Raw genomic sequence first — 66,928 nt, forward strand, 5'->3', positions numbered from 1 at the left:
ATCAGTCGAACAAATAATATATTGTACGTACCCCACGGTGCCGCGTTATCCGAACAGGATTTGAGAAAGGTCTCAAATAACACAGCATATCCAATATACAGTGTCGACGATAGTCACTTCACGACGATCGGACGGAATCCGGCATGTTTTGGGGAACATGTAGAAGATAGCTCCTTTTCTTGCACAGCTTCAAAGCAAATGAACGAACGTGCTTATTCCGTCGCCATACCCCGGACCCGACCCTATCAGCTATTTTTCGCGACGACCAGGAACACAGCCTGAAAGGCTTTTTGGAGATTATCTCGACGGAAATAATCCTCCAAGTACGTCGAACTGCCTGCGTCGCGGGCTGCTTGGCGTTCGCTCTCTTCGTTCGTTTCCTGCGAAGGCCGAGCAGGCTACGAGCCCTGGTACTCCCTGGTTGCTGGTTCTCAAAGTGGAAGATAACATACAAAGGGTAAGCATCCTAAACAGGCAAATAAAGTAAAAACTTCCAAGAAAAACCGGTGGACTCCGAATGCACAATGCAGGTGGGGAGTCACGCTGACCGGGTTTCCACAGCCCAGGCGGGTGCCAGATATTTCTGGCTGATAGGGGTCGCTTGATTCGCAAAATGGCGGCGGCCAGAGCGCTCTTTTTGCAAAGGTCTATACTGGCGGCTGGCCTCCCCGCATGCACACACCAACCTCCCCCGCCGGCCGCTGGGCTGGCAGCCCTACACCCTCTCCCCATCGCCGGGCGGAGAGAGGCGCAGTGTAATACCCCTGTCAGACGGGCACCTCAAATGACATTTACCCCAAATGACATTCAGTGTAAATGTCATTTAGGCAGTGTCACACGGCAACCCAAATGACATTTGACTTAAATGACATTCGAGCTCAACTGAGTTCTCCCAAACTCATTTACGGCTCGTAAATGTGTAGTCTCGTCAACAGCGGTCAGCACAAGTTCCGCGAATGGAAATAAAACATTATAAATAATATAAATACAATTGAAAACAATGCCTATAGCAATTATTTTTAGAAAAAAATGTTTATAACGTGTATATCTCGCACACTTTTTGCGATATATTTGTTTAATATACTCGCGGTCTCAGTTGGGCGTCAGGAACGCGATCCTACGTTCCGGCAGTTCCGGATCCATTGCACTAAGATCATTGTCGTCAGCAGGCTCCATCGCTACAGGGTCACGGTCTTCGCTTGAATCAATTGCAGACGTCAACGTCAACGGGGTATACGAATCCGGCGAAGAACGAAAGAGCGCGAGGAACAACGGCGAGCAAGATGCACGGAGTTCCGAAAGCAGACGAGCCAAGCGGCGGAACGGCTACGGCTAAGGATTACTTGGGATTGCTGACGTCGTGTCGTTGTAACAAAACACCTTGTCTCCGTCAAAACGTGTACTTAGTTTTCATTACCGCGTTTGAATTCTATGTTCTAAGAATTATTACATTTTATTTACTTAGTAAAAACAAAATAAACACTAGTTTGTCGGGTTAACAACAGACCGCTATCATGATAGACATCACCTAAATGGCATTTGAGTTGCCCGTCTGACACGACACGATTTAAATGTCATTTGAAAATCCTAAAGGCCTTTAACGTAAATGGCATTCAAGGTGCCCGTCTGACAGGGGTATAAGTTTGATTTTAGGCACCGTCCCCCATGGGGGAACCAATTCCCGGAACGAGTCGCTCCCGCGTGCCTCCCTTTTCCTGGAAAGCGCGCACTGCTCTCGGCATTTTTTTTTATATGGTTGCACGGATTTCGCCTCGGGCGTACAGGATTGCGTTCGCCTCAAAACGCCGCTCGGCGAACACCACTCGGCCCGCGGCTCGTCAATTCTCCACATAGGGCTATCGCCCTCAGTGGCCTCCTTGGCGACCGAACACCCGGGCAGTGACAGACGGGTCCAGGAGCCCACTCGTATTTGCTATAAGAGGAATAATAAAAATCTGACCGTACACACATATGATTGGCATTCCCCAAATACTTTTTTTCCCGTACCGTACAATAAGCAGCTATGTTCTAATTCTGAGGAATATGGATTCTCCACCTAAGCCGTTGCCCTCAGACATCTCAAGAAGCCTGAAGGCTTTCCCGACCTCATTAGAAATGTGCTTGACAGGTTTTCAGACATTTCAAGGCATTGTAAAGGACACTTCTGACATTTCAGGAGAGCCTCTGACGGGGTAAGCGAACCCACCAGGAAATATTGGTGCCCCTTTCAAACATCTTAGAAATTCCTGAAGTCCCCTTCACACCCTTTAAACAAATCCTGAAGCCCCATTAGAGCGATTTTCGATAGGGCGGGGGTTTAAGACACGGGATAATGTGCCACCCGTATCTTGTTATCGGGCGACTCGGCCGGCTGAGGAGCCGCCAGGGTCCACACAGAGTGAAGGGCTATGGGTAATGTGCGCAGCACCTCCACCAGAACATACGATGACAGCCGAGCACGGCCTGGAACTTTCCAGAATAATAGATACTGGTAGAAAAGAGGACTGGAGCAAGTATCCGTGACAATATAACAAAAGAGACAGAAGAGAGTCTATCGGGACCACTAAAGAAGCTACATTGCTTCAGTGGCAGTCTGTCCGAATAAATCCTCTCCTTCGGGGTTTGGCGACTACCGGGGACGAGCTGAAGTGAAATGGATGTAGGACCACTTTTCTGGTAATGAGCCGCTGCAGACTCTCGTCGTAAAGCGGCGTGAACGGGTGGACTGGGTAGGTAGTACGCGCACGAGCAATGAAATGTCCATACGGCTTGCAATTCGCGTAGCGAGTGTTGATGAAACTGTTGTGTCGACGAAAAGTGCGACAGACCAGCAGAATCAATACCAACAGCAACACCTGTGCTCCGTGAAAGCACACGTCTACGCCAGAGCAATTTAATAGCTGCACAACATCACTTAAAGCACGGCACAGGAACTACCAGCTTGAAGGCAGCTCTTCGGCGCGCCGCACACCTGTGCTCCGTGAAAGTGCACGTCTACGCCCGAACAATTTGGGAAGCAGCACAGTATCATTTAGCACGGTGCGGGAACTACAAGCGTCAAGGCAGCTCTCCGATGCACCGCACAACAAAAGTGAGCCTTCAGTCATTTGAACGAAGCGGCACCACGATTGCACACTGCCAAGCACGACTCACGCAATTTCCGTCGCTAAACTGTGTATCAAAATATATTTCACACGCTTTACTGTAGTTCTCGAGGGTTCCGATGGTCAACGGGACCACAGAAACGTCGCCTTAGAATTTATCCTAGCGGTTTCCGAATCAATCCGAGGTCCGAGCAACGTAAGGCCGATTGTCTCCTTCGTGGCAATATCCCCGTCGGTCACTAGCGAAATGCACACCGTTCCTCCGTATTTTCACGTTATACCTACGTCAGGCACCACGCTGAACTCTGAAGTCGCTTTCGATTGGCTTCATAAGACGGCTTTCGTGTCTGAAATCAACTCGCCGAGACGAACGACAACCAACAAAGTATCCGACAAGCTCCTGCCCAGCTGGGGCCAGCCGCTGCATGGGCGCTGCCATCTTTCCTGTGACGTCACGTCTTTGGTTTGGTCATGTGACGAGTGGTCAAATTTGCGTAGAATGGCAGCCGCCTTATGGGGGTCACTTTCGAGTGCAGACCGGAACCCCGGTTTATCGCTCTAAGCCCCTCTACCTCGTTGGTTTATCTATATAAGCGGAATAGAGAAATAAACACAAAAGAAACGGCGACGTGAAGGGTTTATTGCGCCATCTTGTGGCACTACATTCCAACACCAACAGTTTCAGGGCATTTTTGATGAAAACTGACGACTCACATTTTAAAATGCTCTGTTACCTGACTTACCTCGCACAATAGAACACAAAGCTTTGTCTAAAACAATGTTTCCGTGCAACATACAAAATATAAGAGTTGATCAATTACTCTATTAAAGTCGGCCGAATCTGGAGGCGCTTCCGCAGAACAGAATCTCGCTCTTTACTTTGCCCGACTGTTTCCGTAGTACGCCATTTTTACATGGTTATAGTGAGTAATTAACTTAATTAAGGTAATTATAAAGTGTAAGTAATAAAAAAGAAACAAATATAAAATATGTTAATATGTTAGGAAAATTGTTATAGTGAGCAAATTAGGTTAATTGAAGTACATCATGAAATTCATAAAATAAAAATTGAAAAGTGTCAAATTATAAGAATAAAGGGTAGATAGTTGTTATAATGCGAAATTAGATTCATTAAGGTAACTAAGTAGAAAAATTAATTCAAAATGAAAATAATAAAAAGTGGGTCTAATGTGTTGTACGTTTTTACTGCATTCAACGTATCTCGCCGCACCTTCGCCGTGAAGGCAATGCACGCGGCATTTCGACTAACCAAACGCAAAACAAAACAACAGAACAAAACAGGACTTTGGTATTAGCGTCACGCGACATAACCCTGAGAGATAACATTTCTTTTCTGTAGGAATTTACGCTGTCAGGCCACCGTGCGTCAGTCGTGCTGGTGTCAATATAAAGTTAGTCGTGTGTATTTAATTGGTTTCGTCGCGGTGCGTTAAAACCGATTGTTCCCGTTAGGCACACATCGGCGAAGTCGTGACATACTTTTATCCGAGGTTTTTTCGAGCTTCCCAGAAAAAAGATCCTGCTCGGTATATATTCTGAGATTTGCATGAAAAATAAAAATGACGACTTATTCAGTCGGAAGAGCATCGGGCTCAAAAAGCCAGGGACGGATAGGATTTATCCCTGCCAGTGTTCAAGCGCATTTCCTTGTTCGTGTCTTTATTCGTTGTTTTCTTATATAATCGACTCTTCAACACACTCCGCGTGGAAAGGAATTCGAGGCGGGTTTTCCAGTCTTCATTCGATTTCCTAGCTTTTTTAATCAATCCACCTACGCCAATTGTTTTTTACTGCGGTGTGCATTTTTAGATTGATCTGAAACCCTGAAGCACATTGTCGTATAATGAAACGAACACAATAAATATGCCACCTCCGATCGTGAAAGTTAGTGCTCGCGAAATATTTCCGAAACCGGCCAGCACTTTGAGAAGCTCACAAAATATCACCTTCGAGCGCGCGAAAAAAAAAAAAAAAAAGGTTATACAATTTAGTTTACACGTAGCTCAGTGACCTACTGCTGCGTGGAAGAGTGATCGAGCCATTTTGGGCACCTCGTCGCACTCTTGACAGCGTGCCTTTCGTGGATGCTCCAGCATCATACTTCCAACGATGCGCCTGAAGCGGCTACGTAAGCATAACATCCTGCGCTCTGCCCAGCGCGCTGTTTTTTAATCATGCGACGAAAGGGAGACCTTTAGTTATAAATAACCCAAAATTCGTCGGCTTTTCATTCGAAAAAAGGGTATATTCTCACACCCTTTGTCATATATACGACCCCCAAAAACTTCAGTTGGATGTACAGCGCACTGACGTTCTACCGACGCTACCAAATTTCACGAGCGGCTTGATAGCCGAGTTATACAAGTCATTAAAGCAGTTGATTTAAGTGTGACTGACTGCAAAAAAAGGTATCGGGGTTTTCTTGGCTCAACTTCAGAACCTATGTGTTTTTTTCCTGTAGACTTCGATACATACTTTCGCTGTTCAATATGTCATATCGCACCGTCATCAACCCTCTCGCAAAAGTTGGGGTAGTCAATTCGACGTCAGCGCGCTGTACGTAGAACTTAGCTTTTGGGATGCCGTATATGTTACATCGGGTGTAAGAAGGTATCCTTTTTTTTTAGTGTTCGAAAATTGTTTCAATTCTGATAGAGTTTATTCATAGCCCCTTTAAAACTGAAACTTTAACATGGCCAATTACACGGTCAAATAAAAAGTTAATTTGCACTGACATTGGTGATAAATTTTAAAAGTGATATGACAGGTACTTGGGTTTTATACAACACTTGTTCAGGATAACCCCGAATTACACAAAAATCTTGTTTTACCTCGAAATTTGTCGAAATTTCCGATCACTAGGCGGCTGAAAAAACACCGTCCCCATGATTCCTCATGTGCGGGCCGAGGCACTCGGGGGATTTAGCAAATTGTCTATTCGGTTGTAATGTTAACACTTCGAAATAATTAAACTACATTGAAATCCTCGTGAAAATTAGCACAAATAATCCCAAACTTAAGCTTGCCAAAGGGGAAGTTTCGGATTATCTGTGCCAATATTTAGCTCGAGAACAATTAGTCATTCACAGTTTGATAGCAAACCACTTATTTTTGCTTTCTTTTCACCCTTCTATATATTAAAAACCAGCCGGCAGCTAAAGCTGTATATACGCCAGATAACGAAGTATATACCTCATATAATGCTGCATATATACCAGAGTTTGTATATACGCCAGATAAGGCTGTATATATTCCAGATAAGGTTTTATTTTCACCAGATAAGGCTCTAAATACGTAAAATAAAGCTGCATATACTCCAGATAAGGCTGTATATAGGCCGTATATAATCATATAATGTGTGATATGGCAGATATGCCCAGATATAAGATTTACATAAAGGCTGTCATGTGCATATAAGGCACGACTGAAATCTTTTGTTTTCTTCTGTCCTCTTCTGGACAGGAGTTAACTTTTGCACGAAGCATTTTAAGGATCATCTCTGTTACCGAAACCAGTACAGCCTCCAGGTAACCTGCAAAAAACAGCCGTTCAGACTGCTACAGGACAATCTAATGCGTCACACGGTGACATGACTTGTGAAGGGCATTTTCGAAGCACAAATTAAATATCTCTCTTTTAACCAGTTTTGAATGAGACGAGTTAAAAGGCAGCAGGGGGCTTCTTCGCTCCTGGGTTGATACACCCAACATGCATGATTCTCTGTGAGAGTAAGCTTCATGTCATGGAAACGAATGACACGATATACTGGCACCTCATGTGTAAGTTTGAGGGGATGGAGGGCATTCCTAAAATAATTAAGAGTCTACCCAACACCACAGACACGTAGCCAGGACTTTGATTCGGGGGGGGGGGGGGGGGCGCCAATGCCAAAATGCTGTATGAGGGAGAGGGGAGAGAGGAGGCCCAGCAAAATGCAAGATTTCAGGGGGGCAGGCCCCATAGGCCACACCCCCCCCCCCCCCCCTGGCTACGTGCCTGCACCACCAAGTGGAAATGTGCTGAGTTGTAGTTAAGAAACACTAAAAAATCAACAAATCTATAAGCTTCCTTACGTTAAAAGCGCTCAGGCTGTCTGAAAGGACTCTGTCATAAGCTAAAACAATGTCACTTAAAATCGACGCTAGATATGCGCCGACAGAATTACCAGAAATACCTCTATCTTGAACGTATTTGTCTTTGTCCCATTCCGCGAAAGTTGATTTCAGTTAAGAGGAGACTTTATCCAAAACGTCTTTCACACTCATGCCCGCAGCGTTTCGGAAAGCTACGACCCCATAACTGTGAATACATTCCTCGACGCAACTTCATAGTTTGTCATATGATAATGAGTAATATAGATCCTTTATGTTCAATGAACATTGTAAAAACACCTACGTCAGTGTATATCTTAAAACAAATCCACCACTTCGCCAGAGATATCTCTATAAACGGGTCGTCAATGGTAAGGGCCTTTAGTTTTTCTTGCAACCATAGGGCAATCGACTTTTCCCAAGTACCATGCTCAGAAACTATGACCCTCAAATGCCAGTCTTCTTTGCGTGTTTTTAAAGCGATCACAATTTTTAAACAACCATTTTTCTTATTTTCAACGCGTATAGCCAAGCGGATCAGGTTTAACCTTTTACAAAGAAGCTTCCCTTCTCCCTTCATTTCCTTTCAGAGATACAACCTGTTGTTGCCTTCCAACCAAATTCCTTCTCTGTTGAAACAACGAAACCCCCTTTTTTGTCAGCGGGAAGGACCGATAACTGGCGCTCCCTCAACAAAGAGACGACACGCCTGACAGGCACACAGGACAATGCCGGTTTGTTACGAGGTAACACATCTACACCTTTGAATATGCATCTCTTAACTTCGTCGTCTGAAGCCCACCTAAAGACTTCTCGGACAAGGCCCAGAAGTTCCGGAGACTCATAAGCGGCGGAACTGCAAACTTAGGCCCTAAAGCAAGTATCCGTCTAGCGTCCTCAGGGAGCTGCACATCACTTACATTCCTGACACTGCATGTTTCCACTGGGCGTTACTTGCTGCGTCTAAGACGTGTCAACGACTGCTGCCGTATGAATTTCGTGTACCGGTACACAATGCCAAAGAACTGCCGTAGTCGTCTGCTCTCCGAATCCGGCTTACTGGTGTCCCGAAGAACAGAGCGCAGCAGATCCTTATAGAGACGAACTTTTCATCACCGTTTAGATCTTAAGATGTTGAGAATTCTTGCTCCATGACTCGCCTACAGAAGGAACCCCCCATAACAGCCACATTGGCAGCCTCCTTTCATGTTTTTTTAGCTTTTTAAATTGAACGCAGATTTTTTATCATGTTCATTGGACATAAAGGATCTATTGTACTCCTTACCACATGACAAGTTACGCAGTTGCGTCGAGGAATGTATTCACAAGTGTGGGGTAGTAGCTTTTTGAAACGTTTCGGGCATGATTGTGGATGACTTTTTAGATCTCCCCTCGTTTTATCTTAATGCAACTTTCGCAACACAAAACAAAAACGTATACCTTCAAAACAGAGGTATTTATATCGGCTCATGACTTGTGCCGAATTTAAGTGGCATATTTTTAGCTTATTATGGCAGAGTCCTTTTGGACTGCCTGAGCGCTGTTAACGTAAGGAATGATTTAAGATTTGTTGATGATTTTTTTAGTATTTCTAAACTATGACTCGCCACATTCCCACTCGCTGGTAGATAGTCTCTTAACTATATCTACAGATGACCGTCATCCCCTAAAATTTACACATGAGGTGCCGGTAGATGGTGTGATTCGTTTTCTTGACATGAAGCTTATTTTCTCCGAGAATCATGTATGTTGGAGTTATCAACCTAAAGTTATCAAGCCCCTGCTGCATTTTAACTCGTTCCACCCAAACTGGTTAAGAGAGGAATAGCTAATTTGTGCTTCAAAAGCACCCTTCGTTAGCCATGTCACCGTGTGACACATCTGAGTGTCCTCAACCAGTCTGAACCTGTGTTGTCGGCTGGTTACCCGGAAGTTATACCGGCTTCAGTAGCAGATGTGATCCATAAAATGCTTGGTGCAAAGGCTAACTCCTCTTCAGAACAGGCCAGAAGAAAGCAAAAGAATGCAGTCATGCCTCATATGCACAAGATTGCGCATAACCTAAAGAAAATAGGAAGCCGCATAAATACTAACGTTGTACTTTCTGCGCCGGAAAATTTAGCAAAATTGAGTCATTTGTCGAACCCTTTCCGCAAAGCCTCGCTGAGCTGTGTGATAAAGCACACACGTCTGTTTGTCGCTTCTGCTGAGGATGTTTACAGATTACGTTAACATGCGGAAAGAAATATGCAGGACAAACGGGCAGATGCCTTGACTATAGGCTCCGAGAACATAAACTTAACGTCGATAACAATCGTGATGGCCACCTATCAGTGCACTGACAGGAACGCGGATGCAGGCCGTTGTTCGACACATACTCAATACAGGCCAAACAGAAAAACAAAACTGTCAGGGAGATAATCGAAGTGGACGAGAAAGAGAGAGCTGGTGTCGTTGTGTTAGCGTTGCGAAAACTGACCTGTTTGATAAGGAGTTTCAGCTTATGCAAGCGGCGGCAAGGCCTGGGGTTGGCTGATTGTGATAGGGACATAGTGTGCATATATGTCCCATTTCCATTTTATTTAACAGTTGCAATTGGCGCTTGTGTGTGTATTGTCTATTCTTCGTCCTCGTCTAAAAGGACTACCATGCACTTAACATCCCAGTGCTTACTAGCCGAGCATTCAGCATCGATAGGTCATTCTATTCTAGAACTTGGCTTAATACTCTTTGGTGGTATGCTGCTAGGTGACAGTCTATCATTTTATAAACGTCGGCAATATAGCAATAAAGCTTTTCTTTTTTTTTTTGCAAACGTTATTGGCGACAGAGGGGAAAAATTGTCATCTTGGCTCATTGACACAGGGACGACCCGGTCTCCAGATGGAATGATATGAGTTTGTGAGGAGACGTCTGTTACCCATAGGTTTAGGTCACCGCTTGGCAGTGTAGCGAAGGAACGAGGTAATACCTTTGTTGCAAGCAAAACGGAAGCGGTTCAATGAGACCAAAATCTCCAGTGAGGGGCAGGGAGGCACGATGGTTGGTAACAACAGCGCAGCGCGGTGGCGGAATAGCGTCAACTTTGCCTAGAAAAATGGGTGCCGAACTTTTTTTTAAGAGATTCGGCAACTTCGCAAGTGTTGATGGGAAAGTCGTGGCTCACGCGGTCAATAAATCATTGTGCAGAACACATAAAATCCCTTCCCAACATAATATGGGCGATACAAGTGGGAAGGTAGATTAGCATTGTAATGTAGCTAATTCAACCGATACTGTTCGAAAGTATCGAGTCGGTATTGTGTGCAAACGTCGGCGTACGCGATCGGGAATGCAAGACTAGGTTGCTTTTAAGCCTTTGTGCCCACTTATGCGATGAATCACTGCATGGTTTCTATTTTAAAAGACATTCGCATTTGGTCCGAAGTAAGGATTTTTTTTAAGTCATGAATATCCACCATGACCTCCATTTTTAGCTGCATGCCACCGTATTTAGTTTTGCCTTTGGGAAGGCACTGAGACAGGGCATTGAAACGGGACGTGAAGTGGCGGCGTGACAGGTAAGGCGATGGTAGGCTTATGCGGCGGAATGGCTGTGCCCCTGTAAGGCTGCGAGAGCGACTGTCACTTGTACGCTGATCATCATTGGCTGTGTTGTGTGGATAACGGCCGTAATAAAAGGTATCGGCGTTGCGGCTGCGATTAGCGTCACGACAGTCAAGAGAGTCATCGTTGTTTGCGCGGTTGAGTTGAAGGGCTAGTGTGTTTCCTGCGTGGTGCCTTCCATTAATAGCATACCATACGGGGCGTTGCTCCTCTGTTCTGCCCCCATCCGTCCTTAGCTGTGTCAGGCTTGTCGTAGAATTTCGACGACTCATACGCACAAATGGGAGTAGGGGTGGTTGCTGGACGTGCATAAGACGGGGGGTTCGGATTCCCAGATTGAAGAAGGGCACGCAGCTTATTTTGAATTGCTTCTTTGATTCCGTCTGATTAAGGATTTGGTTAGGGATGTCACATAATGACTGTAACTGGGCGACCAGTCCACCCCACTCTTTTGCATTTGATAGCGCGGATAGGCGTAGCGTGACTTGTGTCAGAGGTCACTACTTGGGAAAACTATGGAAGTCACTCAAATGGTTTCTGGGAGACTAAAACACTGGGAAGTTCTTCATATTGGCCACACGCTGGGATAAGCCCCGCAACAGTGGTCGGCGCTTTTGTGGTGGCGATCAAAAATTACTCTAGGGATGCTTTGTTTTTTTAAAGAGGTGGCAAACGTTTTTGCCTTTTGACATTTCAGGATCTATACGGCGCATAGGTGAAGAATATGTTCGATGTACGCGATTGATGTTTGAAATGAACGTTGGTAGCGGCAAAAAAGCTGGTTATGTACTTGTTGTTTGCGATGGTGGGGCTCTAAAAAATATATATGTGAAGGCAGTCTTCGCAGTACACGCTTTCGAATTCGTGGTACCCTCGTCATCGTCAAAGCAGAGAAGCGCGGTATCTTTGAAGACGAATATAACATTGGTCAGCTTAAACTAGTCGTTCCAAGGATTGTATTGGATCACACTTTCATAGTTTTTGATCCGGACGTTAACATCGGCCATGGGGAATTCGTTGAAAAACTCGTTGACTCGGGCTGATGTTTTACAACGGACGCCGGAACGTTCGGAGGCCGAGAAATGTTGTCTGCATTGTTGAGCATGGCGCCTCTCGTCGTTCGCCCTCTACGCAGCTCCAGGCTGCAGTATGAAAAATGTGCGAGGGGCGAGAAAGTAGACACACCTCTACCAACCTGTAAACGGTTGTCAAGTCGGTTTAATGGGATGATTATGAGGATGTAGCACTTATGGTAAGTCAGCAGCCAGTTCGGTAGGCGTGCGCCGCAGATTCAAAGAGTGCGGGCTTGACGAGCTAGATCATCGAAGCACCCACTTCCTCTTTTTTTTTTTTGAAAACTGTCTTCAGACACGTGCTGTTATTATAGTTAGCTAAAGAACAATCCATGGTGGCGCAAATTGAGCATACATGGCTCGTAATTTTTAAAAGTTTGCGATAAATATCTTCCTTGATTTTTGTTTATTCTAGTCGGTGACAACTAACCGTTTTTTCTTTAATTATTGTTAGCGTCCCTGAACATCAATAAAAAGCTATTTGCGCGCTCTGTTACCCCATTCACAACTTAAGAGCCATTGTGAGCAATACCTAGGACGTTATACAATCATTCCGCGTTTTGATTTAAACTTTTTTATGCCTCCCCCAAAACAGTGAGTTTCGTTCTTCGGCATTGCGCAAGGACCTTCTCGAGAGGACAGTCCAACCTGCGCTGTCCAGCACGGTCCTTCGCCAACAAGAGCCATGAGAGCAGCTCAAAACCTCAAGGCTACTGCATCCCTCAACTTGAGCGAAACCGAACGACCTACGTCACCTCGGGAGCTGGAAACCGTAAGTCATCGGCCCTTTCAAACATTCCCCGGCCGTGGAAGCCTCAGTGTATGGCTCCATTTCACTCGAACACAACATCGGAATATGTGTGTGAAGTCTTGGCTTCGGTTGCTGGGTAAATTGTACTAAGTGCAAGACACTAGGGAGTTTCTTTTACACACGTTTATATTTTCACGTTCAGGGAGACAATCGCATGTGCCTTGCCAAGAACTGAGGGCAAGGCACTTGCTTTGTTTTGCAAGTTGAAACAAAGCAGCGAAAGTACGACATGCATTATAATCAAATGAATGAACGGCGCATTAATGGAGATAAATGTTGTATGAAAGCTACTGCGTTGACAAACACTACACAACGTGCAAGGAGATGCTGTGATATTTGACGTTTTTAAATATCGAAAGCTCTCTCTATATATATATATATAATAAAAACGAGGTAAATGCTTCAAAACGTATTTAGTAGACGACGTTCCGAGCGGGGACCGCTCTTCATCAGGTCCTATATGTAGATATATAGATATATAGATCCTTTTTCTTTTTTGCGTACAGTAAATAATATTTTTTTTAAAATATACACGTTTGTTGTCTTCGTTGTTCGAGCACCTTTGTTTCTGCTTTTAAAAGTGAATATTTTGCAATATTTTTAATATTGTCACTTTATTTAAAAAAAGATATAGTGACAAATATTCCATTCAAGCAATTGCTGTACTTCTAACCCAGATAAATTGTAAGTCCTCGTATGGTAGAGTTTTTTTAAATATGTAAAGTAAATATCAGCTTTCAACATATATTTAACGCATCAGCACCCTCTTAAACACTCGGAAATGCGTCGCAAAATATTAATTACCATTTAGAATACATCGCTAAACAAAATCTGTGTTTATCTCCAGACTCTTTTCAATGTCTTTTAATTCTGTTCTTTATCTTTCGGAGACTTTTCCCTCAAAATTCAAGTTGTTGTAAGAAATAATTTAAAAAAAAAACGATTATGGTGAAAATGTGGAGGACAGTTAAGCTTCGCTTTTAAGAGTGGAACGCGATAGCGAAACATAAACATACAAACTCCCCCTCGTTCCAGAGACGTGCATCGTCGGTAGCGTGACTGGCTCGCAACCGAAGGGTCGTGGGCTCGAATCCCGCCTCAAATTCTTTAAATTTGTCTTTAAAACAGATACATAACTTTATAAAGTTACATTATTGGAGACACGCGGCACCCTTAACTCGCGTGACCTGTCATGTTTCAGATCCCTTTCATTCCACCCGTGACGTCACATTTCACGTGAGCGTTGTGGGTATGAGCAATCCAGAATTTTAGCACACGCTATCGACGTCGGCTTTTCTGCGACACAAGCTCCCTAACGCTGTCGCGCTAAAATATGTTTGACAAAGAACCGAATCCCTGGGCGTCGAACTTCAGCATATAGTCGATGACAGGTCAAGAATGAAGTTGAAGCCCACCTCTTTCCACTTCAGCGGAGTGAACGGTGGAAAGGAGATCGCCTCCTCTCCAGCGTTCGCTCTATTAAAGTGGAAAGAGGTGAGAGGAGCATCCACCTTGTTCTTGACCTGTCAAAGACTATAAATCGATGTTTTTTTGTTTTTTTCTTTTTTTGCGTGGTGTGATTTTATTGTACTAGTTCATCGCGCAACGGTGGTTTTAGAAACCTATTAACACGATGATGTTAAATGTTTTTTACGAATGGTAAGTTACAAGATTCCGCTAGAACTTCAACTGAAGTAACTATACAGGCGTCAACATTTATGTGCTACGCTGTCAAGGCTACCCCAGCTTCAGTAGTGCTCCAACGTCGTCAAAGCTACTTGCGCGAGAAGAGGCTTTGTTTGGCGTCTCCGGCTGCAGCGTAGTGGAAGCTATGATAGGCTTGACAACGTGGTACAAAATAGTTAACGACGAGTTTAGTAATGAATAGAAAACTAGATTAGGGGTATTCGATCCTGGCTCGTGCCCTTGTGAGCAGAATGCGCTGCGAACTCGGCTATGCACACGCCGATGTGTGTAGCGCTGTTTGACCAAGCGTGGATTCGTGATGTTCACAAATATAGCATTCAAAACCTTCTATACAAGTCCAAAAGAAGATCCACAAAGTTTTACAGCAGAATACTTTGTAGGGTTTTTCATGAGGACTCGAGCTTTTTGAAAGGCTCTAATAAAAACATGACATCCTGTCCAGTGACGGCTTGAAGCTGAGCTAGTTGGTTCATGATTGTTAAAGTGCCAGCTGAACGTTTTACGTATGTCCGTAAAACGTTCAGCTGGCACTTTAACCATCCTGACCAGTTTCTATCAAAACACACTAAGTCTCTAAAAAAAACTTTTTTTTTTTTTTAAGGAAAAAATGAAAGACGTTTACAACTATTTGTAATGCCGATTTAGAGCACAGCTCTTGAGGACTAGGAGGGGAGCGTATGCCCCTCCTCTCCTGCCCTCTTCATTTCACGAAAAATTTAGTGGAAAAATTGGGGCGCTAAATAAGCGGGGAATGTTTTGCGCCAAATTTAGCGGGAAAAGTTTTCTGCTAAATTTAGCAGGAAAATTTTTCCACCAAACTCAGTGCCCTATTGAAAAATTTTGCAAACTGGGCCAGTTCAAACAGGCTCATTGCCACTGGTTAAATTGGTTGAACTGGACAAACTGAAACTGTGCATACTGGTCTTATTGTGAAGTTGTGCATATAGGCCTTACTGCGAAAATGTGTATACTGGTAATACTGTACGACTGCGTATACTGGTCCACTCCATGCAGTTAAACCAGTTTAACTGGTAATATTGACAACACAGATCCTAAAAAAATAAAATTCACTTTATTTCCACAAAAAATACACGTGCTCTAGACCGCAAAAATAAACATATTTACAATTAAACAAAAATTGTCATGATAATATTCATTAGTCCCAGCCGTTCGGCGAGATTTTCCACATCTTCTGGAGTGTCGGGGTTCCGGTGGTGGATCACATAGTACCTCAAGGCATCTGAGATAAGAATAAACATCAGTAATTAGAGCCATGGCAGATTTACTTGCACCCCTGTTCTAAAACGGTATGTAACTAATGCCACGAATAAGAAATTATGCACTATCATAAACAGTATGAGAGGGAATATGGAAGCGTGCGCCAACCGTACATGTAGTGCCAGTCTAGCGGCAATTAAGTATAAACCGCGTGTAAGCGATTCGGCGAGCGACAAGACAAGCGACGACGCTCCGCTTCGCTGTCGCTCGGTCACTCGTGCGACGAGACAAACCGTATGAAAGCGACGGCAGCAAGCGACCAAGGCGATGAGCGACGATTTCTAGGAATTCAAAAACCGAGCGACGCGACGACCGACCGTGGGAAATCTCCGTCGCTCGTCGCTGACTCTCGTCACGGTCACTATCGCTCGCTTAATCGCTTACATGCGGTTCATCCTTTACGCAAAGCAACGCCCAGGAGTGAAAATATCCTGCTGTTGTTGCCCCCTTCCTGCCTCCCCAATCTGTCGTCCGCTACGCAACTCGCAACCACTGTGGTAAAATATCTCTGAAGCTGCATGTACACTGGCGGTTGTATTACTAGTATAGCTGTTCCAAATCGGGTTGCAGAAAGGTTCAGTTTCTCGTGCACCTGATTATGAAAATGAATCGAAACGGTCGAGCCTGCTTACCTGGCTCGCTGGCGCGGAGACAGAGGCAGCCAATGCCCGCGCCGCAATGAGGACGGAGCGAATTCCGAACACGCCGTTCTGGTACGCAGCCATTTTGCCCGCGAGCGAGTGGAACTCAGGCGGAGGACGTCGTCAGCCACAGGAACCATCGGCAGAGGCAGCACCCAAGGCTCCGGCAAACTATCTTATTCAAACACAGCTTGAAGACAACTCGTAACCTCCTCAAGCAGAACAGCGGCCCCGACAACAAAGGCCCAACCGCCCAACGCGGCCAAACGTCGCGCCAACGGCCAGATCCGTTTTTTTTTTTTTTTTTCTTTTTTTTTTTTTTTGCAAGAGCTGCCGCCGACGCCGACGGACGCTTCGAGCAGGCGCGAGGGCCAGTTGGCGGAGAGGAATTAGGTTTAGAATTCAGTAGTTAAAAATCAGCAGTCATGAATTTTAACAATGATAAAGTTGAGAGGCTGAAAATGCAGAATATTACAGTTGAGAAAGCTAGTAAATACAAGTATCTAGGAGTAGGGATATGTGACGGTGCAGAATATCTCAGTGAGCATGAAAAGCATATAATAGGTAAGGGCAACAGAAATGCAGCTGTAATGAAAAATAGAGTACTTTGGAATTACAACATGTATGACGTGGTGAGAGAGATTTGGAAAGGGGTCATGGTCCCCTGGCTTGACTTTTGGAAACGCAGTGCTATGCATGAAATCCGAAGTGCATGCAACACTAGAAATAAAACAGCGCGCAGTAGGTAGGCTGGCTTTGGGGGCACATTGCAAAACGCCAAACGCCATCCCAGGAGACATGGGATGGGCGTCTTTTGAGAGCAGGGAAGCGGTGAGCAAGATCGAATATGAGCATCGGTTAAAACACTCGAATATGCCGTAATTTTTTGAAAGCCAATAAATCAAAGTGAGAAATCCAATAAATAAGGTGAGAAAGAGAGGTCAAACTGGTAACCAGTGTAACCAGGTAGGCCAATCTGGTGACCATTTTGGTCAATCTGGTTACCAGTTGGACCAATTCGGTCAGTCTAGTGACCAGTTCGGCCAATCCGCTGACCCGTTCGGCGAATCTGGTGACCAGTTCGGCCAATCTGGTGACCAGCTCGGCCAATCTGGTGACCAGCTCGGCCAATCTTGTGACCAGTTAGGCAATTATGGTGACCGGTCAGGCCAATCTGGTGACCAGTTAGAAGGCAATCTGGTGACCGGTTTGATCAATATGGTTACCAGTTAGACCAGTCTGGCTACCAGTTGCACCAGTTTGATTTCCTGTTAGACCAGTATGACCAGTTCAAATACCACTTTGGCCAGTTCAAATACCAGCCTGACCAGTTAGATTTTCAAACTGGTCCTTACAATAGGGACGTGACGTCACTCGGGACACTCCAGACGTCACATGTGACGCCGTTAATCCCATAATTCAACGCGCAGTCACGCCGACAGCTACGGCGAAAGCGACGGCGACGCCGCTCAAGCCGGAAACGGGCGCCTATGAGCTGCGCTCTAAAAATAAACACATGGCCACTCTCCGTTTGCGGTCCGGCGCTAGAGTCCTGCGATGAGTGTTGTTATACACTTGCTATGTACTATTATGAGCGCAGCTGGCTATAACATCGGCAAGCGCGTGCGCTTCGCGCCTATACTTCGTTTCAAATCAACTTGGCGAGGAGTGAACGCCACGGCCTTTTTGAGCCAATCAGAACGACGGTGCGAAGCACGTGACAGAGCCCAAAAATGGCGGGAGCGCAACCGAAGCAGTTGAATAAGAGGGAAAGGAGAAACTCCCCTCTCACCCAAACCTTGCTTTTTGTGTGTCCCAGACGTCGATTTTGTCTTCCTCGAAGATTAGCCACTCACGCAAAATTAGTCCAAAAGCAGCTTTCTTCCCTCACCCGCTCCCGGCTTTCACATCACTACAGGCAACTATAGTCCATCTCAACTCATGAAGGTAGGGCGAGGAAAAGGAAGGTTGGGGAGGAGGAAGCAGACCGAAAACTGCAGAAGAAAGGAGGAAAACCTCCTTTATCTTCGACGTTCCGCCTGCTTCCTCCTCCGGTCTTCCTTTCCCTCGCCCTACTTTCTTGAGTTGCAACCAACAAGGTAGAGAGCCTTAGAGCAATAAACTGGCAGCTGGAAGTGATGTCCAATTGGCCGCCGCCACCTTGCACATGTTGGCCCACTAGACACATTACCTTATAGTTTAGGTGTCTAGATTTTATCAAATTACCGCGCACAAATAATTGTTTATTGCTCTTTTATAACAGCACCCACGAGATAAGTTATGTTTCGTTTGTTTTAAGTCCAGAATGTGCTTTTACGACAAAAACTCGGGCAGCTTCGCAATGCGTCCGCTAGATGCCAGCAGCTACGGTGCTGTATTTTGGGTGTTTGTTGGAGCTAGACACTGTTTTAGAGCGCAGCTCTTAGGGGCCCGTTCCCGGCTTGAGCGGCGTCGGCGTCGCCGTCGCCGTCGCCGTCGCCGTCGCCGTCGCCGTCGGCGTCGGCGTAACCAAGGTCATCCCAAGGTCACGTGACCCCAAGGTCATGTGACCCCTCCAGGTCACGTGACCCCTCCCAAGGTCATCTCAAGGTCACGTGACCTTGGGGGTCACGTGATCCCAAGATGACCCCACGTGACCCCTGAAGGTCACGTGACCCCCAAGGTCACGTGACCTTGGGGGTCACGTGGGGTCATCTTGGGATCACGTGACCCCCAAGGTCACGTGACCCCTCGAGGTCACGTGACCCCTCCCAAGGTCATCTCAAGGTCACTTGACCCTTTGAAGGTCACGTGACCCCCAAGGTAACGTGACCCCCAAGGTCACGTGACCCCCAAGGTCACGTGACCCCCAAGTCAAGTGACCCCTCTGAGGTCACGTGACCCCCGATGTCACGTGGTCTCCTCCCCAAGGTCACGTGACCCCCCATGTCATCTCAAGGTCACGTGACCCCAAGGTGACCCCCACGTGACCCCTTTGAGGTCACGTGGGGGTCACGTGACCTTGAGGGGACCCTCATATGACACCCAAGGTCACGTGACCCCCAGGTCACGCCTCCCGGAGGTCACGTGACCCCCCTCCACGAAGTCACGTGACACCCCCCCCCCCCCGAGGTCACGTGACCCCCCCCCCCGGAGCATATTAAAGAATGAGGGGAGGAGGAGGAGAAGGAGGAGGGGTCTACCCTCCCCTCAGTACCCTTCACTCCTCCTCCTCAAGAGCTGCGCTCCAATTCGGCGTTACAGGGAGTTGTAAACGGCTTTCACTTTTTTTAGAGATAACACTATTGAAAAAATAGTTTATCGTGTTTTTTACCGCTATCGCAGTACAAATGTCTACTCAGTTTTGCGTAAAAACCTCAGAATTTGGTACGTCACGTATCTAGTGGTCAAAATGGTACAACATGGCGGCAGTCAAGTGGGGTCACTATTGCCTGGTGAACGGGATACCAGTTTATTGCTCTAAGCCCCCCTACCTCGTTGGTTCCGACGGACTGTAGCCAGATAGAGGAGAGTCACGTGTCTCTCTTCGACGCACTGATTGGCTCACTGAGACCGTCGCCTTCGCCTTTTTGCCAACTTGCGGAAAGACGGAGTATAGCGGACGACCGAGTCGCTCTACACTTCCAAACTGGGGCCTTTAACTGAACTCTTGGCGAAAAAGTCGGCGAGAAATCCGACGGCAATAATTGGCCGGCGCCAAGGTCAAGGACGCCATTGGCCAATTACGGACATAGGATTTTTCGCCGCTTTTTTTCTCCAAATGGCCAGATTAGGGCCCCTGGAAGAACAATTAATATCTGAGAGCAAGAACAAAGCGCGATGCCTCTCAGTGAGCCTGTGGCTCTAGCAGAACGAAAGGGCCGCCACTAGCATATTATAGACAGCAAGCAGTTTTCAGGATAGTAGTAGTGTTGTCACGGAACATTTGTCACCTTAATGTTAGGAGGACTTACGCGATACTTCTTGACTCATCACTATCTAATTTATGATTATGTGTACGATTTTACCTGGCCACTATAGATTTTAAGAGATTCAACATAGTAATGTAATCACGTGACGTCAGAGTAGCATAATAACGTCATATGACTTTACGTAACATTTTATTTTAATGGGAACAATTTACAACTTACTTTGAATCAGAGTAAGCATGTGTGTAATATTTATTTTCAGCAATATTCAACTGAGGGCACCAGACAAAAAGCTTCCATGAGGTAGCTTGTCCAGGTCTGGTGCCCTGCACTCCCAGGGCATGGTAAAGCAACAACTACTATACACTACACTTTGTCTAAAGAAAACAAACGCGTACATCCTTCTTTGTTAAACCGTGAATAATATTGTGGTCCACAATGAAGTTGTTAAGTAATGTAGGCCGGTTATACTCAATGGATTCCAGTGCATAATTTGTACGAAAAGGAGGCACATTCCAGAACTCTCTGCGTCTAACAAAGATGGAAGATTCATGAATTATCAGTTGGGATACATTAGACGAAAAGAAATAAACTCATCGGTCGAAAATAAATAGAAAACATAGCAAACGGCACTCGTATAAACTGGCAAACCTCATGGCATTGCATTTAAGAAATAATGGTTCCGAATGAGTGTCGTAAGACGTGAAAACTGCGCAAAAAATTGAACAAAGGACAAGTGAAAGAAGTTCACGGACAAAGCGCTGACTGTCAACTAAAGTTTAATTTTCAGGCAAACCATAAAAATAAACACGGAGCATAGGAAAGAACCAATAAAGACACAAAAAATTATACAACCCAACCGACAGGATTTCTACCACGTCATCACCCTCACACATGCCTGCCATTCTCCCTGATAAAAAAGACCTCATTATCCCCCAAGTGCACCGACGGTGCGCTCACACATTGCCCTTCCCCTTTAGATAAAATGAAAAATGCCTCTTCAATCTCCCTGGCGGTCTTACTTTTATTGCGCGCCAAGATCGTCAGGTCATGAAAAACAGGTACGCAGCCGCACCTACTGCAATGTACCGCTAAGTGGCCAGCGGGGGAGGAACGGAGAGAAAGGGAATGCTCTCTCGCCCTCTCGTTCACGCACCTCCCCGTTTGTCCAATGTACACCCTACCACATGTGAAGGGGATCTGATACACAACCCCCACTGCGCATGGTACAAAAGGAGTTCGGTGGTTGACATCACATTGCAAATCACTGTTCCTCCCTCGGTTGACAGCAGTGACAGGCGTGACAGCTTCTGGGATGCTGAAAACACCACTGGCACGTTAAACTTATGTGCCACTAAGTAAGACCGCCAGGAGATTCAAGAGGCATTTTTCATTTTATCTAAAGGGGAAGGGGCAATGTGTGAGTGCACCGTCGGTGCACTTGGGGGATGATGAGGTCCTTTTTATCAGGGAGAATGGCAGGCATGTGTGAGGGTGATGAAGTGGTAGAAATCCTGTCGGTTGGGTTGTATAATTTCTTCTGTCTTCATTGGTTCTTTCCTATGCTCTGTGTTTATTTTTCTGGTTCGCCTCAAAATTAAACTTTAGTTGACAGTCAGCGCTTTGTCCGTGCACTTCTTTCACTTTTCCTTTGTTCAATTTTTTGCGCTGTTTTCACGTTTGACGATGTTAAACCAACTATCCCAACTTACCGCCTTGTTGAGTGTCGCAAGGCACGTTTGCAATAAAACGCAGCATTTCTTTTGTAAAATGGTAAATTTTTTTTTTTTTTATTAGACATCAATGTTGTGTCCCAAACCTAATGACAATAGTTAATTTGTTAGCTAAACAGAGCATAAAAAATTTGCATTTTAATACTTACAGGCAACAGGAACATACTATTTCAACAAAGTTTGACAGTTTCTTAACTAAGTATTCGATGTGATTATCTCATTGCATATGTTCTGAAATAAGACACCTAGAGTGTTGTGTTGTTTAACTATTTCAGTCTGGTCGGACCCAATTTCTAGAACATAATTACTAATAACGTGCTTACCTACAGGTCTAAACAAAATTGCCTTAGACTTTACAGTATTTATTTTAAGACCATTTATTCTTGATTATTCTTGACCACGAAAAGAACTTTTCTAGACCTATGTTTCCCGTGGGTCCCATAAGGTCGTCCATATTCGGTACAGATAGAAATAAACTCGTGTCGTCTGCATACATTATAAAACGTGCTTCGTTGCAAATATTGACTAGATTGTTCATATACACATTGTACAGCAAAGGGCTGAGTATGCTGCCTTCGGGCACACCAAACTTCAGGATTCGCAATGAGGAAACATGATCATTCACTGAGACGCATTGCTTACGATGTCCTAAATATTAATGAATACATATCAAAGGCGTACCACGTGTGTCATAACACGAAAGTTTATCAAGGAGCGCTGAATGATTAAGAAAATCAAATGCCTTACTAAAGTCAATAAGTGTTCTGAGTGTCAGCCGTTTGCATGCTCTATTGTGTATTATTATTTCTTTCTGCGATAGCAAAGCGCTTTCCGTGGATGTTCTCTTGCGAAATCCAAACTGGAAGTCAGTTAGCACTGATTATTGGGTAAAAAATTCTTCTGAGCAATATAATATTTTCCAGTCCTTAGACAAATATTGGAAGAACCGAGATAGGTCTGTAATTTGTAACTAAGTACTTGTCTCCACATTTATGCAAAACTGAAACTTTCGCAAGTTTCATGTCATTCGGAAATTGGCCACTCGACATTGCTAAGTTAAATATATATACCTAGAGTTGGGCCACCACATCGATTATGAATCCAACGGGCTTTATTTGTATATCGTCTATGTCATGGCATGCCGTGCGGTTGAGACGTTCAATCCCATCAATACACGGATCACTTCCAATTCGTCTGTCGGTTGTAAAAAAAATTGTGTCTGCTACACGGTGCAAGATAAACGAGGAAGCATACTCATCGTGCGCGCTAGAAGGCAAGTTAATAAAATGGCTGTAAAAAGCTCAGATAGTTGTGTTCCGGACGCGCTTTTACCAGAAAGTGAAAGTTCATCTGTTGAATTATTCTGCTTGCTGCGTTTAAGAGCTTCGTGTATCGACTGCCAAACAATCGAAGGACGCTTCTTGTGATCGTCATGAAAAAGACGTTAGTGATATTCTGTTTTCGATATTTTAGTACAGATGTGAGTTCATTGCGATACCTCTTTAGACTGCACGGTCACCGTCATCTTTTGAACAGAAGTACGCCTGATACAAGCGATTCATTTTCTTATCATTGTTAAAATAGGTGTGGTTTTCTTATTCGTTATTTAGCAGCAACCGTCTTATATGGAAGCCGATGCGATGTATATTGTCTTAAAAATATTTATAAAATCATGGTATGATTCGTTCACGCACTGCTTTGAGAAGACAGAAGTTCAGTCTGTTTTCATGATTGTGCTTCGAAAGGACCCCATTTGGCAGTCGGTTATCATTTGGAAAGTTAAGAGTCTATCGTCGTTCCCCAATACATCACAGGTTTGAAAACAAAAACAAATTGGTAAATGATCGCTTATGCCACTACTAATAGTACCTGCACTGCGAACTATAGTTTTTATATTCGTAATAAAAACGTCGATACAACTTGCCGTAGAATGGGTAATTCAGGTAGGGACAGAACCACATTGCAAAAACTACTACTACTGAATGTACTACTCAGTCGTGAAGAAAAAGAAGAGTTTTCCGAAATATTTTCATTTAAGCCACCGCCCAGAACAAGTGATTAGTAATTCCAAGGATATGAAATCAAGATACTTCTCAAGAAATGACAATAAATTATTAATGTTGCCAGCTGGCGGTCGATATATAACAGAAAGGAGCTTACGTCCGTGCTTCACAGTTACAATTTCATAGTCGTCTGTCATTTCGGTAAAGATATCGAGTACTTCGCACCTTATATACTGTCTAACATGAATAAAAACACCTCCCCCTCGATTTCCGCTTCGATTAAAAAAAATGATTGTACCCCGACACTATAACAACATCGTCATCTGTTACGTACCATGTTTCGGAAAGAATCTCCGCTTGAAACGAAACACAGAGCTGATCTAAAAGAGTAATAAAAAGATAACTTTTACATTTCAAAGAACGTAAATTTAAATGTAATATTGTGGTCGAGTCTTCAAATCCTGCATATCGCTTTAGTTTAGAAGACAAGAGAAGTTCATGGTATTCGGCCATGGGGCTACAGGTTAAAATGCAAAGAAAAATCATGCATTACGTTGCAGTAGCACCACGGTACTTCGCGGAACGGAGTCTTGTTGGACTGTAGACGCTGCAGGTGGAAGGGGCCCAGTTGGTGCGACGTATTCATCCAAGTGTCAGCTGTCAGCGAATTTCGAGGTCTCGTTAGGTCTTGCTGTCGGTAACTCAAGGCGGGAAACTCTGCAGTGGCAGAGGCATAGGACAACGAAGGAGAACCGTCAGTTCTGTCTAAAATATTCATGGAGCGTTGACTCACGAACAAAGAAACGGTGTCGTTGAGACGACAAACCTCTCGACGTAACGAGATATCTTCCTCTTTTAGTCATGCAAAGTTGTCGACGAGCTCTTCCAGTAGAGTTTGTATGTCTTTCTTTGATGTCGAAGAACCTGCAGTACACGGAACGTCATCGGTATCCGCTGCTGCGTCCACCGTAGATTTCGTGGTTCAAATTCTTGGTGTGCGAACTTCGTCGTCGTCGTTGTTTTTTTGTTTCGTTTTTTCGCTCGGCGCATTTCGCACACTAGTAGTGGCTCACCCCATATTTCATGAGTAGATCGTAGTCATAATTGACGATATTCTCGCACTTGCAGTGAAAGCGAGTTAAACACACACTGCAAACAATGTGTTGCTGCTTGTGGTGAAATCCAGTGGAGCAGCTGACATCCACACGCGTGTCCTTCTGCTTCGCCATTCGCGCAGCGAATGGTGAAGCAATATAGAATTGAGCGACGTATATGCGTTCTGTCTGTGATTCATTAAAAAAAAATATTCGCCGAAACGTAAAACTAAATATGAAAGACGTCTAAGATTGTTAAATATCAAAAACAGTGATATACAACTCGTAGTATGAAAAACACCGTCAGCGCATTGTGCATATCAAAATTATTCGAAGGATGAAGGAAATTCTGCTTGCCTTTGTTTGAACAAAACCGATTGGAGACATTTTCATTTTCGATATACCTTTTGAGAACATTGACGTCGCTAAAGTAGAAACTTCATTTGGGACATTTGAAGTACAAAAAAACAACACTAAAGTTTCAGAGCGGGTTGTTTTTAGCCTGAGCTGCACTATTGCGTGTTGTGTATAGAAGAAACAGCGCTATAGCAAAATCGTCTGGTGTTTATAATTAGTTAAATAATGTCGTGGGCATCGGTGTTCTTACTAAAACATTGTATGCTATTAATACGTTTTAGCGGAGTCTTTTTGTGAAGTCGTCCTGACCCTCTGTTTCCAGACTCTCCAGGGTTACAATTATGTATTTGATGCATGCGTTTCTCCCCTAGTTTTTAACGTGTATAACCTTGAAGTTATTTAATATATAATTAGTTCTTGACTCTTTAAACAAACATGCTGTACTTGCCAAAAAGCTACACGTCGTCGCAGATGTTCCCCGGACTTTTAAGGACCCAAACCCTCACAAATATCTTGAAAGTTTTTTTTGTTTCTGCCTTTCAGTTTTCAATTGACGTAATATCAGTAATTTTATTTATGATAGGTATCTCAATTGTTCTGCCTTAATTTGTGTCCCAATTTTGTAGAAACTTTCAGATTACGTTGTAACATTACCAAATGAGAATTAAGATTGCAATAGTTCCCATGCTTGAACTCACTTTTTTTCATGTGTGCCATTCCCAATTAGATAATGCCCTTCCTCATAGGTGAATAGAGGCAAGTTGATTTTTTATACATGGTGGAACATTGATCTCTTTTATTAACTCGATAGCGAAGCCTCCTTGCGTTTTAGAGAACGCAACTGACTTCAAGTCACACGAATTCTGCCAACAAATTAGGATTAAACGGTAACTACGGAAACCTTGTGTTTTTGCGTGCTGTTTCAGTGGCCGAAGAAGCGGGATATTCGAAGGTGCAAAGCTTTTATCAAGACCAAGTAATCTTCATCACAGGTTCCACTGGATTTCTTGGCAAAGTGCGTACGTACTTCTAAGCAAGTGTTTTACATGCACACTTAAAAGCCCAAAGTAATTTAATAGACAGTGTGTACTAATTGCCAGGTAATTTTCAGACTCCCAAAACACGTTTGCTTATAAAAAATAACTCTTTGACAACATTCGAAAACTTAAATATTAATTTTGATTCCCATCTGCTCTAGTAAATATGTAACTACGAGAAACGATATATACGCTCTGTCATTAAGCAATTGTAGCTTATTACCAAGACAATCACATCTTCTGTAATATTCTGAGATGCAGTTAAATGAAATTTTCATCCTATAAGAGGACTTTTTCGAGGAAAATTAGACCTTTGATTAAAAAACGTGGTCTGAAACTATAAAAATAATCAATGTTGTGAAAGCAGATGTTTTGATTTTGGGATATGTTTTCAATGAGCGTACGTGGTAAAATTGTAGATGTGTTGCTAGCCCAGCTTTAATTTTGCATGGTACGTTTAATAAATCTGGATATTCATGGACTGAATTGAAGCGTCCTTCATGAGAAAAAATGTCTAACAAACGGAAGAATTCTTAGTAATGAGTCCAGTGCAAATTAATAGGTGTTCACTCAAGGTCCTTTCTGTTCAACGGTAGCAAAACTATCATGTATGTATTGTGAAGTATTTTAATTGGCAGTGGGCCTCATGAAGATAAAATTGTTTGTTAACTGAAGGCTACTTATTTTTCAGAAAGGCTGCCTAAAACAGCTCGATCTATAAGGTTCATAAAATGCAGATTTGACAGAAAATAAGCCTGTATATAGGAAATCCCTGAACCAATTCTTGACGATGGCCAATCATTTTTCCATGGATATTTTATATAAACGCTTAACACACTGATATTCACGCTCTTATATACCTTTTATGTGCAGGCTTATATACACATTCTGAGGTTGTGAAATCAATCCCGTGCCCGGGATTTCTTCGACTAAATCTGAAAGCGATCAGTGCAATTATTGTGCAGCACAAAAAATAAAATGTAAATATATATTTATAAATTATGTAAGCATAATGAATGCACCTTAATATATAAAGAGTTTCCTTCACATTATCTTTTTTCTGAACTGCTTTATAGCTCCATTGCTTTATTATCCAAAGCTTATTGAATCATTTTTTTTTGTAAACGTTGACCTACATTTATTTGAAAAACAGAGTAAGCACACATCTTTCTCCCTATTACGCTTGGGAATGATTGTTTCTAGGTGCTGGTGGAAAAATTGCTGCGTTCGTGCCCAGGCATCGAGCGAATTTACTTGTTGATCCGACCAAAGAAAGGCTCGAGTCCAGCAGAAAGGTTGGAAGTTTTCTTAGGTTCAGAGGTAATATATCTCATTCTCTGCATTCTGTGTTCCTTATCATCGCGCAAGCATGGCCAAAGCAACGTTTTATTTAGTTCGAAAAACTGCCCAATAGTTAACAAAGTAAATGGTTGCCATAAATAACTAAACCACCACCGCAGTACCCTAGTGAAAAAGCCATTTGTATGATAAATTGATTGTGTCCAATAAACACATATGAATCATACAAGATATATAAGAACACATAAGAAGCGTATAGAACTATATACGTACTGTATAAGATATATAAATACATATAGGAACCATATAAGGCACTTATAAGACACTTCTCACAAGTTTCTTATGTGGTTCTTATATGGTTCTCATACGGTTGTTATATGTTCTTATATATCTTGTATGATTCATATATGTTTATTGGACACAAAAATTTCTCATACAAATGAAATTGCTCAATAGGTTAGTTTGAACCTTAATGGCGTGCACACTGTTTTATCATAATTTGAACCAATCGGTAAATAAAAAACTTACCGGAAGATAAAGACCATGGTTCGGAGACTATTGTACTGGAGGATAACCGCGAGGACCAGTAGTATGATCACCTAAGTGTGTTAAGTCTTTTATTTATTTATTTTTATTTACGGTTAGGTATGTTATGTTGTGCTTGCATTTTGACGATCATTAGCATGAGAGGTTACACCAGTTTATAGAAAACCGAAGTGTAACGCGTTTTGATATATGAATTTGACCAGTTTGTTTTGTTTCTCTTACCAAATTCCAAAACTAAAAAAAAACTGAAAGGAGTTAATGACTCTCTTTAACGCCAAATTAGAGTGCAGCTCTTGAGTAGGAGGAAAGGAGGGTACGGAGGAGAGGGTATGCCCCTTTTCCATACCTGCTAAATTTAGCGGGGAAATTTTTCCTCTAAATTTAGCAGGAAACTTTTTTCTCGTGACATCACACGTGTTGTGACACGTGACGTCACGAGGGCAAATTTAGCAGGAATATTGGCAATGTTAGATGCGTGTGACATCACGTGACGTCACACGCATCTAACACGTGACGTCATACGTCACGTGTTATCTATTGTGATGTCACACGTGACTTCACGTGTGACGTCACGAGGTAACGTCGTGACGTTACCCTCGTAACCCTCGTGAGGGTAACCATCGTGACCCTCGTGTGGGTAACCCTCGTGAGGGAAACCCTCGTGACCATCATGAGGGCGACTGTCGTGACCCTCGAGAGGGTAACCATCGCGACCCTCTTGTGGGTAACCCTCGTAGCCCTCGTGAGGGAAACCCTCGTGACCATCGTGAGGGTAACCCTAGTAAGCCTCACGAAAGTAACCCTCGTAACGTCACACGTGACGCTACGTGTGACGTCATTATGGGAAACGTCCCATAATGCAATGCGCGGTTACGCCGACGGCGACGGGAACGGCGCTCAAGCCGGAAACGGGCGCTTAAGAGCTGCGCTTTAAAAAGCGCCACGAGCCCATTCCAAAATTACGCGCCGACGAGGGACCGCCCGTTCCTGACGTCTTGTTGCTATCTCGGGCAGTGTGGCGTCGTCAAATCAACCAAAGACACACTTCTGGAATAGTGACGACGTGACTCAAACGACTGCGACACTCTTTTAGGTGTTATTATAGTCAGGACTTCGATAGTTCTTTCTGCGTCCACTTTTGAAACTGGGGAAGAAAAACCAAAAACGAATCGTGAAGTATCTTAGAATCTTTTGCATCTTGGTAAGTGATTTTAATTGTTTAAAACTTTGGGAGGGTCTAGTTGTTTCATATAAGTGAGAAGGTTAAAAAAACATGAACTTAAAAAACGGCGAAAAAAGAAACACGTACCACAATGACAGACGTCACATACAACAAATTTTCTTGAAGGAACATTCACTCAGCTAGTCTGTCGTTCACCATATAGATAAAAAAACCACAAACCGATAACACGGCGGCAGTCCTCTATGACGCCAGCTAAAAAATTAATTTCTTTAGTTAGCAGAAGTATAGACGGCATGTCCACACACTTCTCAAAGGCGTACTACATTAAGAAAGCATCAACAATTTCTCTCCCAGTCTTTTCGTTCGCTCTTTTTACAAACTTCGTCACATCTTAAAGCGATTCGCAACCCCCACACTAACAATGCTTCTCGAAATCCCCCTAGCCCTAGCGCTAAGCAACGACCTTCTGTCCGACATAAACACGGCCACAACTACGTGATTGTCGTACATGTTTCGTATTTCGTCTGTTTCAGCTCGCGCTATTTTGACGTTTTAAATGTTCAATTCATTCACACTTTCTTAATGACTGCCTTTCAAAAACTGATACGGCAGCATGGCCATCCAGTCATTCCTAAAATATTTATCATATGTTCGTTGTTTTTTTTTTTTTTCTACTCCACGTGACGGTCTTCGTCTCATCTATCATCCGCCGAGGCTAGTATACCTGCACCGGTCATCCCCTTATTCCGTTGAAGATAAAGTCAAACTCCCTTTACACGCGGGGCTCAATATTTGAGGGAACCAAATTACAATCTTATTATCCGAAAAACAAAATAATGGTTATATTTAATGACATTTTGAAACACGCGGTTCTCTACCAATATCAAGTAGAAAACAAGGACTGCGCGTTCCTTCCTCTAAACATCATCACTAGCAGATCCCCTTAGCGCCCCCTAGGTAGCCCGGACGAGCAACATTGTCTGCTTCATTGTCTGCTTCAATGGCGTGTTACTGTGATCTCAAAATGAGCTCACATTGATAGGCTGCTGAGACCGGCAATCTTGATGGTGTCTCATGCACGGTGCAAGTGATCTGTGGAAGCTCGCCATCAGCTCGCGCTTTGCTCGCGCTCAGCAGTCGCGGCCTCACTCGGCCCGTATTCTCGTCAAGCTTCGGGGTGTTTGCCGCTCGGGGCGGGTCGGGGATCCGCTAACGAAACGTCACGCGCAGGCCTTGTAGACTCTTGGCTCTACCCTATATAAACATACCGTGAACAGAGTAAATATTAAGTTTCCAACATGGTTCGGTAAAAAGGCTACTATCGTAACTCCAACCGATGAAAACTGTAAACTAGTATACGTATGTATTGAATGGAAGAGATAAACCTAACCTTGCATGGGAGTTATCAAACCCCTCGACTGCGCAGAACATCAAATGTTACTTTATAAACCAGACCTTGTTCTATATCAAGATATTTTAGTGGCTTGAAAGGCATTTCACTCTAAGGTAGCTCAAGTAAATTTATACTGCTTGCTCTGGCACAAAACGAGTAGCATATATCCTACAAAAACTGTTATCAGTTCTTTTAATTGTATCATTTGCCTTGTGGAATTGCAGTTTAAATAAAATTGTTCACGGATTCCGTTATGTGTAATGAAATAATAGGTTCTGCAAACGGAGTGCTAAAGATTGGAGAGAGGCAAACCTTAAATATAGTCTCATGACCGGTAAATCTCACAAACGATACCTAACCCGTTATATGGCAATTACATAAAGTCATATGTTAGCTGTGTTTCAGCTGAAGGTACCTGAGGTGAGGCATCTTCGATACCAAGTTTTTATTTGATCAAAATGGGGTCCGATGAATGCTAGTATATCGATTAGCAATTTGAAAATTGCACACACCATGTTTTAATTCAAAACTTCAAAAATGTTAAGACTAACAAAGTGCTTTGTAAATATAGTAAACATTCCTAAATTTGTCTCCAACAAAACCTTGCATCAGGCAAAGCTTGGAAACCTTGCAAATACTAAGGATAATAAAATACATAAAATCAATTTCTCTAGTCGTTAATCAGAAGTTTAGGTTAAACAGAGATCAAGTTTTCTCTGCTTTTGATAAACTAGTCAGTTTTTGCAACTAAACAGTGAAACCATATACTTAAAAAATACTCATTTTTGTTCTCGTTTACTAGAGAAACTACAAATTTTAATTGCTTGCCCCCTGATGTTAGGAAAACTACTTCTTTATTGGAGATTGTCTTTTGTTTTACGCTGTTTCCAGCGCTCTGTGTTTGGAAGTATTTTAAATACACCACTCCTACTATAATGTCGAAGCAGATTAACCGTACAAATTGCGTAAGACACAAGAATCAAATCATGTTATAACAAAATCAATGATTCAAAGTCTACTTGACACATGACGATGATCGTGTACACGATATGAAAACACTAGATTTTACTGCACCAACGGGGATATTAGGTAAACCAGTTTTATCGCTAAAAATTGTATAACGTAATAAAACTTAGAATGAACGAGAATCTACACGACATAGATTACTCAGCGCTGCGTTTCTTGTCCACGTCCTTGCAAATTTTGAAGTCTTCGGGATTTTAACTTCTTTCAATTCAGTAGATATTTGTTTGTTTGTTTTTTTTACTCCAAGTGTTAGAATACTTATATCTGCCATTTTGCGAGTGAGACAGGACTTTATATGTCAGCAGCGTCACAAATAATATGTGTTACGTGAGCGCTAGTTCATGCTGCATAAAAATAGCGTAATATTAAAAACAAATACAACTATTAAGAAAGACAGTTTGTGACTGATTTTTGTGGCAAACATAATTTATATCGTTCAGTTCGGACGGGGAAATATACGTTCTCGAGTATTCGACATTGCACTGCGTTGCGTGCATGAGACCAAATAATATTTTATTTTATTTTCAAATCGGAGCATACTTTCACGAGCAAGTAATTCTTGTCTCCTCATGCAGTGTCTTATCTCCTCATGCAGTGTTTCAATCGGTTGCGTCAAGAATGTCCAAGTAGCTTGAACAAGCTACAAGTCGTCGAAGGCAACCTCACGGATGAAAAAATGGGCTTGAAATCCAGTGACTACGAATGCCTAACTGCAGAGGTGTCCGTGGTGTTTCACAGCGCAGCAACCATCAGATTCAACGACACTTTAAGGTTCAGAGCTACATTTAGTGCCTCCTAGCAATAGCGCGTATAAAAGTCAACAACTCGCTGTCTCAGTACCATCGTCTCAAATATTTTATGCAACAACAACCATATGTGCGAATTATCATGAAAGAGTTAAAAAAAATATCTCAACGAATGCATCCTCGAATGTTGACTGTTGACAATACTATAAATACCGGAATAGATACTTTCGTCGTGGCACAGAAGTACAATGGCCCAAAGGTTTAATGAAGCTTGATGGAATAAGTGGTGTTCTCCATTTTTCAATAGTCCTATATTTCAAACTAAACAGAAGTGCCCTCTTATGAAGATCATTGATCCTGCGCTCTCATGCAGTTAATTAGAAAATACATACTACTTTTTTTTTGCTTTTTAAAGGGAAGCTACGGAGCTTCTTAAAAAAATATGAGTTAAAATTGATTTCTAGTGCAATTTTAAGCCGTGAACCCGAGTACCCAAATCATTTGCTGTGCAAATATTTTTAAACGCGAGAAAACGCGAAAGACAGTCGCTGTCCGTGACGTCATTGACGGCTCTTTTGGCTGCCCAAGGCTAGGGAAGCGGGGCTTCGGCCCTATTTTGAAATTGCTCTGATGGCTCTCCGGCTCGTCACATTGAAACATAATTGTGATATTTGTTATTCTGAAGGCCAAATGAACGCATTTCAAGAGTGTTTTCTCAAATGCAGAAGTGCCCCATCTCGTGACATCAAAATTTTAAGTTTTTTCGGGTAAATCCGAATTGACAGAAATTTTATTGGCGAATATCCATCCTAGTTTTTGGAACAGTGAACCCTTCTTATAATACACCGCGCGATGCTTCCAGCCCAACCGCGTTCAGCCGATTGGGGAGGCCCCCAGGAACACCCCATCTGAGTGAGCGGCGGGTTGTAGTTTGTTTTCCTGTTCTTCGGGGTTCAGGTTTCTTTGAATGAGGGCGCTGTTAGGCGGGCGCTTAATGTTTGTTTTGTCTTTGGTGTTTTTTTAGTGTGGGGTTTTAGTGCTGCATAATATATAGGGTATGTATCGGGGAATATGCTGAGTAAAAGAGCACATGGAGGTAGGATTCCATAAGCCCAAGGAAGCGTGAATCTGTTGCGAATACTTCGAAAACGTGAAAAGACTGATAAGCTTATACTATGTAATGGGTGTGATTCCGGAAAAAGCAAACAACCTGGTTAGTTCAACGAAGGTTTCTTTCCGAGTGAAAGAATTAAGTAGGGTGATAAAGATTTCGTTTCTTGAAGCGTGGGCTCTTTCATTTACTTTTTTTTTATTTTCATATTTTGATCAAACCGGCTTGAACGTGCGTTTTTGGTGTTTATCAATATACTCGTGTATTGAGAACAGGAGTCCTTAGCAAAGTCCTTGAACGAGCGGCTTCCTCTGTGCTACTGAAGATATGTCATTTCCCAGTGCTAGCGAACTAAAATCTGTCGCACCACACACAAATTTTTTTGATGACCACTATAGGAACTGTCCTTTTTAAAACGCCTACACTCAAAAAGAGAATTGTGAAAGGAACAAAAGAAGAAATGGACACAAGTATGCCCCAGTCTAAACACCTTATGTGTATCTTCACGTCCAAAACGACAACATTCCCATACAAAATCCTTCTATTGTCGGCTATGGAAAACAATTTGTATGGCAGGTTGTAACAAAATGCACAATTATCTATAACCGCTTCTTTGGCTGTTTTTAGCTTTTTCTCTTGTTTCCTCCATGGGTGTCTACCTTTTTCTATGGCCAATCATTGGTTACCTAAGCAGTCTGTACCTTTTTAATGGTCAGCTATATAATGGCGTAGGGTTTACTCTATGGGCAAACCATAAGCTATAGGCAGCCAACATTCTATAGCTGCCTATATCTTTTACTTTCGTCCTTTAGCCGTCTATATATCTATGTATGGACTGCTCTAAATATCTCTATGGCTTTGACTATAGGTCTCTTTCGTCAGCTTGCTATAGTTGCCTATGGCTTTCCCTATGGTTCCCTAAGTTCTCTATAGCTACTTGCATGAACTGCGATGATATTTGCATGACTTTCCTTATGGGCCTCTTTAAACAGCTTTTTATAGCGTCCTATATATTTTCCTTTTTTTAGCCAAATATAGCTTCGTTTATGGTCCTCTATAGAGATTTCTAAGGCTTGCTCTATGGGTCTTTGTAGCCAGCCTGCTACATCCGCCTACGGATTTTCCTATCATTTCTTTAGCCGCCTATTGCCCTATATATGGTCGGCTATAGCTTTCTCGACAGCACGCCCTATAGTTTTCTTTACACAACATGCTATAGCTGCTTTTAAATATTCCTAAGGTTTTCTTAGCCGTCTATTACCTTCCGTATGGTCTGCTATAGCCTATTTTATAGCCCTTCCTCTGGTTCTCTTTAGTCATTATGCTATGCCCGCTCATATATATTTTTGTACTTTCTTTTTAGCCGTATATTGCCCCCCGTATGGTATGAAATAGCCAGTTATATAGCTCGTTCTAAAGTTGTCTTTACGCATTGAGCTAGTGGTGCCTATAACTTTTTCTATGGTTAGCTCAGCTCTCTATGTGGAGCATAAGTTTGTATGCTTCTTGCAAAGGGGAGGCGTTGCGATGATGTCAGAACGCCGAAGTCTTATTGACTCATTAAACAAAATTGTGGGTAGACGTCGACGCATCTAGTATTAAGGTCTACTTTCTATCCTTTCAGTTAAAACCAATCAGATCTCGGCGTCCTTCTGAAGTCACAGCAACTACTGCGCAAATGGCAGACGAATTTCTGTCCGCATTGCCTTCTGTGTGGTCTGTCATAAGTTATTGTACTGCTCGTCCTGTGATTGTCTTTACCATTATGCTATAGCTCTCTATATTCTTATATACCTTCTTATATTTCACCTCGCATTGATCATATGTATAAAGTAGACATTCTAAAATCCAACACTAATGCATTCCAAGAGTCATTCGTTCCGAAAACTTCAGTGGATTGGAACCACCTTCCCGCATCTATCGCAACAATTGTTCCTGACCATTTATTTAGGACTGCCATAAATAATCAATGCTGCTCAAATTGAGCTGCGAAGTGTACTACTGCCACTAACCCCCACTCCCCTCTGTAATGCCAATGGCCTTGAGGGTGTTTTAAATAAATAAATAAATAAATATAGTTTTTCCGCATTTACCGCAATCCTACGAAATATGAAACAAATCATTTGTTGTCACCGTATATTGTAATAAATAAATCGCCGAACTATGTATCTTGATATAAAAAATACGTTTAATATCTGAAACGTATTTCAGACTTGTATATATATTTGACAGCTTGAACCAGGGGAAGATATAGAGAAATTGAGACAGGAGAGAATAGACAGCTGTCTATTCTCTCCTGTCTCCATTCTTTAAGAAGAATGGAGAAAGCGTCACATCTGGATTTTCCATCGATATCCAAGATATGTACTACTCAATCCCACACAGAAAACTCATGGCAATTCTCCGATCCACCATCGAAGAGCAGGGCTCTACAGCGTTTCAGAATACTGCTGGACTAAGTGTGAGCACCTTCTTGGAACTATTAGGTGTATATTTGACTTCCACTGTAGTAGACTTTCAAGATCAACAGTATGTGCAAAAGAGTGGAGTGTGTATTGGGTCTCGGGTAGCGCCGCAATTGTGTGACTTATTCCTGGGGGCATGCGGAAAGATCATCGCAAGTAATCTGACAGATACAAGGGTCACAGCCATCTTCCGATATGTGGACGATATTTTAGTACTTTGTGCCACAGAAGGTGACGACCAGAGTGAAGAATGCAAGGATACTATTCTGCAAGTGTTTCAAGAAAGTTGCCCCGAATTGGTGTTCACACATGAATCACCTGTGGACAAAAATATCAAATTCCTAGACCTCGCGCTAATTTTCCAACAAGGGCACGTTTGCTGGAGGTACGAACCCCGGTCAGCAAAAGGGTTTCTGCCGTTTACCTCTGGCCACTCAAGAACTATTAAGAGAGGTGTCGCCAGCACGGCGTTAGTTTCTGCCTTAAACAAATCATGTAAACACCAGATAGGGCAGAGCTTTGGAAAACAGATGTCACGATTACGGAATTCGGGATACCCAACAAGTATCTTGGTACCCGTTTGTGAGACCATCTGCAGAAACTTGAAGAGTGCAAAGTCGGGCAAAAAAGTAAACGAGGAAACCCGAAGGAAGATCGCTGTGCTACCATACGTTCACGGGATTACGCACAAATTGAAAAAGATCGCCGTGAGGAATGAGATCCAAGTAGTATGCTCCGCGCCTAACAAAGCGTACTCCATGTGCAGACGAGTTAACAACAGAACAGGCAAAGAAAAAACGTGCGACATTGCCCACAGAACACATTATGTACCATGCATGACAGGAGTGGTGTACAACATTCCCCTTTCATGCGGGAAGTGCTACATCGGCCAGACGGGACGATGCATTAACGACAGAGCCCGCGAGCACGCAGCATCCCTTAAAGGAACGTCGGCAGGGCATCTTGCAGCTCATTGCAGGACTTGCCACTGCAGTGCAGCGTTCAAGGACATAACCATCCTAGCCAGTAATAACAATACTCATGCGCGCGAGATGCTCGAGGCGCTTGCAATCGAAGAACAAGCGAGTGGGTGCGTCAGCACCCCGTCCATCACTATTCACAAAAAGGAGAGACAATATCTACGGTGCGTCACGGTCCAGAAAATGGCAGTATGAGCTTGTGGCGGGTGAATTTAAAATATTAGTTTAGGTTTAGGTAATGTGGAAATTTTGTAAACATACACATGCATTATTATATTAGTATAATAGGTTTTAATATGTAATAATTTTTGTTGGTGTCTGAAAACACGCAAGGAAAAAGAAGTTCCCACTAAATAATCGTTGGTAGTCAGCTGTCTATTCTCTCCTGTCTCAATTTCTCTATATCTTCCCCTGGTTCAAGCTGTCAAATATATATACAAGTATGTACCAACAAGCTCCACTATCAACCGTTACTCGGTATTTCAGACGTCTAGAACTTGATAAACCCATTTAAAACATGGATGAACCTCTTATAAAAATATACTAGCCCCGGTGTTTGCAAATAGGCAGGTAAACAGGCACGAGGGGTTGTTCTCAAATCTCCCAGAAGTTTATTATAAACAGCCTATACCGTAGACAACTTCAAACGTGCAAGCAATCTCAGAAATGTGAAGAGATGCTGCTAAGATGTTGTACTACAACTGAGGAAATTGCAAAGAAATAAAAAACCGGGGTAATTCTTGGTATTGTCTATTCTCCCAGCTGACGGCAGAAAAATTTCCCCGAAACTCTATCGGCAGTCGCCTCTCATGGGCGGTGGCAATCAATTCACCCAGCGATGTTTTATCGACGTATCGTTTTTCCGGCACGTGCTGGTTTATCGGCAAATCGATTAATCGACAAATTGTTTTATAAACAGCTCAGATTAGCTTTTTTTCTGAAATGAGCCACCCCATATTGTCGCTGCGAAGCGGCGTGTGCGGGTGGGCCAGGTGGGTTAACATTTTGTAATGAGCCGGCGGAGGCTGGGTCGCCACGAACCGGTTATCCCACGCCCAACGATACAAACGCGAAGAAATTTACTTGTATCAACGAGGGCTGCTCCGCGCGTGGGCCGTTAGCACCAGACGGACTTGGCTGGTAGGAGACGGGGACAGGCGTAATTTACGACGCGTGATTCGGAAGGCGCATTTTCTGCCGAAAGAATCGGAACGTGAGTCACGGGCAGTGAGAACCCGACGGTTCTGACTGACACTCTTTACATCGGTATAGGCTTCCTCACCCGCGTGCTAGAGGGCACGATAGATAAAAAAAGTCAGACTCCGTAACGCAAAATTAATGACTCGGTAGCCCAGTCGGCGTTATCCACACAGAGATCGGCTCTCTGAATCGCCTTGCGAGTTCTACATATAGTTTCCTTGCATTCCAACCCGTTTGATTTTTGCCGTGAGGTATACGCAGATTGCGGGGTCTCACGCGGGAATATAAGCAATTGCCGCGTACTGAGAAAGTTAGTCCATCGTTTGTGGGGGCCAGTAGAGACGCCTGTCTGACGATTCGTTGAGGATTCGTCGGTCGAAGAAAACGGGATGCGCCAACGGGCGGCGTTTAGTGGAAACGCCGCCGGTGATTTTAGTTTGTGCTGGAGCTCGGTAGCCAAAGCTCCGGAATGAAGCCCCGTCGAGGGACTTTGAGGGACTGTGTCCCCGCTATCGGAACTTAGTCTCATGAGCCAGGCAACTCCCGAGCATCGATAAGCTAACATTCGGACACCTCTTTCCCAACCCCGTACATGCAACCAAACTGAGGTAGTCGTCGACGGCCAGGGGAAGCTACTTCGTCTTTGACAAGAAACACCGCGCTTCCTACAACAAATTTCGTCACCCCATTCGAATGTGATAATTCGGACGGCTCTGCCAGACCCACCGAACCAGTACTGTACCTACACAGTGCAATTCGTGTACAGAATGTCGATTAAACGTTAGTGTCGACGAGCCGTAGGTTAATGAGACGCGTGTATCTACGACAAATTTTCTATGAAACCTGTTCCACAAAATGCCGAGAAAATTAAAACAAAACGCAGTGTTTTATTGGCGGTTGTCACATGATTTCAGATAGCCAGTGGGAGGCGACTGCCGGAAGAACTTCGAGGAAACTATTCTCCCGGCTGCCGATAGAATAGATACAGCATAATTCTAGAGCTAATACGGACGAGCACCCGTAGAAAAACGGTAAATTGTCTACAAGAAGTAGGGTGCCGCGCACCTACGATCAAAATACCACACTTGAAATATGAAATCCGAGATATACATCGACGAGGGCTCTACAGAACAGTCCCACAAACAAGAAGACGAGAAGGAAGTGCTCCGTGAAGAGTCAACGCGATGTGACACAATCTGTTATACGCCGGACCGAGCACTAAACACATCACAACAATTTATTATGTTTCTTTGAAAAAATCACATGTTGCTGATTTCCGCATATGACTCTTTGGACCTTGATAGCTTTGGAATTTGCAAGTCTCACGGCCTATAGGGGCCGCTTCATTTTCTACCAGAAGGCTTTTATTCTCGATCATCGCTGCAGGACGGCTAAACGAGGTTCGGTCTGTGAGCCGCAATTATTTTTTAATACGAGCGATATTAGATTCTTCATACTTCCGCGTTAGGAAGGTATAACAAAGCACCTTTATTTTGAAGTTGATCGTCTAAGAGCTAGGGAGCGCGGTTTTCACACCGCTGTAGAAGCATCGCTGAAAGTTGCGAATAATTCAAATACGTTGTCGTTGATGATTTACCATTTAACACCGAAATTCAAGGCAGCCCCGCAGGCTGCAGCGCACACGAAACTGGGTCAGCAAGCAAAGCATTCCTGGATTGGAAACCGTTACTGCGTCATCCGTCAATCTTTTACCACACGTGATCACGCTTCTGTCGTTACCAGCACGCAGAGAGCAGAGTGAAGTGATAAAATGAAGACAGCTAATTGGTCCGGCGTGCGATCACCTTCTACCATGCTTTCAGCTTAGAAAGAAAAAGAGAAAGAGATGGAGTAGAAAAACCGAAGCTCCTTCAGGGTCAGAACGGGGGATCGCTGACATAAGGCTAATTTTCAGGTGGCATCCGCAAAATGAAAAAACGACAGTATTTGTCAATTGTATGATCTATCGTCTTGTAAGTTTGTCCCATAGGTTATAGTGCAATGGATACTACATGCGTGGCCTTCGGGCAGTTGCAGTGCTCTGTCTTATCACCAGGATGAGGGTGTAGTCACGTGCCCCTAACCGGAGACACGATTACCCTAGAGCAGATATAGAGTTTTCTCTGCTGTCAACACCGAGCGTACAGGGCAGCAGCAATAAGGCTAGTTTCTGGAGTTCCTAAAAAATCTGCGCAACCCGAAAGTGATCTAAAAACAGAAAGTGTGAAGATCCTGTTTTACGCCGTATAACCCACATTTCAAATAGATATGAAGAATTAACTGAGAGCTTCTTTCTGCACACAATGTTTATAAATAAATATGTATAATCAAGCTTTGGGGCGTAGATGGTTGAGTGTGCTGGTTTTTAACTTACAACAACAAAAGAGGGACATGGAAGTCAAACAAACAACACAGGCTGCATCTGCATCTGCATCTTTGGGGAAAATGTTTATTACGTGGCTTAAGAAATGGCACAGTTTTTGTTACATGTTCACGCTCCTTGCGAAATACAACCGAAAATCGTCTCTGCTCTTATCTGCGAACTGGGAAATTTACGTCGATGCTTATTTCTGGGCAATATTGGATTAACTCGTGAGTACAGTTTATAACGCTGTGGTCAGTAAACAATCTTTGCGCACCACAATTACGACAGATGGTAGGGCTCTGGGCTCGAAGAAACTAAAACGATTGGAATATATCTTGTTTGTTTTCATACCAACTCAGCACAATTTTAACTTCGAATCTTTAGTTTTGAATTAAAAAATGTGTTTTGGCAGAATTCTTATATTGAAAGAAAGCGTAAAAGTTAAACTTGTCGGTATCATTCTTTGCAAGATATTGATCATTGAAGCGGCCGAGGCGAAAACTAACGTCTCTGCAGCTGTAGGAGATGGCATGTTTGAACAATCGCTGTTATATCCCTTATCAAACTATGGCACTAGGACTCTTTGGTGAGAATTTGAAAATAGTTTTTATTGTGCCTGTTGTAAGAAAGTTTGTTTTGTACTTCGTAATCCGCTTTCTTTTTTTAAATGCCGATCAGACTTTTTAGAATAATTTTTGGCAAAGTTCGGCAATTTTTTTTTCCGTTTCACCTAAAAAGATATCTTATTGATATCGTAATAAAGATTAAACGTAGATCCTTTCATTCATTATAAATTCAATATTTTATGTGAAAGAAAATCTTTGTTACACACATTTGAATTGACCAATGTTTCAACAATTTTGTGAATTTAGGATCTATATTTATAAATAACCATTTCGAATTTCCTTGATATTAGGAGCAGTAAAGTATGATAGTGGTTTATTCTAAAATGAAAATCGAAAGTGTAGTATATTGATTGTATGTCCACAATTACAGTTTTAATCTCGTAAACTGAGCGTTGTGAACTCGCCTTCTCATGGGCGCTATTATGGCCAGTATGGTGGAATTGATGACTAATAACCTAATATTATTACTTGCCTAAACATGTAGCGTATAATTATAGGAAATTGTGCCTAATTCAAGATAAAAAACGGGGTATTTGTAAATTTGTTTGGGCGACGCCTAAACTCTATACGCATCATTCGTTGCGTCTTTCCTTCGAGGTAGACACCACTTCCTCTGAGTTTATAATTTCCAGCTTTGAGTTCCAGCTGGTATAAGTTGCACAGCCACCTAGCGAATCAGGCCATCAAACATGCGCCTCTCTTTAATCAGTGTGTGCAGCGGGCTTAGAAGGGCTCTCTGGGAAACGGAGAACACGGATTATTCCAAAAACGGTGATTTGAAGGTCAGCTCTGACGTCGGCGCTCCTCCTCTCCCCTTCCTCCTGCTCCCGTGCACTTTTTCTGACCTGTTCTACAAAAAAGAAGATAGGGGGGACTTATACGGTTCCCGTCTAGCTCAAGTGATCTCGATGCGGTAGTGTTTAACTCCGTTCTAAGCTTGATGTACTTCAAAAGTGCATGGTGTCGTTTCACGAAAGTCAGGAACGTTCGTTTGTGCTATGGCTAGCAAGTTCAGTATAGAGCTGCAGGCGTGTGCTGATCACTCAAGAAGGCAGAAGTCAATCGTTTATTACGGTCACCACTTCGGTGAAGTTTCAGAGCTTGCCCTCAGTTTCCTTAAGCAAGTTCTACCGGCCGAGTACACCGAGCGCGTAAACCGCAATAATGTGTGAAAGAAGTGTTACAAAATGTTCTACAGCTAGATCGAAGAACATCAGCGAAGGCAGAAAGCATCGCTATCGAGCTTATTTTCACCATCCCTGGATCCAGCGGACACATCCTTCATTGACGAGAAAAATCTGGTTCGAGGAATAGCGGAAGCAATCGAACGCTGTCGAAATAAGAGCGACACCACTGAAACGCCCTTCTAGCGTAAGCGCACGCAGACGTGTTGGCTATGTTAAACTGCAACTATTCGAAGGAGCCAAAGAGTTCCAGAAGAAAATTGGTAGTAAACTGAGCCATGTGTACGGAGCACCTGTGGCTCTTGACAATTAAGGTCACGTTCCTGATGCGCAGAGTGGGTCAGCCATTTGCGTGTTGCCTATCGCAAAAGTCATCGCAAATAGAGCGCTACTACCTGTCAAATTTGTTGCCCTCCGATCTCAAAAAAGCAAGGTATTTTGAAATCAATGCCTGAAGCCACAACGTACGCTGGAAAGGTAAAAAAAAAGACTTCGATAAAAAATGGAGATCTGGGCAACAGACGTTCCCTGCGAAGGACAGTCAATTGAAGAAATGATGATGCTCCTGCTCTTACCCTATCACACGTCAGATGTTACGGACTCTAGACTTCTTTCCAGTTGACGGAAATGAAGTCTACGTAACAAAGCAGTTAATGACAAGGTAAATAAGGAATGCGTGCAAAAAATTCAAGGCAGCCCATCCCAAATCAGAAATAGGCCTAGCAAAATTTTACTTTCTTTGATCCAAGTGGGCTAAAAATAGCCCTATGTACGAAAAATGTGTGGGCGTGTACCAAATTCTCACTTTCCCTCACATCTCCTTCAAATGCTAGAGAAGACCACAACGTATAAAGATATTCAGGAATCGTTTCAACAATCCTTCAGAAAACTGCTTCCGCTTAACATGTGAACTATATGTTCGAAAATAAAATGCATCTCTCTTGAGAAAGTAGGCGTTGTACCTGAAAATAAACTAGGGTTGTCATCGTGGGAGCAAGGTAGGGTGATTATAAGAAAACATTTGGAGGCATAAACTTTAATAACGAGTTCAAGCATATGTATTTGAACTCGTTTAATAACGAGTTCAAATACATATTCCGCTCTTTCATCAGACACACTAAACAAAGTGCCGTATGACTGATAAAAGCCAATGTACAGCCACAAGCTGTGATCTTACACTTCGATTTTGCCGAAACGTGCCCTTCAAGGTTACCACTGAAAGAACAAGATGGAGACGATATTTAAGTACGTAGCCACGACAACAAAGGGAACGCTGATCTTTGGAGTTGTGAGTCATCACATTTGCCTCCACTCAGCTCACGCAAACTTTGCACTCGCATTGTTCGAAGAACGGCTTAAGAAGTGGCTGCCGTTATTTTCTTCTGTAATTTATATTTCTGGCGGGGCTGCAAGCCACCTTAAATATGGTTTTCAGTTATGCGAATTCGAAAAGCAGGCAAATGTCACAAAGCGGATCTATTAAGCGTCAGGGCACGCAAAAAGCGCTTGCAGAGGAGTGGGCGGTGCTCTCAAGCATCACACATCAAAACATAATTTGAAACATCGAAGTTTATTTCTATAACCGACGCGCGCACCTTTGTTGAGAAACTGACCCATAAAATATTGAGATAGTGCTTCTTCAGATCCTAAGCCATAAAATCAACAGGATATAATGCTTGTTTCAATCGTCTGAGAGAACATAACCCGTTTTGGGGAATCGAAGGGGTGGGAGAAGGTTAGGGTGTCAAAAGGGCTTTCAGTCGTCTTACATGTGGAGCAGAGGAGTGACGGAGTGTACAATACCGTACTATTATAAAGAGTGTAAAACTAAGTGTAGCAGGACATGTATGCTGGCACCCTGAAGCGGACAGAGAAGCATGTTTCAGTAATGAATTCACTTCGCCCCTCTGGGATTGGGCTATCGGCAGTGAGACGGCTGCGTTCAAGTCTTCAATAGTGAAGTGCCTGAATTTTGACCTGTGCGAACGTTAAATCAGTATTGCAGTGAACTAGTATCTAAAAACGTGCTTCCTTCTTTGTATTTCTTTGATTTTTCTTTGTATTTCTGACTGTTTCTTTACTCACTTTTTCGTGTTAGAGACAAGCGCCTGTCCCTTGTTATGTATCGCTTGCGTTCTGTCCCATGTGTTGTCTATCAAGAACGCACTTGAACAGAAACTTCGGTACACCCTAAGAACTTAAAAGCGGACACTAAACTTGTTTTATGTCGATGTTCTGCGTGCTTCAAAACCATTTTGACACAGCTGTACAATTCCGTATTCTTTGTAGGATCTGTTAAGCTTTTCAATTCATTCGTTGAAGGTTCACCGGCGCTTTTTTGTACAGGAAAATTTTAAGCGTATTTTTTGTCAACCAAAGGCAAATAAGCCGGCCAGAATCTCTTCCAACCGGTGGTTTCTTCAACTTGACTATCTATTAAGTTTTGATGAAACTTTATATATATTTTGTTTCTTACTTCAGTTTTTTTTTTGTGCTTATTGGATGTGTACGAAACATTGGTCAACTATCTTTGATGTGTGTTTTATACACTTAATAGGTAATATTGATCCACTTCACTGGTAACAAGTAGATCACAAGTTAACCATGATCTTGGGAACTAAATGTACCTACACGTAAAAAAAAAATCCAATAACTTGATCGCCTCAAAAGCAGTCCCCAGAGTGCAAACGATTACCTAATACATTCGTAAAGTGAAACTTAAAAAAATATTTGTTTTACCTATTTTACCTGTGTTTTACTGTAACTTCTTTCGTCAGGTTGTATTAAATTTTACCCTTTCGTATGTCCTTCTATTTGTAGAGCGTTTTATTTATCACCTTTTTTGTTTTTACATAATGCAGTATTGTAAAAACCTAATATAAAATACTGTTATACCATACGTATTATTCCAGTCCAATATAGGATTGAATCGGATGGCAAGTATTATTATTAGGTCATTAGTCATAGCCATGCAACAGTATTGGCCATAATAGCGCCCATGCGAAGCTGCATTCACAACGCACATTTGACAAGATTCAATCTTTTATCGGGGACATACAAACAATATACTACACGTTATATATATATTTTCTAATAAACCACTGTCCTACCTTACTACTACTGAAAAAATGAACGGAATTAAACATTAATTTTTCTAAAATCGAATCCGAATTGGCACGATTTTTTGGATCATCGCTTTATCAATTGTATGTAGCAAATGTTTTCTTTCACGTGAAATATTGAATTTATAGTGAATTAAATTAACTAAGTTTAGGCTTAGTTCCAATATAAATTTTATTAAAATATCTTTAATACATAACGTGTAAACAATTGCCAATCGTTTTCAAAAAATATAATAGAGACACATGTCGACATTGGTTTAAAACATATTCCAAATTATAAAATTTTTGTTATTCAATAGGCACAATAAACACTATTTTGAAATTATGAGCAGAGAGTCCTAGCGTGATCGTTTGTTACGTGACAAAAAAGCGAGTGGTCCAGCATGACATGTCCGACCAACTAAAGAAACGTCGGTTTTCGCATCGGCAGCTTCAATGGCCAATAACTTGGAAAAAAAAATCACCAAGCTTGCCGTTTACACTGCCTTTCGTTTCAAGAATGCTGCCAAAACTTTTTTTAATCAAAATTAAATTGCGATGAAAATGCCCAACTGAGTAAGAAAAAAAATCAGCAACCGGGTTTGCTGATTTGTGGAAGTCGCAATAAGAGGTGATATGACGACCCTAATGTGGCGCGTACCGTAACGACAAAGTAATTATGTCTTGGGGGGTTGTTAAAAAGTCCCTAAAGCATGCCGGCATAGACGACCTAGCCTATAGCATTGATGACATACGCTATTATTAGTCGGTACAGACGACTGAATAATCACCCGTCCATAGCTTAGGAAATACTTTTTTCAAAGCCAGTTGCAAACTAAATTTTAGCGCGTGTATAGCATTGGAGTCATACACTTTTGTGTTGCTGGCCAGAGACAACTGAATGACCGAGCGTCTATAGCATTGGATACGTGCACTTTTCTATAGCCGGTTACGGACAACTAAGTCTTCGCACGTCTATAGCATTGATGTAACACTACTCTATAGCCTGCTACAGAAAACGGAATGGTCACGCGTCTATGCGGAGGGCAAGTTCGCCTGCTTCTTGCGCAGGGAGTAGCGGTGACGTCAGAACGCCGAGCCCTGATTGGCTGATCGCGACCCCCTATCTGAGCGTCGTCTGCTCCTTTGCAACGTAATCTGCTCGCAACGTCGTCTGCGTCTGTCTCACCTTTCCTGCGACTTTCGGAAGTGCAGAGGCCAGATTCACGAAACGATCCAAAAGCCAAAAAAACGTGCGTAAGACAAAACTTAAGAACGAATTCGTATTCACGAAACGAAATTTTCGTAAGTTTTGCGCAGGTTACGACGAAATCCTACGGCAGCTCCGAAGCTGTCTTACGCACTTCTTACGATCAAATCAGCATGGCCGACAGCGTCGCGGTCGCGAAAACCCACGGACGTTTATTTTTCTACCTGCGCTTCTGACGCGTCCCGACGTCTAGCAGCAAGAAAAAATACTTGAAACAGACCATGACGAACAAGAACGCTGGATCCACAAACACCCGGGAAAAGCTCCAACGGCCACGATTCCACCGAACGCGACCAAACGAGCAGGGCAGTTAGGCCTAGCAGGAACTCCGCGACTCGGCGACCGTCTGCCCACGACCGGCTGGTGTGCTGAATGGAATATACCCGCGCGACCCTTGTGAACCCTTCCCGTATTATACTTTGATCGCTGACCTCAATTTTAGATTAAGAGGTCAATTTCTTCTTCTTGTTATCTCCTTGCTTCCCGAGGCAACGGTGACTCTCGCCGGTGAAAAAGCGGTGAATCTCCGACAGACGCAGGACAAGTAAAGCAGCCATCGCTTTGACTAGCAGACGTAAAGCAGACGACGTTAACTGCGCCAACCCGCCGACGCCGTTAAAGAGTGAGGGGTCTCGCCGCACACGAATGGAGGAAAAAAGTATTTGGGAGGGAACTTGCGGACACTAACACGCTCACTCTCGGTTCTAAGCAAACAAACCTCGGCGTCCTGGGACACCTCGCCAGTGAGTCCTTTGACTTCCCTCCTTGATGCGCGTCTGCTAGTTGTTAGACAAAAAACAAAATATCGCTCGAGTTATTTCGTCTGCCCTCTTTTAAAGGTGAAGTCGAATTCGCTCCGAAAGTCGCAGGAGAGGTAAGACAGACGCAGACGATGTTGCGAGCAGACGAATTTGCGAGCAGACGACGTTGCAAAGGAGCAGACGACGCTGAGATAGGGGGTCGCGATCAGCCAATCAGGGCTCGGCGTTCTGACGTCACCGCTACTTCTTTTCTCATGCGCAGAAGACGAAAATGAGCCCACTTGCGAGGCGTATAGATTTGGGACATTTTTTTTAGAGCGCAGCTCTTAGGCGCCCGTTTCCGGCTTGAGCAGCGTCGGCGTCGCCTTCGCCGTCGCCGTCGCCGTCGCCGTCGGCGAAACCGCGCGGTGCATTATGGGTAAAGTTTACAGAAGGAACCCGAGCTTCTCCCGAAGGACCTCGGGTTCTTTCGGGAGGACCTTGGAAGAACCTCGGGTTCCTTCGGAAGGACCTCGGAGGACCTCGGGTTCCTTCGGGAGGACCTCGGGAGGACCTCGGGATCCTTCAGAAAGACCTCGGGTTCCTTCGGGAGGACCTCGGGAGAACCTCGGGCTCCTTCGGGAGGACCTCGGGAGGACCTCGGGTACCTTCGCTGACCTCGTAGAGGGTTCACGTGACACCTCCCCCCGAGGTCACGTCACCCCCAAGGCCACGTGACCCCCTCTGAGGTCGCGTGACCCCCAAGGTCACGTGACACCTCCCCCAGGTCACGTGATTTCCCCGAGGTCACGTGACCCCCAAGGTCACATTACTCCCCCCGAGGTCACGTGACCCCTCCGCCCTGAGAACACGTGACCCTCAGTACCCTTCCCTCCTCCTCCTCAAGAGTTGCGCTCTAATTCGGCGTTACAGGGAGTTGTAAACGGCTTTAATTTTTAGCATAGCTTGCAACAGGGAAATTACTGGTTGAACGTCTATAGCTTTGGAGGCATTATGGGTGGGCATAGAAAAATGATTGGTTGACATCTTTAGCTTTCGCGACGTAAGCTTTTCCATAACTGCGTACATAGAATTAAAGGGCTGTGCGTGAACAGTTTTGAAGCCATATACATTTACATAACTGACTACAGACAGTTGGAAGGACTCGCGTTTATAGCTTTGAAGACGTAAGCCTATCTATAGCTTACTATAGCAAAGTGAGTGGTTGTATGTCTATCCTTAAGTACAACAAAGCCTCTTCTATAGCTGACTTTAGACAATTGAAAGGTCTCGCTTCTATAGCTTCGAAGACATAAGCCTTACTATAGCGGGCTATACAAAATCGAATGGGTGCGTGTCTACAGCTTTGGATATGTACAGGATTCTAAAGGCAGTTGGAGGAAATGTTATGAGTACTAGTATTTAACCTAAGTGGCATAAAATATTCTAAAGATGGCTATAGCTATTCCTAGGTATTTATCGCCGACTATAGGGAGCCATAGATGGAAATAGCCACCTATAGGATTGTCTATATACACCCATAGACCGTTTGTCTATGGTTTAGACCATCTTATTTATTCTGTGCTCATGCAAAACTTAGAAACAAAAACCTTCGACACACTTTGTTGGAATTAATTTTTATTTTTCAGAACAAGCAGGGTGGAGAAGCGTGGACGTTGTGTGGGGAAGGGGCAAAGCTAAGAAAAATATCGGCGATACGCACATCTACGCATAGATTGGGAAGAGTCCTCAAGGCAATAATTTTATTTGATAAAGTCTGGATTGCAAGTTATTTTAATAGTTTTCTAAAATAAATCAGCGCCGCTATTTGGAAAGGTTTCTCCCGTTACAATTTAAACGGTGTACTTTCAAACGGACGCAGATGGGGCATTTAGGAAAACTTTCCTTTCGAAAGTTTAGAGGCTAGTGATCTTTTTAATACCTTTATATGTTTGTTCATGGTTCGATGGTGCGTCGACCTGTAACACGAGCTTGCACAAACACAGCGTATTTTATTTAGTCTCAGCAGTGTTTCGCGGCGTACGCGTTCGAATCCGAGTCAACATTAAGCAAAACTTCTTTTCGAGGAGCGCTGGAAAATCTTCGACAAACTTCGCAAATGCCGTAATACCAGAGTGACGTTTCTTTTTTTTCTCACATGATACCGCCGTCACCTTGGAATAGTTAATTACGAAAGGAAACGAGTTCAACAACTACGCAATTGTTATATTGACAATGAATACTCTTTCCGCTCAGATTCGCATTCACGGACACCGAATCAATAAATGTATATCTATACTTATATTTATACTTTTATTTCAATAAATAACAAATACCGTAAACGACTGCGCTATTTTTCGCCCTGATTCTGTTGCGTATTTTTGGTAATCGTCTTTCTAAGCATATACGAGTTGGCGAAAAAAGGCTAACGACTCCAGTGTTTCATGTTGGTGACATGAAATGCATTATTGTTTGCATACTTCTCCAGCTACAATTATCGGGCTTTTCAAAGGTGTAGGTAATTATGTAACGAAGTTCTTCATTCATTAAATGCTTGTTTACTTCTCATGAGAGTATACTGTTTTCAGAAACGCTGTGAAGATAAACATGGAAGGCACAAAAAGAGTGCTGGACCTTTGCCATAGCACCAAAGGGATGAAGGTGAGTGGAGTGTGTACTTTATGTAGAGAAATATATTAGTGCAGCATTTTATGCAGAGAAATATATACTGGAAATCTGAGTAGTGCCCTAACCTCTGCTTTTTAAACACGACCAATCGACGACGCAATAGAGCTGAATAATGTACCTATTTGTATAGTACCACATACTAGCGCAAGACAGCTAAATTGACAAAAGTGTAAATTGCATCAAAAAGATGATGCAGGCCTTTTGGTTTATGTTTAGACGTTGCTCATACAGCACGATATATGCAAGTATAATTTACTGCCTATATTTCTCATCTCTTTGTGTGTGCTGTATTATCAATTTGTAACTTGCATTATATTATGAATAAACAAAGTGCGAGCCACTCTAAATCGTTTAAACGTTTCAAATTAGATCTGACGGACATAGTTACTCTTTTTATTATTTTGTGGTCATAACAACTATACTTCAAGTAATACGGACCTCATTTTGTGAAACAGTCATATCTTGAGCGTAATTTTAGGCTGAAGTGATCTGTTTTAAAGAACGGTGCGAAACTACACTAATTCGGTCGGTGATGTTGAGTTATGCGGCCAAGGAAACATAATAGAGGGAATAATCATCGCGTTGGAGGAATGTTTTTTTATTGCCGGCTATATACAATCTTTTGTATGGCCGGCTAAAACAAATGGCCCAGTTATCCATGGTGACTTTTATGGCTGTCTTTATAATTTTATATGATCTCCCCCCATTTGTGCTTTTATCTTTCTCTAGGGACTAAAATGTGTTAGCTGCAGCATTCTATACCTATAGCTTTGTGTGGTTTCCTCTAATGCTCTCTTTAGCCACCGTGCGATTGCTGCCTATATTTTTCCCTGTGTTATTTTAGCCCTCTATAGCCCTTTGTGTTGTCTTCTATAAAGATGTTTATTGCTTACTATGTATATCTCTTTAACCAACATTTTTTTGTAGCCGATTATGGATGTTCTTTTAGTTTCTTTAGCCATCTCTAGCTCCGTGTATGATTTGTTATAGAGATTTTTATGGCTTTATCTATGGCTAACCTTAGCGTAGGAGATATATATGACTATCTTTTCCTATAGTATTTTTTTCAGTTATTTATAACTTCTTGCATGATCTGCTATACTGAATCCTATAGCTTACACTTTGGGTATCTTTGGCCAGAATGCTATAGCCGCCTGTAGCATTTTTTACGGTATCTTTATCCACCTAGACCGCGATATGGTCTGCTGTGGAGATTTATACGCCTAACGCTATGCGTCTCTTCAACCGTCGTGCTATAGCTGCCTATGGTTTTTCCTATGGTTTCATTAAACATCTATTGCTTTATGTATCACATGCTACAGATATTTCGATTGCTTACCCTACGGGCGTTTTGAGCCATCATGCTATAGCCGGCTATGGTTCCTTTTATGCTTTCTTAAGCCATTTATAACTACCTTTAATTTCTGTTATAGGAATTTCTATGGCTTACGATATGGTTCTTTTTAGCCAGCGTGATATAGCTGCCTATGGTTTTTCAAGTGGTTTCCTAGGTCATCCATAGCTTCCTGGATGGTCTTCTATATAAATGTCTAAGGCTTACATTATGTTCATATTTACCCAGTGTTTTGTGACTGCCTAAAGCTCTTCCTTTGGTTTCGTCAGCCATGTTTAGCTTGTTGCACTTTCTGCTATACAGATTTATGGTTTGCTCCATGGGTCTTTCTGGCCAGCGTGAAATAGCCGCCTATGGTATTTGGTATGGTTTCCTTAGCCGCCTATTATTATCTGTGTGGTCTGCTATCGTTTATCATACAGCTCGTCTGATACCTCTCTTTACACATTCTGCTATAGCTGCTTACAGCTTTTCCTGTGGTCTCCTTGCCCGTTTATTGCATTCTGTGTGGGCTGCTATAGGGTATACTACAGCTCCTTCTGTGGTTCTCCTTACCTCAGTGCTAGAGCTGCCTAATATTTTCCCTATTTACCACCTCCATATGAAATCTGAAGCAACTTATTTGTTGTCACTGCGCATCTTACTAATTATAAGCGCCGATATTGTACTTCAGTACGAAACAAAATCAAAAGATCTCAAACGTACTTAAAGGGCGACTGAATTTTTTTAATAGTTTGATTGGGACATACGTGTCAAAAAAGAAATTTTCACGCGAAAAAAAAATCAATATTAATGGCGTGAGATCGATTTTAAAATCTGCGTGCAAAGTTCATGACGTCACGGAATGGTCTTTCGTTCAGAAGGCACCCGCAGCATTTTATGGTTTTCTGACAAACCGCACGAATTCGACGGGTTGTTAAGTTTCGGTTTGCAATTGGAGCGCACTCTGTCCCGACGGCACCGCGCCCCGTGGAGAAATGGTGCAACCAACCTCTCCTGTGTTGCACGAGGACAGCGGAGCAGAGATTGGCTGCACTATTTCTCCACGGGGTGCGGTGCCATCGGGGCCGAGATGCGCTCCGATCGGAAACCAAAACTTAAAAACCCGTCGAATTTGTGCGGATTTTCAGAAATCAGAAAAATGCTGCGCGTGCGTTCTATCTTTCTGCAATTTGTTGATTTAGTGTTTTTCCATGATGCTCAGCAGTTTCCTAATTGAAAACATGCTCTTAAACACAATCATTACGCAAATATAAATAACAATCTAATTATCCAGGACTTTAATAATTTTCTTAAATGGGCCCCTGGTCCAGGACCAAAACGGCACAAACTTTTTTTTTTTATAACGCGTAGTTTTTGCGATATCGAATTTCTTTATCTTTTGTGAAACACCCTGTATATATATACCAAATTAGTTGAACTAAAAACTCATTAGTTTTTCACTAGTCTTATTGAGCACGCGAAATCAATTCTTCAATCTAAAAAATCGCTAAAAACAGTGTCAAATTAAGATTCATAAAACATTTAATTATATCGTAAAGTGGAGAATATTCCAGAACTAATTTTTTATGTAAAAAAGTCATACTTGAACAACAAGAGCTTCATTCGGTTGGTTATTGAGAAACCTTTATTTGCTGTAATACTTCGCCAGAACAAAAATAAGAACATTGAGTATAATAAAAATGCCGAAAAATGCGCTCCTTTCCGCGAAATTGTTTTCAATCAGTTCCGTGCGCACCGTGTCAATGTGCCATTTCTTCAAAGGGCGGTTCCAAACAAATTATTAAAGGTCTCTTAGCCGCACCAAAAGTGAAAAGAATGAAACAAATATATGTCCAATGACGTAAAATGCTGACCTTTGAACTCGAGCGCAGTTCGCGAGTTGTTTAACGACAGTAACCTTTTCTCTTGGTTTTTGAAGTGCTCAAGATGGTGGCATAATTTCAGGAAAAGGCAGGCAAGCTTGTGTAAGACAGAACGCATATGCTATACTCACCATTCTAAGATAAACCTTATTTGTAAAATAAGATGTACTTGACTTTCTCTCTCGGTCACACCCATCGTCGATGTGTGTGCGTGCGACCGCACGCATACAACGTTTCCTTTTTCTTTTTCGCATTCTGATACGCTTACATCAGATGCTACGTGGACGTGGAAGACAAAAAGAAATGAGCTCACTCCTCCGATTAGCAGAGAAGAGCATCACATTTTGCTCGTGTTCAAGTGCTATACATTTTCATTTACTTCGTGTTTTTTTATTAAAACAATAAATTTACGTGGGTGGCATCGAATTGTAGGCAAACAATAATAAAACTTAGTTGTGGTATTAGTTTCGCTGGAAATGATTTTTGGAAACACATGTTTTTGTGTAAACTGATCAGTGATTTGGTACGGCTTGAATCACGATTGAAAGCATCTTGACTTTTATTCTTCACCTTCGACTCAATGAATTTGTGGTAGATTCATTTCAGGATAAAAATTAATCGTTGATTTTTAGAAAAAGTGCAATTGTTGCACCTTCCAGAAGCCGGGAAGGTTTCTCGTCGGACGCCAGCACGCAGTGCGATAGAGAGAAGATATAAAAAGATTATTTCCTGAGATTTCTAAGAAGCTTCTTATACATCATTGGATATATAAGAAGCAAGATTACAATTTTAGGTCTTCCCCAGCCCTCATGTAACCTCACTCAAGCGTATCAGCTCAAAGAACAAAATTTTCCTCCGTGCACGCTTCCGCCGCCACAACCTCGCACGCGAAACGCACCGCCGTCTGTTGAGCACGTCTCTGTCGAACGCCGGCTCCACCGCTAATGGCGCTATGGGCGCCTTTTGTAGAGCCCCTATATCTCTTGCACGGTGTATATAGCTTTCGATAAATTCAAACGTTTATAGCTGCTTAAACGAAATGTTATGGTTACTAGTTTTTAGTCTAAGTGCCAGAAATTTTGAAATCGCTAGCTATAGCTGGTTCTATAGGATTGTATGGTCAACTACACAGGGCCGTAAACGGCGACAGCTACCCATAGGATTGGATCTAGACGACCATAGACCATTTTATATCGGTAAGTGAGGTAGAAGCGAAATGTGTTAGTTACATATTTAATTGCGGAAAATAAACTTATGCTCGCTATTGAAAATCCGTCTAGGAGCCCACTAGGGTTTTTTAAATGTTGTCACGTAGCCATCGAAGATGTTTGATGTATTTGAGTTTTCCGTCATGGTTTTCTAAGGAGCCTGGCGTACCCTTTATGAATTCCTAAATGGTGTAAGACGCCCGTCATAGCTTTTTGAGAGGCCTGTGGGGTCTGTTCAAATCTTATTCGTGAAACCACACCACCCATCAAAATTATTTTAACGGGTTTGTGGTAGAGATCACGTGACCCTTCACGATATATGCGTCGGGGAACCCGCTTAGCCATTTTTGAATCGCGCGGACACGACGAGTTTTGGAAATTGTGGAGAGGTCTTTGTGTTTGTGTAGGCAATGCAGCTTAAAAACGAAACAGAGGCAATCGCCGCTGTGGGCTCATAGGCCGATTTGTCACTGCCTAGCTGCACGGTCACCAAGGAGATGATCGGGGGCGACCGCCCCATCTGGAGAATTGACGAGGCGCCGGCTGAGTGGGCGTTGGGAGGCGAACGCAGGAGTCACGATCCTGTCAGCTTGGTCTTATTGTAGCACTTTCAAAGACTACTTTCAAATATATTTTTGTGGCAAAGATCTCGGTTGTCCATATTTGATATGATCGCTTTCGTCTACAGCTGCTTGCGTCCGGGTTTGAGCAAACGTTGGTTTTTATCGTCTTTTTAGGTTAGAACACGCATGTAAAACTCAAACTTGAAATTTACAATAACGTTTTAAACAGCATTTTTCGTTTATGTTTCACAGTCATTTGGGCGTCTAAAGGGTTGATGCGCTAAGGGGGTTTGGGCTGAAGGCTCTGATAGGCTAAAGGGGTCTGGAGCGCTGAGAGGTTCTTATAACACATCAGGGCAAAAGGGTGTATTTTCAATAGGGCTTTCATGTAAACCTCGCTGACTGTCATCATAAATCAAACCATATGTTGAATATATAAAACTTTTGGGCCTCTCGGAGGCGCGGTAATGCTCAAAACTGGAGCAACAGGTGCGAGGCTGACGTAAACAAAAATTGGAAAAAAACTGAAACACTCTGTGGGCGCGTTTTTGCACCCCAAGCCTGGCACCGGTTGCAGGAGTGGTAAATTTAGCACTTAGCGTACCACGGAGCTTGCGATACGCTCCAAATCTTTGCAAAGTTTACTTAATATATTTTTTATGAGGCTCAACTAGTTTCTTATTGGATTCACATATTCATATTTAATAATTAGAATATCAAATAACAGGTTTTACTTCAATAACCGCCTTATCCTTACGATTGTTCTCTTATATTGTGCACCCCCGGCCGCATACTTAACCAACACAGAAACATTAGTTTAGCTTTCATTGCTTCTTTTTAAACTTTGTCTAAATACTGAAAAATACACTATATACCTAGTAATATATGTGACTTCATTATTAGACGTTCTATTTGCACAGAGCAAGGTAGCAAAACATTTTAATAATTTCTCGAATTGCAGATAACAATGCAATAGTAAGCTGGTAAGACTACGGATATAATATATCAAACGGGTTTTAAAACAAACTGCTATAGCTTGCGTCGGTGGCACGGATGTCAGCGTGATAGCAAGATTGAGCTTCGGTGTGGTAGTGGACACATACAGTGGCCTAGAGCTCCTTGTATACAGCCTCCACGTTCAGGGTGACTGTAGACCGGAACAAATGGCGGCTTAAGAGATTATATAAACATAAAAGGTCTGAGGACACCTAAGCACTTCTTATGAGTTGAGAATGTGAACGCATGAATGGCGTTCTTCCACTCCCTTAGTTCGTACGCGGCGTAGTGGCGTGGACGGCCACGTGTCGTCGAAGGACGGCCGAGCGCTCGCTTTCTTGAGGTGGCTGCGCTGCGCTGAGCTCAGCCGTGTGGCCAGCCCAGAGCCAGAGCCCGGGCGGGCTCTCGCTCTGGCGCCGCCGCTCTCTTCTCTTACCGGCGGCCGCGCCGCTGCGTAAGCTCCACCGCCATGAAAAGAGCGTCTCTGGTGATTTTTTTTTTTATTTTAATTACGTTGCTTAAGATTTAATGGGAGCCTCGTTCCCTGATGACGCAAGCCAGTCAATGAGAGCATAATTCATCAGAAATCGGCTTCACTTGGAAAGCGGTATATTAATTGCTGTTTGGCCAACGTTTGCCATGGTTTCAAAGCTGATGACGTTGGATCTCTCCACGGGACAGTAAATGCTTTCCCATTCAAATAACGCAAAAAAAGGCTGGGACAGAAAATAAACATAATACCACTTGTCACGTTTGCTTAGTGCCCCTTCCTTTTTGTGTTATTTTTGTATGCTGAACTAAGATGAAACAAATAAGCCATCAACGTACCTTACTAGCTTAAGAGATTGAGCTCCAAATTTGAAGCAGGGCAAATAAAGATTAAGATAGAGAGTCCAATATACCAGGGATGGTGGCCCGCGCATATCAGGGTGGTAAACACGTGCGCCACTGACCGCGCTACGCACGCGGCGTCTCATAATAATTATGATAATTTATTTTGAATTACGCAGTCACGAGAAAAGGGGGGGGGGGGCGCAGAAGGAAAACACAATATTTGGCTGCGAGTCTCCACCATCCTTGCACATTGCAAAGTAAATGAAAGAAAACAACTGAAGGAACAAACACATCAGAATATACTCAATCGAAATAGCGAAATACCACGTATTCAAAAAGCAGTGTTATACCTAAAAGTAAGTTTATCAATTCACAATTCTGGACAGAAAGGCAAATGCGAGTTCAAGGTAGCTTGTAGTAAGACAAAAATAGACGCGAGGGCACATGCGGTAGAAATAAAAATCCGCAAATGAAACAAAGTAGTAGACAGGACGGAAACTTTATGTCTTTTTTTTTCGGTTTCGTGCAAACCGCGAAATAACACAGAAGAAAGGTGGTAAGAGGACTAAAATGGGCGAAGGGGTAACCCATGGCGTTTATACTCCTCCTGGGCACAGTACAGCTACAGCCTCACAACACGAACTACCCCAAGCAGACGTAAGCGGCGTGATTACGATCGCGTTTCAGTGGATGACACCTCCTACTTGACGTACCCGAGACGGCGTAAAAAGTATTTGTATCTATATTTTCGAAGCAATGGGCTATGAAAGATTAGTGAATGTTCAGTCTCATTTGTGACCGTGAACTAATTTCGATTGAGTACGCATCGAACTTGCTGATCGAACCACAACTGGTGGTGTGCTCACGTTACTATTTTTTTTTTTAGGCCTTTGTTCATGTCTCGACAGCATACGTCAACTCCGATGACAAGATTTTGGAGGAGCGAATATACTCACCAACGGTAGAGCCGGATCACATCATTTCGCTAACAAAGTAAGGCACTCCTATCTATTTGTATCCCCTACATCAGTCATGGTGAGCCTGATGCTTGCAAATTGGGGCTACATCATGCTCTTGATATTATACCAGATGGTAATGTCAGTTTTATTATTTTTCATTCATTGGAAACATTGTATTTTAGTCGAATCACATGCATTTTATAGATGAACCTAAAACAGTATATGTAATTCTCAATTAAGATTTTCTGTAGGCTTCTGCAGTATGTCATATCTGTAAATAATATTCACAATTTGAATGTTTAAAACTGTAATGTATGCTGAATACTATATTGTCTACATATTATCCTTAAATAACAGCGTACCGTTAAATTTTATGTTCAATCGAATGAATTAAGCTTGCAACATGAACATTGCTGAAAAGTGAAAGATCACGTATAAAAGTGTCAATCGAATTTAAAAAAAGCATTGCTTTAAATAGTATACAGAACTACTAGTTTGAACACTTGGCGCATTTATCATCTTGTTGTCACTTTGTAAATCTAGCTCTTAAGGATCGGACGTTATTAGCTCGTAAATAATAAGGCTATTTATATTTCTAAATTCAGCATGTGTAATTTTCCTTATTATAGTAACTAATCTAACGAGCACTAAAATATATTTATTTTATAAAGCAGAAAGGAAAATAAATGAGCCTTTTTAAGACAGGGTGCCTCCTAGTAGTCTTTGCCAGATCTCATGTAAAATCGACAAGCATTATTATTCTGGCATTTGTATGTGTTTAGCGAATACGCGATTAATACCAGAAATGATACCAAACATTCTTTTTAAATGTTTAAAAATAATCATACGTTTGACGTGTCGACTTGACAGTGTTGTAAAGCTGACACTTTTGAAAGCTTGTGAAGAAGTCAATAAATATTTGTCTTTAGTTCTGAACAAAGTTTTCTACATTGTATATATGTTTTTATCTCAAGTCATACTGTCTTTTCGCCAATAGCTGCAGGTGTCAATAAATATAATGTATATATTAGATGAGGTTTATGGGAGATACTGAGCCTCGCAGTAGGTGTGACATTTTCATTGAAGAAAAAAGGAATGTGTACGGTGTGTGCAAGCACAGCGCCTTCAAATTATTTTATTGACAAAGGCTCTTCTACCGCAACTTAGAAGGAGTGTCCCATAGCATCTGGAGAGTAGACCTTCGCGATTCTTTACAAACGCAGCATTTTTGAGAGTGTTAATTTTGCTGTGTCTACCGTGAATTGTGGTTGGTTTTCTAAGCCATACAAACTAGTCTGGGAGGAATAAAACAATCTCTCCAATTTTTTTCTTTTTGCTCGCATGTGAAATATAACCATGAAGAACAATGAGCGAGGTCGATCTTCAGAAACGGACACCGGAGCTGCTCGGTGCCAAACCCAACACCTATGTCTTCACTAAGAGTCTGGCTGAGTCGATCGTCGCACAACACGGCAGGGGCCTTCCTTTGGTCATCGTCCGGCCTTCCATTGTGTCCGCTTCGTGGAGAGAGCCATTCCCGGTGCATTTCAAAATGATTAATATTATGCTAATTTTAATCGGTTGACAAGGCATTTTAGATGGACGAAAATAATCCCTGGGGAAGGGGAACAGGGGGACAAAGGACCTTTCTCCTTTCGTGTGTGAGTCGTCCTTCTTCGTCCGAGATTGTAAACTTTAGCAGCGCAGAATAAAAAAAAAAATAATGAAAAAAAGTGAAAGCCGTTTACAACTCACTGTAACGCCGAATCGGAGCGCAGCTCTTGAGGAGGAAGAGGGAAGGGTAGACCCCTCCTCCTCCTTCTCTTCCTCCCCTCATTCTTGAATAAGCTCCGGAGTGTCACCTGACCTCGGAGGGGAGGGGGTCACTTTACCTCGGGGGGGGGGGGTTGTCACGTGACCTCGGGGAGGATGTCACGTGACCTTGGGGGATCACGTGACCTCTGGGGGTCACGTGACCTGGGGGTGATGTGACCTCTAGGGGTCGCATGACCTTGGAATGACCTCTGGGGGTCGCGTGACCTTCGGGTGACCTTGGGGGTCACGTGACCTCGCGGTTACGCCGACAGCGACAGCGACGGTGACTGCAAAGCCGACGGTGACGCCGCTCAAGCCGGAAACGGGCGCCTAAGAGCTGCGCTCTAAAAAACAAACTAGCCCGAAGCCAAGCTTCTTAGGACAAACGAAAGACACAAATCTCCAAACACATCTAGGTGAGAGTTGCGCGACCCCAAAAAATCCGCCTGGTCCTGCTATCGAACCAGGGATATCTCCATTTCTAGTGGAGTACTCATCCTACTGAGATAACCAGGAGTAAACACGTCAATAGAGCAAGCGGGTTATATCATCTGCCACCAGATTAACAACAAACAATGTGCGGGTGTTCGACAGGCTGCCGCCATTCTAGCACCAACAAAACGCCTGGTCCCGGTTGGATACCAGGAAAAGACGAATTCTTCGGTGGCGCACCAGTCACTTAGCTGTGTTTGGAGATTTGAGTTTGACCTTTGCCCCTCTTGTTCCCCTTCTCTGGAGATTATTTTCATCATTCGTGTCCAGCTCGCTTGCACATTTACTTTTAATTGCATTATCATCGGGTTTTAGGTGTCTGACGACATCTAGAACTCATAGTCTTTCCGTCAATTTTATAATGATCTTTCTTACACCTTTAATGTGTTAAACTCTGCGCACACTCGGGAGTCTCAAATACTTGTTTACTACGTAAAAAAAGCGGTTGGAGAGACCTAATTATTGTTACCTTTAAAAGAAATAGGATAGCTAAATGCTCATTTATATATATATATATATATATATATATATATTACATAAGCTTAATCTTTTAAAAAAGTATTAACCTTGATGCAGAAAAAATAAGCTTTTTTAAATAACGAGTGGAGGTGAAATTTTCTTTCAAAATGTGTTTAACCTCCTTACGAAACGTAAACGACCGGCTTCCAACTTTGGTACCCAATCGGCGGAACGCCGTTTTTATCGGGATTTCTTTAACACCAAGTCAATACCGGTAGAGACTGAAGCAGACGGGAGGGCGCGGGAGAGTCTTCACACCAAGCTCAAGTTGGAACGAGTAGACGATAAACTCAAAGCTAGCTGCCTTAATTTCTATTAAACGCTTCGACCACGTTACAACGCCCGACGCTGGTGTCCTGCGTTCGTACTTGGCGTTATAAAGCGTTCGAACAGCGAGTTGAGACACTTTGCGTTTGCCCACTAATCATTGCAGACAGAGATTCGTGAACTGATGTCCATGTGCGCTTTCGTCTCCCCCTTTTCCTCAGTTTCTACCCGTATGGCGTTTGGCGTAAGAAGCAAGAACGATGAAGGCATGAACATTAGGCAACTATGCATGACTAAATAAACAACAAGATATTGGCCTCAATTGGCGGATATTTTACACACAGTTTGGTGTAACAGCAGTTTGGGGAGAAAAAAAAAAGTTACATCTAAATACAGATTGTTTTAAACTGTTAGATATACCGCTAGAACAACAGCCGGATGAAATTGGTTTCAGCGACCTTGTGTAAATATTAAACGGGGAACACTTCACAGTCGTTTACGAAGATGCGATAGATGGGAACTCCATGACTGATCACTGTCGAACGATATGCCTAAATATGTAACCTGATCAGTGTAATCAGCAGGAGAGCCGTTGCAAGGCGCGCTCTCCGATTTATACATAAAAAGCGGGTGACTGAATTTATGAACTTTCAGTGGAATACGAAAGCCCACAAGTTTCGTTTTAGATACATTAATAGAAATAAATATGTATAAAATCAATCAAAAAGGTAACAATTATTTTATTCGAGATGCGAAACTGCTACACCATAACGAAGATGAAGCGAGAGCAAACTGTGTCGTCTGCATATTGGAAAAGTTTCCACATAAGATGTTGCGTTAGACATTTTAGTAATAAAAATTTTAAAAAGCAGACGTGAGAACACCCGGAGCCCTTGGGGAACTTCAGATATTGATACAAGCCTAGAGCTTCGTGTACGCCATATGGAAAAAAGCTGCTATCGCCCAGTGAAAACGTTTTGTAGTAATGATAGGAATATACCACGGAATCTGATGTACTGTATTTTTTTCAGTACAATTATAGCACTCACTGTGTCAATGCTTTTGCCGCATCAATGAAAAGCGCACATGCGACCTGATACCCATCGAAAGCAAGATGCAACTCACCTGCGAAACCTTATAGTAGTAGTCCCGTCCCCTGACCACTTCGAAGCCATATTGGCCGGACGAGGAAATATAACCTTTATCAAAAAGCGACGTCTAGGTTTGGAGATTATGCGTTTCATAAAGTGGGCCATAGTTTTGTAATATAGGAAGCTCCCGATCCTTAATTAAGCCTTCACCAGAGCAGTTTTCAAATCGTCAGGTATCCTCCCTTCTGAACTAAAATCATTTAGCATATAAAACATTTAAGTATTCAATAGAAAAACGCGCTCAAATGAACTGGAATAGATAAAACAATACATGCTTTATAAAATCCTAATATCTTGAAAGGTTTTCTAATTGGATCTGGTTTATTACTAGTGGTTCACATTAAAGGTGCCCTGATAAGGTTTCTGAAGTCGCCTAAACATGGCAATAACAGTCTGCTTGCTCTAAGCATCCTGGAAATCCCTAAATCATGACAATACACGGCCGATTTCACCATTACAAAAGAAATTCCCAATTAAGAAAGAAAAGATTCCGCAGCATATTAGAAGAAGAATTTATGGTTTTGCTCCTGCCCTTAAGAAAAACACATTGGTATTCTGAGTGTTGGACAATAATGCTGCATCAAAAACAAAATCAGCATTAGAACTCAAATTAAAAACACTAAAGAAAAAGTACTAAACCAAATACAAGCCATGCATTGGCATACTCAAAAAGAAAATATCCATTTATGCATATTAAATATAAATCTTGAAAACAAGTAAAATATCAAAGTTTTCTTGATGTATATTGTTATAATCATTTTAAATTCTTGTTAACCGGGATATAAAAGATATACATGACGGATGAGATCTTAAAAAACTCCGGCAGACCGAAAACAGGGCATAGAAGTCCATCTACCGTGATAGATTTATTGATTTATCGTTACAGTAAACAACTCTATGGAGAAATAAAAATTTCTGAATTGCCACCTCACAGCTAACTTAGTCAACAAAATTCGGCGTGGTAACGTTTTAGGATGGTAGAAACATCGTCCAATTAAACTGTCACAGACTATTCTAATTATTCAATTTTGTATATTTTCTACTGGTATCATCTGTGATATAATCAGGGAATTTCAAATGACAGTCAAATTCTAGTCGTGATACAACTAATCATTTCTACATGATTGACAAAATCGTATCCCATGATTTAAGGAAATTTCCAAAACTAAAGGAATGTCTCTTGTATCATTAGGGCATGTTTTTCGTGAATATCAAATAGATTTTTTTTCTATTTGTAACTTTTATCAGGCTTATTGAATGAATCGACACAGTCTAGAGAAACTTCATCTTGCAATGCCTGCTTTGCATTTGGAAGTTTTGGGACTTTTGCAATATCTGAGAGCTTTGGAACAACGTATCCAAAATCTTTGTTTAAGCGAAAAATAGTGTTGTCATCATGCTCCATTTAAAATGGAGGCGACGCTCTTTTTGTGCCTATGCTATTCTAAAACGCGCTTTCAATAATACTCGTAACCGGTCTCAAAAAGCCTGATCATTTAACCTCGTTTGTGCAGCCTGACTCAGCTCCGGTGGCATAGGAACTCGAACGGAAAAGTTTACCCTATAATTAACCCGTGCTTATCACTGAAAGGACGTAAACGTGACGAGCTTTTTTTTACATTTTCGTAGGGCTGGGTGGAAGGGCTACATGGAGGAAATTTTCTGGTGGCTTCGGTGAGTATGATTTGGCATCGAATGCTGATCATCGTTTATAGTAAAATTTCAAACCAATTATTTCTGTTTAGTTTTTTTTTTTGTTAAAAAATAAAGGTGGCACCCAAATCATTGTATCTACACATTGAAACCGTAATTCTGTCAAACACAATAAACGGTCATTTCTAAATGGGTAGTATTACATTTTTAATAAATCTTAAAATTCGATTTTATGTGATGCCAAGTTATAATCTGTCACGACTAATCTAAGTGGCACATTTCGTTCATATATATATATATATATATATATATATATATATTCACAGAAATATATTGCCCTTAAAGGAGTTGGTCGAGGAGGTTGCCAAAAAAGTGATCTTGAAACGTTTCGGGCATGGTAGGCTCTTCGTCAGTCAAAGTAAGAACACTTCGTTCTTCTTTTCTTTCAATCAAAGAAAAAACGGCCGGAAAAAAGAAGTTAATTCGAAAAATGCTTACCGTTTAGCGGGTATCTACTCAACTAAATTCTCGCTTAAAAGTTTAATACCCGACACCAAAGCAGCAAATACTATGGAAATAATTAAATATCATATTATTACTGCCATTCTTATCATAAAACCAGTTTTGGGACATGTGGTTGGACATAAGCCAACTATACCTGGTGTCATGTGAAGCCAATGAGAGGCCCAATGTTAAGCGTTTGCTCGTGTCGCATTAAACGATGAAGCGAGAAAAAAACAAAAAAAAAACAGTGCGGCACCGATTAGAAGATCTCAATTAAATGTCCATAAAAAAAGACGGCAATGATCCTTTCGAACTGTTAAGGCCCTTCGGTTCTAAAGTATTAAATTTATAAATAAATTCAGATTCTTTATTTTTTCGATCTCTGGTCGTCCGAAAGCCCCCCTGGAGTACAATAAAATTAAAATCAGAAAGTCCGTTATGTCCTGCGGAGTTTAAGTGACGAGAAACTGGATCGGCAACGTGTTTACGTATATGACTTTTATGTAGATTCATGCGTTTTCTTATGCTTGTTTTAGTTTCTCCTATGTATTGAATTTGGTATATATATATATATATATATATATATATATATATATATAACGGGCATGGTGGCGGGGGGCCGAAGGCGTGGGTATAGAAGAAGAAAAGACTCCTTAGTGAAAACAGCAACAACGGACAATTTAATTTTCGACGTTTCGGCCGTAGTCCGGCATTCGTCAGGAAGAACATTTACAGATGAACGCGGGTGCTATTTATACAATGCTACGGTCGAGTCCAAATTTCTGCGGGGTGACGGCTGGAGCTTTCGTGGGAGAGAAGCGTAGGGCAGTTCTTATCCAGGTGAAGAAGCTTGACGGTCGGATCCCGACCGTCAAGCTTCTTCACCCGATCTCATTTTTCAACAACTGAATTAACTTTTCACAAAAGCCATGTTGGCTCATTTGGTGCTGAGAACACCACCTCAACGCCCAAGTGATTTCCCACTTTCTTCAGGGTATGTGAGATACCGTACCGGTACGGTACAACAGTGACATTTTTATTGACTTGTCTAGTCTTCAAAGGGGAGTTACAGCGCCTTTTTTAAAGTAATGTCTGAGCCACTGCATTGAGACGGTACGACGGATAGCCATTCGTCCGGAGTTTAGAAGATTCTTTAATAAAACCTATAGAAACCTTGTGTGAGCAAGACTTGTTTAGTGCATTGTCGAAACGCAGGTTGACTATCCTTATCTTTACTGCTTTAGAGTGCGCTGATGAAACCAGCAAACCAGGGACGTTGTTGTATTGAACACGTGGTGTGAATTTTTTTGTGTTTTTCCTCGATTTATTTTGGTTAGCATGATTTCTATTTATACTAGATGCTAATATAAATAAACCTTCAATTGAGATTCAGCGCCATTTCCTGTCGGTTGACTTTTTCCTTGTCCTCGTCGTTGCGCTGTTTTGTTTTTAATTATGTCTCCATACCACCTGCCCAACCTTTCTACGTTAATCAGCTATTGTAAAAGAAAGCCTGCTATTTTTCGCACACTAAGGGACGTTAAATGTGTGTGCGTAGAACTAATGAGCGAGTAGAGGGTGGGAGTAGGTGACTAGCAAGATAAATGGATGCCCCTACTTGGTATAGAACACATCCACGCCTTCTGTTTTTCCTGTGAACAGGTAAAAAAAAGCGCATTTACTTCACGAAATCTCCAGACCAGGCGAAATCGTTTCCGCTTCTAACTACTCTATTGGAGCACAAGTGGCGCTTTACTATTAGTATAAGAACACTTTATGGCATAATTGCCTACATTATAGGATATAACCATGATGCCGAGCTTTCCTTCTGTTATCAGGATCATTCGAGAATCCGGACTGCTCATTAATAATGCACAAAAAGGAAACATGCTAGGTAGCTGTTAGTTGTACTTGTGCGAAATTGGAGTAAGGTCGAATTTGCATATTTCCGTTAACGTGCATTCCACTCCATCAATTAAGGGGTGTTTCTAATTCTTATTCATGCATTCCTACTTTCTCAAAGCGTACCATGGTAGCCGCCGAGCACCTTTGATTTAATGAGAGGCATTTCGTTTCGAAGAAACTTGTGGGCAAAAGAAATTAATTTGCTTTGCGACCAAGAACTCAGCCAGTACCTTTTCGCGCAGTGTCGCAACTCATCTAAAATTTGTAGAAGAGTTCAAAATCTCTGATACCGCAAACCGCGTTCCTTGTTGCATTGCCCACTTATCAGGGAGCAGTCAAATGGGGGCCAAGCGACAGCAGCTTGCATACAAAATGGCGCCAGCTATAGAATCTTCTCTCTTTCACTCAAAACTGTTTTCATGCTAGAAAGTTCTCACAATGGGAACAAATCGAGAA

The 66,928-nt window shown here is 42.5% G+C and overlaps 1 protein-coding gene across 1 annotated transcript; it reads left to right on the top strand.

The window, feature by feature from the left end:
- The first annotated feature begins 26,157 nt into the window (after nucleotides 1-26,157).
- On the top strand, nucleotides 26,158-58,204 carry LOC8029195 (putative fatty acyl-CoA reductase CG5065). Its single transcript, XM_042293555.1, has 6 exons — nucleotides 26,158-26,173; nucleotides 26,354-26,442; nucleotides 27,668-27,784; nucleotides 32,507-32,682; nucleotides 50,288-50,360; nucleotides 58,094-58,204. Exons 1-6 carry the CDS (start codon nucleotides 26,158-26,160, stop codon nucleotides 58,202-58,204), a joined length of 582 nt encoding a protein of 193 aa, XP_042149489.1.
- Nucleotides 58,205-66,928: the final 8,724 nt, after the last annotated feature.

The sequence above is a fragment of the Ixodes scapularis genome, unplaced genomic scaffold, assembly GCF_016920785.2.
Source record: "Ixodes scapularis isolate PalLabHiFi unplaced genomic scaffold, ASM1692078v2 PGA_scaffold4__175_contigs__length_147842914, whole genome shotgun sequence".
NCBI classification, from domain to species: domain Eukaryota; kingdom Metazoa; phylum Arthropoda; class Arachnida; order Ixodida; family Ixodidae; genus Ixodes; species Ixodes scapularis.

Coding starts and splice junctions, on each gene's coding strand:
- LOC8029195 (XM_042293555.1), top strand. Junction 26,443..27,667: donor CCACTGGATTTCTTGGCAAA/GTGCGTACGTAC, acceptor GATTGTTTCTAG/GTGCTGGTGGAAAAATTGCT. Junction 32,683..50,287: donor AGATTCAACGACACTTTAAG/GTTCAGAGCTAC, acceptor TACTGTTTTCAG/AAACGCTGTGAAGATAAACA.